The 67169-nt window shown below is 47.7% G+C and overlaps 7 protein-coding genes across 14 annotated transcripts in view; 4 read left to right on the forward strand and 3 right to left on the reverse strand.

The window, feature by feature from the left end:
- Nucleotides 1–557, reverse strand: part of FOXO4 (forkhead box O4) — a 22002-nt gene extending 21445 nt beyond the window's left edge. Inside the window, 1 exon segment of the mRNA XM_041396778.1 lies at nucleotides 1–557. This exon segment is cut by the window's left edge and continues 172 nt beyond it. The gene's annotated coding sequence lies outside the window, so the exon portion shown is untranslated.
- Nucleotides 558–898: 341 nt separating this feature from the next.
- On the forward strand, nucleotides 899–5942 carry SNX12 (sorting nexin 12). The gene is made up of 4 exons (XM_041396783.1): nucleotides 899–1179; nucleotides 2601–2696; nucleotides 3580–3704; nucleotides 4154–5942. The coding sequence occupies exons 1-4, from the start codon at nucleotides 1015–1017 to the stop codon at nucleotides 4254–4256; spliced, it is 489 nt and encodes a 162-aa protein (XP_041252717.1). The 5' UTR covers nucleotides 899–1014; the 3' UTR covers nucleotides 4257–5942.
- Nucleotides 5943–6030: 88 nt separating this feature from the next.
- LOC121331935 (formin-like protein 20) lies at nucleotides 6031–10455 on the forward strand. Its single transcript, XM_041396781.1, has 8 exons — nucleotides 6031–6754; nucleotides 6831–6995; nucleotides 7329–7460; nucleotides 7786–7884; nucleotides 8398–8498; nucleotides 9148–9220; nucleotides 9433–9504; nucleotides 9675–10455. The coding sequence occupies exons 1-8, from the start codon at nucleotides 6187–6189 to the stop codon at nucleotides 9728–9730; spliced, it is 1266 nt and encodes a 421-aa protein (XP_041252715.1). The 5' UTR covers nucleotides 6031–6186; the 3' UTR covers nucleotides 9731–10455.
- Nucleotides 10456–10458: 3 nt separating this feature from the next.
- Nucleotides 10459–22110, forward strand: SLC7A3 (solute carrier family 7 member 3). Of its 2 annotated transcripts, none has more exons than XM_041396776.1 (12): nucleotides 10459–12930; nucleotides 13491–14424; nucleotides 14601–14759; nucleotides 14848–15025; nucleotides 15127–15239; nucleotides 16116–16338; nucleotides 16517–16656; nucleotides 16735–16837; nucleotides 17121–17332; nucleotides 17987–18153; nucleotides 18424–18532; nucleotides 18639–22110. In XM_041396776.1, the coding sequence occupies exons 2-12, from the start codon at nucleotides 14055–14057 to the stop codon at nucleotides 18770–18772; spliced, it is 1908 nt and encodes a 635-aa protein (XP_041252710.1). In that variant the 5' UTR covers nucleotides 10459–12930; nucleotides 13491–14054; the 3' UTR covers nucleotides 18773–22110. The 2 variants fall into 2 exon arrangements, with proteins under 2 accessions (XP_041252710.1, XP_041252711.1); XM_041396777.1 differs by having other exon boundaries at nucleotides 14016–14424.
- A 5913-nt stretch (nucleotides 22111–28023) lies between these two features.
- LOC121331937 (nuclear cap-binding protein subunit 2) lies at nucleotides 28024–31348 on the reverse strand. Of its 2 annotated transcripts, XR_005952077.1 has the most exons (5): nucleotides 31156–31348; nucleotides 30818–30999; nucleotides 29814–29952; nucleotides 28950–29153; nucleotides 28024–28112 (listed from the first exon to the last, which is right to left on the reverse strand). XR_005952077.1 is itself a non-coding variant. In XM_041396782.1 (4 exons), exons 1-4 carry the CDS (start codon nucleotides 31240–31242, stop codon nucleotides 29055–29057), a joined length of 507 nt encoding a protein of 168 aa, XP_041252716.1. In that variant the 5' UTR covers nucleotides 31243–31348; the 3' UTR covers nucleotides 28388–29054. The 2 variants fall into 2 exon arrangements, 1 of the variants encoding a protein (XP_041252716.1); XM_041396782.1 differs by lacking the exon at nucleotides 28024–28112 and having other exon boundaries at nucleotides 28388–29153.
- Nucleotides 31349–31458: 110 nt separating this feature from the next.
- TEX11 (testis expressed 11) lies at nucleotides 31459–58339 on the forward strand. Its single transcript, XM_041396550.1, has 29 exons — nucleotides 31459–31553; nucleotides 31651–31835; nucleotides 33021–33105; nucleotides 34284–34363; nucleotides 34913–34993; nucleotides 35076–35195; nucleotides 36117–36197; nucleotides 38391–38476; nucleotides 39912–39969; nucleotides 40735–40830; nucleotides 42281–42362; nucleotides 44065–44143; nucleotides 44825–44976; nucleotides 45699–45784; nucleotides 46688–46825; nucleotides 47092–47194; nucleotides 48241–48365; nucleotides 49113–49198; nucleotides 49328–49381; nucleotides 49829–49869; nucleotides 50462–50548; nucleotides 51640–51710; nucleotides 52268–52384; nucleotides 53734–53806; nucleotides 54161–54310; nucleotides 55282–55390; nucleotides 56286–56406; nucleotides 56767–56931; nucleotides 57964–58339. Exons 1-29 carry the CDS (start codon nucleotides 31523–31525, stop codon nucleotides 58033–58035), a joined length of 2814 nt encoding a protein of 937 aa, XP_041252484.1. The 5' UTR covers nucleotides 31459–31522; the 3' UTR covers nucleotides 58036–58339.
- Nucleotides 58340–62532: 4193 nt separating this feature from the next.
- Nucleotides 62533–67169, reverse strand: part of DLG3 (discs large MAGUK scaffold protein 3) — a 76738-nt gene continuing 72101 nt past the window's right edge. For all 6 annotated transcript variants that reach the window (XM_041396549.1, XM_041396547.1, XM_041396546.1 and 3 more), the window contains 2 exons: nucleotides 66782–66873; nucleotides 62533–65115 (listed from right to left, as the gene is read on the reverse strand). In XM_041396549.1, the coding sequence (XP_041252483.1) occupies nucleotides 65009–65115; nucleotides 66782–66873 (199 nt within the window). In that variant the 3' untranslated portion in view covers nucleotides 62533–65008. The remainder of the gene's footprint in view (nucleotides 65116–66781; nucleotides 66874–67169) is intronic.

The following is a 67169-nucleotide window of genomic DNA, read 5'->3' on the forward strand; positions in this document are numbered from 1 at the left end:
CGCTCTGTTTACCAGGGAGCAGCGCTGCTCCCCGCGCCTGCGCGCGCAGGGCACGCCGGGAGCGGTAGTCCCGCCGGGGCGCTAGCAGGCAGCCAGACACAGCCCGCGGACTACAGTACCCAGCGCCCCCTGCCGCGGAGGGCGGGGCGTGCCCCTACTACGGGTGAGCGTGGCAGGCGGTGCGCTGATGTGACTACAGCTCCCAGCGGGCATCGCGGCGGGTGACGCTTACATAACCTGCAAGGCCTAGTGCGGGCCTAGTCCCCCCACGACGGCAGAGAGGTGATAGCGGCGTGGTGGCGGCAGCCTCGAGGCAGTTGCAGCTCCTCCGCCCGCCTCAGAGTGCGCCGCGGCACTCCGGGTCGGGCCGAGAGCGCTGCTGCCTCCGCCATCCCGTCACGGATGGGAGCCTATTTCCGGGACACTCCCTGGCGTAAGGCGTGATGGATCTGCGTCCCGATCTGCCCGTCAGAGTCGCGGAAACCATATTCCGGGGCCTCGCGCTCGCCGCGCTGTACAGCGTCCGGGGCTGGCAACACTGTATGGCGCAGTCCCTGTGTAGGTTTCTTGGCCCCACGCCCCGGTTTCCAGCCGGGCGCTAAGCGCGGCCGCCTCAGCCTCGGGCTGTGCCCTGTCCCGCGGGGGCCCGGCCGCCACAGCTCAGGCGACGCGGAGCAACGGCGGGAGCAAGCCCGCCATGCAGGTTCCGGGGCCGGCCGGACGAGCCCCGCGGGATAAAAAAACCACTGCGCTTATGCAGCGGGCAGCCGCACGGCGGCGCTGTCACGGCCGTGGCTGAGCGGCCCCGAACCCTGGATAACGATCGCTTTATGCAGGCGCTATCCGGGCGCCGTGCTGCGATGTGCGGGTGGGGTGGCGGCTGCGGGGCCCCGAACCCTGGATAGCTGCCGGTTTATGTAGGCGGCAGGCGGGCCCCGCGCGGCTATGCGCGGGTGGGGCGGGCTGCGGTAGCGGGCGGGGCGGGCCGGGCGGGGCGGCGGCACCACCACCACCATGTCGGAGGCGGCGGTGGCGGACACCCGGCGCCTCAACGCGAAGCCGCAGGACCTCACGGACGCGTACGGGCCGCCCAGCAACTTCCTCGAGATCGACATCTTCAACCCGCAGACCGTGGGCATGGGCCGCGCCAGATACACGAGCTACGAGCTCCGCATGCGGGTGCGGCCCCCGTCGGGCCTGCGGGGCTGGGCTGCCCGGTGTGCGGGAGCGCGGCCCGGGGAGGGGCGGTGGCCGAGGGACGGCAGGGCCGGGGCGGTGCCGCTGTTGAGCGGCGGGGGGCGGAGGAGGCGAAGCCCCGGGCTGGGGCGAGCGGCGCGCCTGCGGGGCTCAAGGTCAGAGGCGATGGGCTCGCTCGGCTTCCAGCGGGGCTGGTGCGCGCACGGACGGGGAGGTGCTGCCTCAGCAGCTCCTGCGCCCGTTCCCTCTGGAGAGCCCCGCTGGGGGCTTGCTGAGCAGGGCACGGCTGCACGTAGCTGCTTATCTCGGGCAGGGGACGAGAGCTGGGTGGCAGTAACGTGGGACTGCTCACACTGCATGCTGGCTGCTCTGCCAAGAGCCCCTGGCCTAGGAGTGTGCATAGCAGGCTGAGCAGGGTTCTCTTCATTGGGCCTTAAACGAGCTGAACTGGGAACCCCTTCACAGCTCTGATAGATGGAAAAGTAAAACTGAGCTTCCCCTAAAACAAGGTCCCTTCAGCATGTGTTGTGGTGCTGGTTTGACTTTTGCTTATAGTGTGATTTAACTGCTCAGTTGCCTCTGCCTTTCAGAAGAATTGGTGTTTGCTTTTTTCTGCTCTGGTGCTTGGCTCCCATCAGCCTGCAGGTGGCAACGGGAACCTCTTAGTCCCACTGAAACCAGCAGAGATGCTCTGAAAGCAGCTGGGTTTATTTCACAGACCTCATAAGAACAGTTAATTGTGTTGTAGTAATATTTGAGTGCTGTCCATCAGAAGGTTTTGTTACCTCAGTTCCTGGAATGATTCTGTGTTGATGGGGTAAAGTTAATGCAGCTGTCACTTGTTTGACTCCAGTGGCAGGGGAGAAGGGTGAAGAATTGCTGCACCGTTCTCTAGTGACACAAGATGGGCATGAAAAGCCTGTTAGGGTAGGTGCTCTGTTTTGGGAGAAGACTGTAGATGAGGTCTGCCTTGAGCAGTTGCTGGGGCAAGATTTCCTCAGTTCTTCCATGGAGATGCCAGTGTCATGTCAGATGTTCTTTTGCTCTGCAGGCTGCTGCAAAATTCTCTTGTAGATCTCTTCAAAATGTAGTAAACTTGGGGATGGGGGAAAAAATCATTCTCCTGACAGACATATTGTCAGCACTGGTTGCACTGTGTGCCCCTGGGAAGGGGGTGTGTTCCAGAAATAGTCACTCAAGGGAGAGGGAATGGCTGGACTGAGTAGACAGGCTTGCTTGGATCTGAAGGATTTTGATGTTTGTGCTGTCCTGAATAAGGAAGTTGAGTGTTCCAATCATGAGTCCTTCTCAGGAGGTTTGATTTTCTCACTGCAGCTTCAGGTTTCAGTTACACACATGGCTTCCAGAGCAACCTGCAAATAAACTGCTTTGCTTCATTCCAGACAAACCTCCCCATCTTCAAATTGAAGGAGTCGTGTGTGAGGAGACGATACAGCGACTTTGAGTGGCTGAAGAATGAGCTGGAGCGAGACAGTAAGGTAAGGCCTGGTCAGACCTCCCTGTTCCTTAAGCCAGGATGTGGGAACAGTTGCAGCAGTAATGTTGAGATTCCCAGAAGTGGGGCTGTGGTGGTGGATGTTGCAGCCCAGATACTTAAATCTAGGGGTTAAACTGAGATTCCTTTACTCTAGTTTGGTGCAAGGAGAAATCCCAACCAGGTATTCTCAAGAGGTCACAAATGCACAAAAGTTCTCTGGCAAAAATAATAAATTTTGGCAAAGGAGTAAATACACTTATAAAACACTTATTATAACATTAGTTAGCATTAATTTACTATTAATTTAGGATAAACTTATCCTGCTTGACTTAGAAACCTTTAAAACCTTAAGTTGATATGTTACCCAAAGAAGTTCCACAGAAAGAGGATTAGAAGAGAGAGAAAGACAAAAAAGGTACAGAAAAACACACATAGCGCACAACTCCTAGGGTTCCAGCATGGGTGAGATGGAAACTCTGGGAGAATGCAGCAGCCAGACAAGTCCCTCATGGGAGCTTTTAAGCCCAGGGTCTTTGTGATCCCCTCCCAAGGTGGAGCTTCTGGTCACTCGGGGGCTGGGTTAGCACCACCCACAGTGTGTGATTGATGAACAGCTCTGCCCGGCCTGGGCTGTTGGCTCTGGGCTGGGGGGTGGAACCTTTCACTGTCTCCCTTCACAAGCCCTGATCTGCCCCTCCCACCAAACATACGCACAGGCATTTGGCAACCATCCCAAAGTGTTTAGAGACATGAAACGTAGCCTGTCTCTGACAGTGGGCACCTTCTTCTCTATGCATGTGATGGCACTGGAGATGAGCATCAAAAGCAAAGGATGTCTGCTTGCAGGTGGCTGTTCTGCTCAGGGGGTGATTCTTTGCTTTCAGATTGTAGTGCCACCGCTGCCTGGAAAAGCTTTGAAACGACAGCTGCCCTTCCGAGGAGATGAAGGCATCTTTGAGGAGTCTTTCATCGAGGAGCGGAGACAGGGCCTAGAACAGTTTATTAACAAGTAAGTTTGATGTCCTGGCTTTGCTGTGTGCTGCCTTTTTAGCTGCTGCTGGGCCGTGGGTTGACTGTGAGAGTCTTGACCTGCTTCTGGCAGGTGCCAGTGCTGGAGGGTGGTGCCTGCAGCCACGTAATGAAACTGGAACTGGAGCAAGTCCTGCCCTGAGTGGGGGTTGTGCTTTGTGCTCTCTCCTGAGAGTGTAGTGAGTATTAGCAGAACAGCTGTGCTACAGGGACCCACCAGCATGGTACTGTTGGTTCAGGGCACGGCCTGGAAGGGAACAGCCTGTGCTCAAACACCTCTTCCTGGTCCCGTTGCAGAGCGATGCGCGACCTTGGGCTGAGCGCGGTGCAGGTGTGCTGAGCTGGCTGCCTGACTCCCTCCTGCGCACAGCAGAGGCCTGGGGGTCTTGGAGGCAGCTGTGCTAACCTCCACATCTGATTTTCTTCCAGAATTGCTGGACACCCACTGGCACAGAACGAGCGCTGCTTACATATGTTCCTGCAAGAGGAGACTATTGATAGGAATTACGTCCCAGGGAAAGTGCGCCAGTAGGAGCACCTGGCACTGTCTTCCTCCATTCCACCCTCCCTCCTGCAAAAATGACATTTATTTTTACACTAAATCTGTCTTCTCTGAACCAGCTTTTCCTCTCTTGAACCTCCCAGTTTGTTCAGTATTTTCCTCTTTTGTAACTGGCAGCAGTTTGTTCTACTGGGCTGTGGTTGTGGCCTAAAGATGTGAAGATTTATGCAAGTGAGTGTGTTGTCCCATGTCTAGGGGCAGATGTGGATAGGTGTGGAGCAGGAACTTGCTAATGGCGTTCTGGTGTAGGAGCTGCCTCTCTCCCTGTACAGGAAGATAAGAGATGACCTTCACTCCCTTGTCTGTGCAGCCCCAAGCATCTCTGCAGGAGACTTTGAAGAATAGCAGTTGTCATGTTGGTCAGTGATTATATCAGGTATTAGAGTTTTAGTAAGGTTTATCCAAACCAGTGAGTAGGTGCCTGGGTGTGTCAGTCTGTCATCCACCCCATTCACCCTGCATGAAACCCCCATTCTTCACTGTCTGGAAGTGCTGAGACCCAACACCTACTCAAACCCTGCTATCAGCCTCCTGAATTACAGACCTATTTGGTGTATTTGTGCCCCCTCCTTTCTAAGGTGCTGCTGGCAGCTCGAGGGGTTTCCATCCCACGTGCTCTCATGATGCTCTTTGTGGGCCATTTGGCACGTGGAAGATGGGATAGTCTGGGCTGTAGCCACATGTGCTGTGATGCATTGGCCCAGACTTTAAGAAACAGCACAGCCTGCTGCACCATGGGCTGCTGGGCTGGTGTTGCCTGCAGCATCCTGCTCGGCTGAGCCTAGTGACCTTATCCTGGGCCCCAGCTGCTGGGAGGAGCAGACTGTCTGGCTGAGGAGGAGCAAGAGAAGGCTGGTGGGAGCCGTTGTAGGATGCAGCTGTGATGGCTGCCACTGGAGGAGCCCAGCAGTGGGACCCGGAGTGAGGCCACCTCTCCAGAAAAGGACAGCAGAAAATGGGAAGTCAGTCCTAGGTTAGACATTGCTTACAAAGCAGGAGAAGTGGCAATGGCTCTTTGTGTGTTCTCACCTGTTCTGCAGTGAGCTAGGCAGTTGCTTGTGTGGAAGTGAGAACATACGACTGGTCAGGGAAGTGTTCAGAGCTTGAGGGGACAATGAGGCTGACTTGCTGCAGCACAAGTGTCCTTTAGAGGCTCCCCCAGCTGCCACAGCTGTGATGAGTGAGGTTGGCCCTCAGCTCGGGGGCTCCTCAGGTCAAGGCTGGCTGGTTTAAAAGCGCTTGGTCACTTTGTTGTGGCACAGTTGAGCCTTTCTTGGAGCACAGGCCCAGAGTGGATGCCCTCCTGTTCCTGCCAGGCATGTTCCCCGAGGCCTCCCCAACGTCCCCTCTGTTTTCTGGTGAGGAACTGGTACTGCTGGGCGAGAGGTGGCTTTTGGGGAGAAGTCGCTGAAAGCGCGAGGGAGCTGCTCCGGGGGCTGGCTCGGCCCGGAAAGGGCCATGGGGCAGCGCGGAGCCCGGTGCCGGTGGAGGCGGCCGTGGCCTCGGAGGGGCTCGGTCCCCGCCTCCTGCTGCCGCCAGTCGCGCTCGGGGCGGCTCCTTCCCCTGCCCTGCGCGGGGCTGCCATCCATCCAGCTGTCTGCACCCTGTCCAGTGTAACGTCCCGGTGCCGTTCGCATTAAACCACTGTGAAGCCAATTGTCTGCCTGGTCCTGGGGGCTACCGGGACGGGGAACCGCTGGGAGAGAGCGGTCACCGGCGAGGGGGCGGGAGAGCTGCCGGGACAGAGCGGGCACCGGCGGGGCGGGGCGGGGGAACCGCCGGGAGAAGACGGACACGAGCGGGGCGGGAGAACGGCCGGAACAGAGCGGGCACGGGCGGGGCGGGCACAGCGCGGAGGCGGGCGGGGCTCTCTGCTTCTCCCCGGCCGTTCCGAGGCGCGATGTGGCTGCCGGAGCCGCAGGCCGGCTCCAGCTCGCCGGACTGCCCTGACCTGCTGCAGCACGTCCAGGCGCTGCGCTCGCCGTCCACCCCCCTTTACCTCAGCTTCTTCGAGGAAGAGTGCCGCGCCATCGCCGACCGCCTGCGCCTCGGGGCGGCCGCGGAGCCCTCGCCGGGCCTGCGAGAGCTCAGCGGGCTGCAGCCCACGCCCCCCGGACCCGCCACCTCCACGCCGCTGCCCTTACCGAGCCACGGGCAGGTCCCAGACTCGAGCGCTGGCGAGTGCGAGGCCGCTGCTGCCCCTGGCCCTGGGCCGGCCCCAGGGGAGCCCGAGTGCCTCCCGCAGCCCTCGGCCGGCGGTGGTCCCGGCGCCCGGCCCGCTCTGTCCCGGCGGGCGCGGCGCGGTCCCGGAGAGCCCTCCGGCCGCGGCCCCGGCACCCCTGCCCGCTCCCCGGGCCGCGCCCGCACCAGGCTCGCTCTCCCCGGCGCACGGGCCTCGCTGGGACTGCAGCTCCCCGCGGCCGGCACGGGGCGAGGCGCCTGGGAAACGCGGCTCCTCCGGCCCCCAGGTAAGCGGGGTCACGGCGGGGAGCCCCGGCACGGCCACCGCCCGCCCGGCGCTGCAGAACCCTCTCTCTCGCCCAGGGACCAGGCTGAAACTGACGTCGCCTGCCAGGTCCAGGCTTCAGCGTGCCAGCGGGGTTTCACAGCGGGCACAGCCTTCCAGCCTTCCCAAACTCGTCCCCCGGAGCGGAGGGATGAAAAGTAATGCTGCACCTGCCAGTTGCGTCGCGCGAAGCAGGGAAGCACGTAGGTTAGGGTGCTGCGTCTAGAAGGGAGAAGGGGAAGGGCTTGGGCTGCAGCCTGGCTGGGGACAGGGCATAAGGAGTGGGGAGCGGCACAGGTAGGAGCCTAGGAAATGGTCTCATACCCCGAGGGGTGTGTTAACACTGTCTGGCCTCCCTCCAGTGTGGGCTGGCAGTCTGTTGACTTTGAAGCCTTCACCCTATGGTGTTGTGGGGTCACGGGGTACTGGTGCCTGTGCGCCTAGGGCAGGCAGCCTGGCTGAGCCCCGGGCTGCCTGAAGAAGGTGCGATGGAGCTGCTTGGGAATAGCGGCCTCTGTGTTTACTGTTCACTACAGCTGCTGCCAAGGTTGGAAGTCGTAAACAGCCCTCCTCAAGGCTTTCTACAGAAATTCCTACTGTGGCTTCCCGCTCCTCACTGCGGCCTCCGGAAAAAGTGATTTCGTCCAAGCATTTTTGCCTCAATAAAGGTGAGTCTTGGCAGAAGCCTCAGAGGCTGCAGTGTCGTAGGAGAAGGGTAATGCTGCCGTGGGAAGAGCATTCAGGTGTTGGCTCCAGGGTCAAAGCTCATCCTGGGGAAAGGACTGGGGGACTACTGCATGTGCTTGGGCTCAGAGCAGGGGAGGTGAAGTACAGAGCAAGCAAGGCTGGGTGAAGTCCTTTTCCTCTTTTGCTGGAGAGGCACCCAGCAAAGAATCTGAACAGATCTGGTGCTCGAGGCTCGTTCATAGGAGAGGGAGTGGCCATGGTCAGGGGTTGATGCTCTTTATTTTCCTTTCCTGGGTCTCATTTCAGAATCAACTACAGAGGATCTGGTGTTCAATAGGACCCGAGAGGTGAAGGAAAATGAGAACAAAGAAAGGCTGGTTGCAGCAAGCACTGTCTTGGGAGCAGGTGAGCAGTATGGAGGTGTAGATTCTTGCCTTGTGTTGGGGAGAGTGTGCGGAGAAACATGGACAGCTGCCTGTTGGGCAACGCTGCTCCCCAGATGGGCCCTGGCTGAGGATGCTCCAGCCTGTGCTGCAGGCAGGGGGTGCTGCCTTCACAGGAACTGCAGCTGGGCAGCCTGCAGTCCTGAGCCCTGCAGAGGGAAGGGAGGTGAGGAGGCTCTCACCACTCTGCTGCCACAGCCCTGTCCCACCCTGCCCGGCCAGCTGCCTGGCCTCACTGTGAGAGCAGACTCCTAGCAGGAGCCCAGAGCTGCTGGGAGCAAAGCCATGCAGGAGCACTTTCTCCCAGCAGCACCCATACAGACCAAGCCAGCAGCAGCTGTTGGGCTGGAAGTATTGGGAGACTTCTGACTCTCTTGGACAGGTTCTGTCCTTTACTGATCTGGAGCAGCTCTGTGGCCAGGTTGAAGAGTGGCTGAGGATAGCAGGTTTCTAGTGCTGACACTTCTCTTCACAGGTAGAAATGACCAGACATGGGAGTGTGTGGAGTCCTCTTTGTCCAGTGAGTTGGCCCCTGGCCTGACTACAGGGTGTGAAGATGCAGTTCCTGCTGAGCAGGTAAGGGCCAGCTGTGTCCTGTCGCCATGGAGCACTGTTCAGTCTCTGGCTTGGGCCAGCTATGCCAGAGGTAGGAGATTATGAGAGCCGGACCTGCCAATTTCTGGCTGGCACTTGAGCTGTTTCAGCCTTTCTCTGGGGTTTACACAAGACCATGGGCATTTTTTGCATGGCTTTACCACCTCTCCATGCTCAGAGGATTGCAGGCTTCTGTCCAGCTAGATTTTCTAATGGCCTTTTGAAACATGCAAACTTCATGTGGCTTGTACTGTCACTTTTATACGTCCTGACATGTAGGACATGGCCCCAGGATGGGGTGTGCAGAGCCTGCAAGATGAATCTCCAAATTAGGAAATCTCTTACCTTCAGAATAAGTTTGTGCATTTTCCAGCAGTTTTAGGGCTCTTCACTCTGTGGCTGCAGCCAGCCAAAGGCATTCTTGTTTCCCAGGGTGCTGGCAGATGCTCGCTACAGCGGCTCCTTTGCCAGCACTGCTCCTGTGATGGATGTGCCCTAGCAGTGGTCCCCAGGGGGTTGAGCTTGGAGTGTTGGATGGGCTGCAGTGCTCCTCCAGAGGATGGGCTGTGCTGTGGCTGTGTTGTGGGGGGGTGCAACTCCCTGCATCACACTTGCACCCTGCTCTTGCCAGTCTGCAGGTGATCAGCTGTCCCAGGAACTGGAGCGTGTGAAGAAAGAGCTGGAGCAAGTGAAGGGCGAGCTTGGTACGTGGAGCTGGCTATTCTGAGGACTGCAGGACACCTGCAGTCCAGGTGACATCTCTGCTTGTACCTGGAGCCCAGGGCCTGCAGCTCCACGGGAGTGGGGCTGGCTTCATGTTTAGGGGGTAGAGCAGGATCTCAGCTGCTGCCCTAGAGAGTTGGCGTGAGGTATTTAGGATGGGCTGAGCACACACCTTTTTGCCTTCTGTCTGCAGCTGACAAGACTGCCCAGTGTGAAGCCTATCAGCAGACAATCTCCTCCTTGCAGGCTCAGCTCAGAGCAGCAGGTATGTTCCCTCACTGTGGTGAGCCCTCGCTTCTGGGCAGGCTGCAGGGATGCTCCAGTGATCCCTTGAGGGCTGTGAAGTGGGAGGGATACAGCTCATACAGGCCTTCTCAGGGCTCAGGTGCTGAGTGCCAGAAGCATTACTGCTTTGATGTTGCTGTTGCTTCCCAGGAATCTGTCTGAAAGATGCAGCAGTGTTCGACAGTGGTGACCTGGGGAGAGACTGACAGCTGGTACACGGGGACAGACAGCCATTGTCTAGCTGTGTGAGCCCCCAGGCCAGTGATACATATGGAGCTCTTGAATTAATTAATTTTTCAACTCCTTGCATGTAAAATAAAGGTGTCTTTTGCAGTGGTGCATGCTGTCTACTTGGGTAGAGGCAGTGCCCAGTGCTGCCCACGGATCCCCACTGGGCAAACAGGGTAGGTCTGTGCTTGGCTACGGCTGGTTTTGCTCAGCCAGAGATTTGAGATCTGTTACAGGAAGGAGCTGACTGCTGGTGGATGGAGGTACAGTGTGGCTCTGGGGAAGCATTTCTGGACAAAATTGATGCTTCCAGTGGAATGCTTGTATGTGTGGTGGTGGTAGGCAGCTGTATGGGCAGGTTTCTTCCTTAGGCCACCTTCACATTGGATGTGGGAAAAGGCAATGCTGGCTTATGGCACATTAGACTTTTGTAGCCTTTGGCTATTTATTACTGCTTTATTATCAGTGACTGCAGGCACATGGTGGCACATGCACTTGGGACTCAGCCCAGTCCCTCACTGTTCTGCATGCTGGTGCTGAGAGCCCTGCTCTGCTGCCTTCTCTCAGTGGTCATTGATGCAGGCGCCTTCTTGCACTGCCTTGTGTCTGGGTGAGGCACTGGAGAGTCTGATGCTGGCAGTGCCCTGAGGTAGAGCTGGGAAGGCTGGCCTGTTCCTCCTCCTGTTATTTCTGGCTGCCTTGGAACATGTCTGGTGCTGGCAGTGCCCTGAGGTGGCTGGGAAGGCTGGCCTGTTCCTCCTCCTGTTATTTCTGGCTGCCTTGGAACATGCATTCACAGGTAGCCCACACCCCTTCCTGGGGCACTGCCCTGGACTGTGCGCAGGGGTGGCTGCACAGGGCTGCACAGCTGTCTTGGCTGTCTCCCACCCCTGCGTGGCACTTGGTTGCTGGGGAGCTCCAATGCTGGCACAATCTGCAGCAGAGAGCCCTAACATGCTGTGTGTTCCCTGGACATGCATGAAGATAACTTCTTGGTGCAGGTACTAAGAGAGTTGACTCCAAAAAGTGCCCTGCTATTTGTAAATAAAGAGGAACTCGTGGGTGAAGCTGGACTCAGTGGTCCTTATGGTCCCTTCCAATCTGAAATACTCTATAATGTTTCAGTTGTGGAAGGTGGTGGAGGCATCCAAGGATGGATGTGGATCTGTTTCTGCAGGTCTTCTGGTCCCTTTTATGGGCTGGAGCCATTTCCTACCCTCTTTTGATGCTGGCTATGTGTACCTTGCCGCTCTTTGCCTTCCTGCTGCTCCTGTTGAGACGTGCACTTGGCTTGTTCCATGCCTCTGCCTGCTCCCGGCCCTTGGCTTGTGCTGCTGGATCTGGGCCCTGGATGGTGGGAGTGGGGAGCAGTAAGACTGGGAGGTGAGGATGGGACACTGGGAAGACACATGTGGAGCTGCAGACATGTTCTGGTGTCCTGATGCTGCTCCTTTCTGGAAATTGCCTCCCAACGCCTGATGTTGCAAGAAGGTTTCTGGTAATAGGGAAATAATGTAATCTGCCACCTTGCTATTCTGGGTACCCCGTGTCTGCTTGTGTGGGACAGGGTGACCTTGCTTGGAGTCCTGCTGTGCCCGTGGTGCTGCCTATCCTGTCTGAGAACATTCTCAGCGATGGTGCTGCCCAGGTGGGTCCTTGCCTACAGCTGGCAGCGCTGGCAGGAGTGGGAGGTGTGTGAGTAGTAACAGCCATGCTGCTGTCTGTGCCTTGACCTTACTTCGTCATGGGGTCAGGAAGGAAAGGGAGGTTGCTGAACTGCAGTTCCTCGATTCTGAGAAGCGGGGGCAGAAGAGCTTGAGTCACTTCGTTAGAAGCATGAGCTAGTGTTTCCATCACCGCATACTCCCGGAGTTTTCCCCACCCAGAGGATGCGGGGGAGGCAGCTGCCTAGCGCTCCTGCCTGCCCTGCTGTGCTCCCCTCCGCTCTGCAAGAGGCTGAAAAGCTTTTTGCCTCGATAGCGGCAATGCCGGAGCAGGGCATTGCCCATGATGCCGGCGAGGGGCTGGCTTACCTCTCTGAGCTGCTGCTTTGAATGGGCGCTCAGACAGGCAAGCACTGGATTGCATCAGGCGCGGCCTGCTGACAGGCAGCTCCCAGGCTGAGCGCTGGAGAGGGTGGTGCTGGCCCCTGCCTCTCTCCTGGCTGCCGAACAGTTCTCCCAGGACTGGCGTTTCCCATCGCTTAGGGCTGCCTGTTGCTCCCAGAACGGAGGGGCCTGTAGCGGAGCATACGGAGGTCGGGGGAGAGTCACCCCACAAGCCGCGGGCTGAGCTCCGCTGGCAGCGCCTGCATCGGGGCTGGCCTCGCCTCTTCGCCTCGCTCCCAGCCGCGGCGGGGCACGGCCGGGACAGGCTCTGTTCTCATGGCACATCTGGACCCGGGGGACCCTCAGCTGCTCCCTCCGTGGCGTTTCCCGAAGGAGCAGAGTGCCTTGCCCTGGTCTCGGAGCTGCCGGCCGCAGCAGCCGCACTCCCGCCGGCCGAGCCGTGCCTCGCCCCGGTGCCACTTGTCGCTGGAATTTATATTTTCAAAAACGAGCGCGGGAACCGGGGGGCGGGTGGGGCTAGGAGGAACTCGGCTCTGCCTGCTCCCGCCTCCTCCCCTGGGGCTTTGGGTGAAAGCTGATGAGCGCCCGTTCCCGCCTCCATTTGTACCAATCTATCACGGGCGGAACTCGCCCCCCTCTAATGCTCTCGGCCGCGGCGCGGAACGGAACCGAGTTCACCTAAAGGGGATCGCACGGGGGCGAGCCGAGCCGAACCGAACCGCGCCGCAGGTGAGTGGTGGCGGGCGCTGCCGCCGGACCGGGAGGGGCTTGGCGCAACCGGTGCCGGTCTTGCATCAGCTGCCGCCAGCCCGCACGTGGCCGGTCCTGCCGCGGGGCCGCGCTCGCATTCTGCCGTCCCCGCCGCATCGCCGGGCTCCGCGGTGGCACTCCTGGGGACCGGAGATGCCCCCGCGGGGGCTGAGGCGCTGTTCCCGAGCTAGCAGCTTCCCACACCTACGCCGAGTCGCGGCGGGATGCGATGGCTGCCGGGCTGCGGTAGGCACCGGGATGCAGCGGGAGCCTCCTGCTGCCGCCTGACCCGTGCGGATCTCGAGTCGGGTACTTGGAACAATTGAGCAGCGCTGGGGAAGGCAGCTAGAGTTGTCCAGGTAGTGGCTGAGGAGGGTGCTAGTGCTGGGGCACTTGTTGCACTTGGGGTCAAGGCTGAATGTGAGACGTGCCAGCTCGGGAGGAGGTTTATTAAGAAGCGGGATGGTTTGCTGGTTATCGCGAGTTGGTGGCTGCTACTGTGATCCTGATAATCCTCTATGGAAATGGTCACAAAGTTATCCTTGTGTGCTTAGGTGATACATGTAGTGTGGCATGGGGTCCTGGGCACGTGGATGGGGTGTTGTCATTTTCCGATGAAGGGAGAATACACTGGTGACTGGGTGGTTCAGTGCGGGCAGAGGTGCCAGCTGTGGCCATGGGCATGAGGAACCACTTTCCTTGCAGCTCCTCTATGCTGGATGCCTGCTTCACAGGTTGCTCATCTTCAGAGCCTTTTGGGGATAGGTGGCTGCTGTGAGCAAGAGGAGTGGGGATGTCACATATTCGGGGTGATTACAGCCTGTAGAGCTTGCAGACTGCTTAGCAAGCACTGTTAGCAGGCAAGGGGTTTGCACCAGGAACCCATGCTGTTTATCTGTCTGCTTATGCATCCCTGTAGAGAATGTGGTGCAGATGCCAAAAGCAACAAAGGAATGGCTGCATCCAGTGAGTTAGCCCAGCCTGTCAAATCCTGTGCTGGAGGGATTCTTTGTCTCCACATCATTGCTGCTGTGCACACCCATGTGCCAGGCTGGAGAAATGTACCAGCAGGCAAGTTTGGTTTGAAGGATCTCCAGGCTGCCAAGCCTGGGAAACAATGGGCAAGCTTTGGGATGCACCTATGAGCTCTATGGTTAATACCACACAGGGCTTGAGCAATGAGCATTTCCCAGCATGGACTGACTGGGTTCATCCCTGACTCACTGTCATGGTGCAAGGGCTGTGCAGGCAGGGTGTGTGCAGCCCCACAGTGCCTTGGAGGGTGCCACTACCATGGTCTCTGGCCAACCAGTGTGGCAGGGGCATGGTGCCAATGAGTGAGCTGGGAGCAGGCTCCTGTGGGCATCATTTCCTACCCTGCCCCTTGAAGTGCCAGTCCCGCTGCTTAAAGGACACTGAGATTCACATTTCCCTTTTCTTGCAGGGCTTTTGACCAGCTGAGCTTCACTGAGGAGAAGACAAGATGTTGGGGGAAAAAATGACCGGTTTTGGGAGGAAGCTGATCCGCCGGCGCGTGGTGGACCTGAGCTCCGACGACACACATTTTGCTCGCTGCCTCTCCACACTGGATCTCATATCCCTGGGTGTGGGCAGCACACTAGGGGCTGGTGTGTATGTGATGGCCGGGGAGGTAGCCAAGGAGATGGCTGGTCCCTCCATCGTCCTCTGCTTCCTGGTGGCTGCTTTCTCATCTGTACTGGCTGGACTCTGCTATGCAGAGTTTGGGGCCCGTGTCCCCAAGGCCGGCTCTGCGTACCTCTACAGCTACGTCACCGTTGGTGAGATCTGGGCTTTCATAGCCGGGTGGAACCTCATTCTCTCCTATGTGATAGGTATGAGGCCAGGCAGCATGTGTGGGCTCCTTCCAGCACCCTGCTGGCAGCATGGGGGGTTTCTGGGGGAAGCATGTGGTGCTGTGGGTGCAGGGTGTGGGGTGGGATCAGCAGGCAGGTGGCTGGAGCCCATCTGTCCTGGGCTCAGACTAATGCACACATTTGCCATCAACCAGGTACGGCCAGTGTGGCTCGAGCGTGGAGTGCAACATTTGACAACATCATCGGCAACCCCATCTCCACCTTCTTCGCCAACAAGATCCCAATGCACCTGCCAGGAGTGCTGGCCGAGCATCCAGACTTCTTTGCTTTGATCCTGATTTTGCTGCTCACTGGTGGGTGTGCAGGAAAGTGGCTCCATGGTACCATGGGTGATGGCGTGGCAGCCTGATGGGTCCTCACTCACCTCTTCTGTCCCCACAGTACTGCTGGCTTTTGGTGTCAGCGAATCTGCCCTCGTGAACAAAATCTTCACGGCGGTGAACCTGTTGGTGCTGAGCTTTGTCATCATTGCTGGATTCATCAAGGGAGATATCAAGAACTGGCAGCTTTCAGAGAAGGACTGTATCAACTGCTCGCTGCCAGACTCACCGGATGACATGTAAGTTGAGCAACTGTGCCAGGCCGGGATCTGGCATAGGGCAGGCACAGGCCCTGCTGTCCCTGCACCTCATGGCAGCTGCTCTCCTGCATTTCTTCCAGGAAAGAAGCTTTTGGCTCTGGTGGGTTCTTCCCCTTTGGACTGGGAGGGATGCTGACTGGCGCTGCCACCTGTTTCTATGCCTTTGTGGGCTTTGACTGCATTGCCACCACAGGTACTGCCTTGGGTGAGGGTGGCATAGGCATTTCCCCTGCACAGCCAGCAGCTGGTTGGGAGCTGATGGGGAGGATGCTACATGGTGTGGGAAAACAGCTGGTCTCACCGCTCCTGGGAGGTTTCCCTGTGGAGTCTGTGTCTTCAGCTGGGCCAGACAAAAGGGCTCAGAGCCTGCCTTGCCGCAGGAAAAGTGGCTCATTGCACCACATGGTGGGAGCAGGGCTGCACCCTGCTTGCACAGCCAGCTCCCAGAGCAGCGGGGAGCCTTTTGACTGCTGAGTTGAGCCTGCAACAGTGCTGGGAATTGCTTGTGCCTCCTAGTTATTTCCCAGCCTCAAGCAGCCTTTTTCCAAATGACTGGGTTCATGCAAAACTGCTGCTTCCTGGAGCACAGGCAGCTCTCTTAATTTCCTCTCATTACCCCAGAAATCTACTTAGTGGGTGGCTGGTACAGGCTGTTCTGCCTGACCTTGCCAGTGCCACCCTGCCTCCAGGGGCTGCCCAGCAGTCTCCTCCTTTCCTGCTGCCGAGCCCCTTGCTGGGAGCGTGGTGCAGCACACCTTTGCCAAGCCGAGGCACACATTCAAGGAGGACCTCCATTCAACAGGCTCTGTAGGGAGAGGGAGCTGAGGGTGGTGGAGAAGGGCTGGCATGGCCAAGGGGTGGCTGCAAGCCCAGGCTGCCATGCAGCTCCATTCCTTCTGCCAGTGCAGCAGCAGCATGGCCAGGGACCCCTCCTCTCCCGCAGCCCCTGCTTGCTGCTCCCCAGCCCTGTGCTTCCATGGAAAGTCCCTACTCTGGCTCATCCCCTGGGGGTACTTGTCCCATGCTGTGCAGTAGAGTGGGGCACATGTGGCCTCTTGTGTCTGGACAGGAGAGGAAGCCAGGAACCCGCAGCGCTCGATTCCCATTGGCATCATTGTGTCCCTCCTCATCTGCTTTGTGGCTTATTTTGGGGTCTCTGCATCCCTGACTCTCATGGTGCCCTACTTCCTCCTGAACAAGAACAGCCCTCTGCCTGAGGCTTTCAAGGCAGTTGGTTGGGAGCCTGCTCGCTACGCCGTTGCCGTTGGCTCGCTCTGTGCCCTCTCCACCAGGTAGGACTGGCTCTATTCCTGGCACTGCTTGGGACACAGCACTGGGACTGACAGCATTATCCTGGCTGGGCTGGGGATTTGCTCTGTCCAGCTGCTGTTCTGCTCCTAGCACAGAGCTGGTCCCTTCCCCTTCTGGGTGGTAGATGTGCGCAGCTTGCCTAATCTCTCTCCACAACAGCTTGCTGGGCTCCATGTTTCCCATGCCCCGAGTGATCCATGCCATGGCAGAGGACGGGCTGCTCTTCAAGTTCCTCTCCCGGATCCACAGTGGCAGAAAGACCCCTCTGATCGCCACCTTTGTCTCGGGGTTCTTTGCAGGTAAGGCTCCTGGCCACCCCCTCGCACCCAGCCCTGCGGTGGTCTGGAGCTGTGCTCATGCTGCCTGTCCTCCTTCAGCGGTGTTTGCCCTCCTGCTTGACCTGAAGGACCTGGTGGACCTCATGTCGATCGGCACGCTGCTGGCCTACTCCCTGGTGGCCGTGTGCGTGCTCATCCTCCGGTGCGTGACTCCTCGTGTTTGGCGGTGCCCAGGGTGGATGTTCCTTACATCGTCCTGGGGGCTTGTAGCCACAGCTTTTTTCCAGGGGCATGCATCCTGGGGAAGTGTCAAGCCCCCAAGATGGAGGCTGCTGACCAGAGCCTGTGTGTGTCTCTGGGCATATCCTTGGAGTGGCTGTCGCGGGGCCACTGCTGGAGCAGCAGGGATGTGAAGGTGCTGCCCACTGTTCCCTTGGGCTAGGAAGTTGCTTGGGCTCTGCTGCAAGCTTGTCTTACCTGCTCAGGTACCAGCCCAGACAGCCGAACTCCCCGAAGGCCACGGAAATGCTGGAGCTGAATGGGAACGAGGAGGAGACAGTGATCATGAACCCGACCATCACTGCTGCCAGTGCCCAGCACAAAGAGACCTTGTCCCTGGTGATGCTCTTCAACCCGCCTGGGGACACCCCCACTGTGCTCTCGGGGCGCATTGTCTATGTCTGTGTCACGGTCATTGGTGAGTGAGTGGGAACTGGCGGCTGGTGTCCCCCCCTGCCAGGGGCTGCAGTGTTTTGGCGTCTCTGTAGAGCTGGGAAGGGATGGAGAGCATGCCAGGCAGAGGAGAGGGGCCAGGTTGCCAGTCGCTGTTGGCAGTGCCAGCAGGTGCTCAACCCTAAGCAGGGTGCCAAGTGCAGGGTACAGCTGTGGGTTGGGGTGCATAGGCATTGCTGGAGGACAGGGGTGCTAAGCCAGGGATGTGCAGGTGCTCATGGGAGATCCCTGTGATGAGGCTGACCCACGCTGGCCACCAGCAAGGGCAGCACCCAGCCCCTTGAGAGTGCTTGGGCTCAGCCAGCGGGGTTTGATCCGTCTATCAATGGCTCCATTGTACAGCCAGAATGGGGAGGCTCAGCCAGGTCTGGGTAAGTGTCAGAGCTGGGTCCAAGCCCAGCCAAGCTCAGGCTCCCTGCAGCTTGCTGGTCTGGGAAGTGCCTTCAGCAAAGCACTTTCCTAAGGCTTTGGGGCACAAAGAGAGGTTTTGGGCTGTTAGAGACAGCTGGTGCTGGACCTGACCAAGGGCAGTGGGCGCCTCAGCCCAGCTGTGGGTGAGGCTCAGGGTCCCAGGGAGGCCATGTGCCATTCAGTCCCCTGACTACCCCTTATCTTGCAGCTGCACTGATCACAGTCATCTGCGTGGTCCTGACCCTCAATATGGCTGCGCTGAAGGATGCCAATGTGGGCTGTGTCGTGGCTCTGGTGCTGCTCCTCATGGCTCTGCTCATTTTCACCATCATCATTTGGAGGCAGCCGCAGAGCAATGCACGATTAAACTTCAAGGTGAGTGTAGCCCCCTGCATTTTGGCGTCTGCACCCCCTGGACTCCATCAGGACCTGGGCATTGCAGGGTCTGCCAGGCCTTGCTGCCAGGCAGTCACCAGGAAAGCCCAGGGCCCTGAAACGTCTCTCTGAGGTGCGGTCCTCAGTGTGGAAGTGCCTGGGAGCTCTGGGCTGTGGCAGGGAGGGGGTCCTTCCATTGGCCAGTAGCATCCTCAAGCCCAGCCTGGTCCCTCAAGACACAGCTGACACAGCACTTCTTGTCCCTTGCAGGTACCTTTCCTCCCACTCGTGCCAATCTTCAGCACCTTCATTAACATCCTGCTGATGGTACAGCTGAGTGCCGCCACCTGGGCGCGGTTTGCCGTCTGCATGGTTCTGGGTAGGTGTCCTGTGGTGGGGAGCGCAGTGCCCACAGCTCTCTCCTGGGGGTCTGTTAGTGCTGACAACCCACCATTGCACATTTCATTATGGAAACTGTCCTGCAGGTTTCATTATTTACTTCACCTACGGGATTTGGAACAGCGTGGAAGGGAAAAATGCGGAAAAAGCCTGTGCCACAGTAGAAAAACCTCTGCACCATCCTGGACTGGACCTCAGCCCTGGGGCTGCTGCGGTGTGAGGGCCTGGGGACCAGCACTCCATGGACCTCTTTGCCACTTTGGGGCAAGATCATGATCCATCTATCCCCTCTCCTGCAGAGACTGAGTCCCAGGGTGAAGTACTAAGATCTGAACAACAGGCCCTGAGCCAAAGCTGACCTAGGATGAACACTCCAACCAAATGTTGTATGTTTCCACTTTAACAAAGTATTGTTATATGTACTCACTTATTGGCAAAACATGTTCACCTCTCTGTATCTAGAAACAGGACAGGGCCACATCTGGCTTTATTAGGTGGTATAGGATCAGAGACAACTCCCTTGAATCCTCCTTGAGCCCTGGCCAGGCTCTGGGAGAAAGCTGACAGGAAGATGAAATCAGAAATGATGTCAGCTGGTTTGTTTAGCAGTGTAAAACCTGGACCACTGTCCCAGCAAAGTGGGGGAGCCTGGTGGCCTGCAAAGGAGGAGGCACTGCAGGAGCTCCCAGCTCCTGGCCTGGTTCTCCAGTCCTTGGCTGTGGCAGCTTCCCCCAGAGCTGATGTCTCTTGGGCTTGGATGATGTGTGATGGATCTTCCTTCATCACTGTAGGCATTCTTTCCTAGCAATGATTAGCATTGCTCAGCCTGTCCCTTTGCAATTCTTTGCTCATGGTTAGGTGCCTTGCTTAGCTTATCTTTTTGTGATTCTTTGCAGTTTTACATCATGGTAATGCCACTGTTCCTTAAGTTGGTGTCTGTGTCTCTGACCCTACTCACAAAACAAAAACCAGCGTATCAGCAGGGTCAGAACAAACTGTTGCTTTTAAAATCTAAATGAAAAGAATCAGCCCTGTCTGAAATTCCCAGATGGGAAGACCTTCCATATAGTTCACTGGTCCTTAAGTGGGCTAAGGTTAGAGGACCATGTGAGCAATGGGGAAGTCAGTTAAAATAAGTTGAACTGCTGGATGTATATTGAAATGCATCCAAAAATTGCATACTGAAAAAGGAAAAGAACTTGTGGATTGGAAAGGCAAGGATGAATTTTGTTAACAGTATATCAAACAAAAACACCAACAAAAGGAACAGTTGTTGAAATGCTCTAACATGGACCAACAGATGTGAGTTGCAGAATCAAACTGTAATGCTAAAATGCCCAAATAAGCTACTTGCTGATAAGATGGATTTACCAGACTTGCTGAGAAGGCTGCAGTTAGAGTAGCTCAGTATAAGGAAAGGAGAGGGCAAGTGAATGACAAGAAAATGCATGCAGTTATTGCAGAGGCAGGTGTGCAGTGGGATCCTGATAAATGGAATGGAGATATTTGGGATTCTGTACATTCTGATGAGGCTGGTTCCCGAGATGAATTTGTAGATGTGAGACCAGCATGGAGACGAAAGGTAGAATTAGATTCTAATGGTCAGGAGGGATACTCATAGAGGATTATACTCAGCATGAAGTAAATTAAATATTTGAACAGTTTAGGAAAAAACAGGGGAACCTCTTTTCTCTTGGGTGGTGTGCTTGCATGATCAGGGAGCATCAGGGATAACCCTAGACTCAGGGGACTCTAAGAGTTTTTAGTTTGAGTTTGGATTCTTTTGTGCAGGATGCATTTTGGAATAACATTCACTATGCTTTGGCTGTACCACTAAATACCCTACAGAAAATTATTGGCAAGGATCTGAAAGTCAGTGGTACACTTGGTGAGATTTTGTACAAGATGCATGAGAACCTCTTGTGATTTTGTATTTGTAGATAACGTTACTGAAGATACAAGTAGTCACTCCAATATTTGTACTTGTAACTATTGCAATGACAGGATTTTAGTTATTTATTTTTTGTTTCTATTTTTTAAATGAAGATTTTTAGTTTTTTACCTCCTGTTGTATCCTGTCAATTTTTGGAATCTAACTATACCCTGATTCAAGACTTGCAGCCTACTCCCATTGGTATGAACTGGTAAAGGTACTGTTCCAACACAGACCTGAGGCTTGCTGAAACAAACCCAGGAGAATGGATAAAAGGCTTTAATTGCTGTCCATCATGGCATGGCAGAAATCCATCATGTGATGTAGGCACACAGTTTGTGATGATTGGGACGGGCTGGCCCAGCCTCATCCCCAGTGGCACAGCTGTGAGCAGCACTGACAGCAGCGAGCCATGGAGTGCCCAGGGGTGCTGAGCACCCACCAAAGGGAGCAGGGGGCACACAGGGGCAGTGGATCAACATCAGGGGTGTAAAAGGCTGGGCTGAAGAACAAGATGGGCAGATGCTTGCAGCTTTGTGAGGTGATATGATGTTACTCTGTGTGGGCAGACACCTGAAGCCTTCTGAAGGGGTCTGGTGTCACTCTGTTTGGGTTGAAGCTTTCTGGTATTGAATGGTTGGTGACACTCTGTGTATTGTGCCCATCTCAACCTGTGCTGTGACAATGTGATGGAGCAGGTGAAGAAAGATGGAGAACACTTAGGGCATTCTTTTTGGATGGGTGCCTACAGCTACCAGAATTCTCAACTGAGTGCTTCACCCTGGTGTTGTTTTATTGATGCTAATCCTTTTGCTTTTTGTTCTGGTAATTGCATATTATGTTAAGGTTTGGATGATCATGAAACAATTAGCTTACCAACTACCTCCACTGATAGTAGACAATCCATGTGGTACCAAAGCATGAAATGTTCTCAAGCTCTGTTTGGATATTGTGAAGCTTGAGTGACTATAGTCACAGAGAGTGTATTGTGTAGGAAAATGACTGGGAACTCTGTGGACAGGTAACTGGGGGTACACTTAGAGGAAACTGAGGATTTAGAACAGTATGGAAATTAGAGGGTATATATATTCCTTAGTTTGGTGTGTGTGTGTCTCTGACCCTACCTACTAGCAAAACAGAGTCAGGACTGCAGAGCTGGGTCGTGTGCTGCCTCTCCCCCTCACAGGGAAGTCCCCTGGCTGGGTGGGAGTGCTGGTGCCCCAGGGCTGCTCTCTGCCCTCCTCCAGTCCCACAGAGGGACAGTGACACCAGCACAGCCCTCTGGCCATGAAAGCTGCTTTCTCTGTGCACAGGAGGCTCCACGTAATGGTGCAGCTGTACTCATTCCATCTGTCATGTGGCTGTGTTCACCACCTCCTCCCTGCTTCCCAAGTGCCAGACTTGTACGTGGCAGCCGTGGCTGGAGCTCTGCAGAAGGCTTACTGCAAATTGTTCTGGTACTCATGGTACTCTGGTACTCACTGCTAGCAAACTGGTACTGCCCTGACCATGCTTTTTGATGTAAATATCTTGTTGAAGTGTCAGTGAGATGTCTTCAGTGTAGTTGTACTTGTGTCCAACCTCATCTGCCTTTCTATAATTTTAAAGCTAATTTTTTTACTCTATTAAATTAAATGTTTTTAAGTGCTTTTTCCTGTTGGTTTTGCTGTTAATGGCCTGTGGTCATGGGCCCCTCAGCAGGACCCTACATACCACTGGGCTGGGTGCCAGGCTGGTGCCAGTGCAGAACAGTGCTTGGTCCCAGCAGCTGTGCTGGTGACATCCCTGCCCAAAAACTGCCAGTTGGAGCCACAGTGCTCTCTGTGAGCCAGCAGCTGTGAAGCAGTGCTTCAAACCAGCTCCAGCCAGTGCTGCTGGTACCTGGGGGGCAGGACAGCAGCCTGCCATGGTCCTGCCTTTCAGGCCCTGTGCAGGGAGGGATTGTGCCACCAAATTCCAGAGCAGTGGATACAGTAAAGGCCTTGGAAATGGTACTTCCTGGAGGTGCCAGCAATGGCCTGCAGAGGAAGCCTGACCAGAAGCTGGGCTGCATCCATTAGAGAAGATTATTTTCCAGATTTTGGTCTGGTCTAAATCAGATCTGACATAAGTATAAAAAAACCCCTAATTTAAGGCAGATGGACTGTGCTTGGTTTTGGCATCTTGCTGCTCATTGGCAGTCGTGCAGGGTCACTGCACCATCAGCTCTGCTTGGCCCCTGTGCTGGAGCTGTGAGCCCTCCCCCAGGGCTGTCCCTGCAGCAAAAGGGGCTGTGGCTCTGCTCTGGCCCCAGCACAGGCACTCACTGCCCCAGTGTCCCAGGCTGTGGTGCCCTGCCAGAGCCTCAGGCTCCAGCCTCCAGGCACAGGTGACTCTTTGGGTGCTGCCAGCCCTCCTAGTCAGGCTGGTCCCTCAGTGTGCCATGCTGGCTTCACCACCCCACCTCAGGGGCAGCAGAGGGTCCCTGCTGAGCCCTGAGCCTGCCCTGTCTTCATTCACCCATTTTGGGTGCTGTTACCCAAGGCTAGAGGGCAATGGGCCTGTGGTACAGCTGCAGCTGTCACCCCCTGGCTTGGCACTGCTACAGCCCCTGTGCCTTTGTTTGTGTCTGTGTCCCCCATACACGTGCACATCCATGCCCACGTCCATTTGAGGGTCTGTGTGTGCCCATGGGCACATCCCTGCCTTCCAGGCCATCCCACTGAGCTCTGCCCTCCCAGCCTGGGCATCCACTGGGACTGGCAGAGTTCTGCGGATGGAGAGGGTTCTGGAAGCTCTGGACAGCTCCCACCACGGCAGCTCAGCAGGGAAAGCAGCTGTCTGGCAGCTCTGGGGAGTCAGTGTCCCTCAGCCATGGCTACAGCAGCCCCATTCACCCCCAGGCTCTGGGCCAGCATCCTGTCCTTGGCTACCAGCCTGTGGAGGCTGCCCCCAGCTCTGCCCACTCTGGGGGTCCCTGCCTCCCCCTCTGTGCAGGGTAGCAGGGCTGCCAGGGATGGCACCACATCCTCTGCTGGGCAGCACCTCTGCCTTTCCCAAGCCGTGCTGGGGTTACTGCATATCTCAGCACACCAGCTGGTGGTGAACATCACCCAGAACAACACTCAGAGCCTCAGTGTGTGCTGTCTGCACAAACCATCTGTTCCCACTGCTGCACCCACTGCCCCAGCAGCCTGCTCCGATAGCAGCCCAGCTCCATCCTGCAGAGCCTGGGGGAAAAGCATGTTCCTGCTGAAGCCTGTCAGGGGCTGGGGGCTGGAGGGTGGCTTTCCCCTCCTGTACCAGTCTGGGAGGGGCCATTTTGTGGTTTCAAATCAGGAAAAAACCGAGCCTGGCTTTGCTGTTGAGAGGCCTGTGATAACCCACCCTTCTAGGGAAGGAAGCAACCAGCCCCAACACAGCTGCCTGTGGCTTGCCCTGACACTTGGGTCATTTCCTGCCCAGGCTTGATTTGTGATTTCCTTGTTGCCATTCCCCCCTGGATTGACAGGGGAGCTGGAGGGCTGTTGAGTCCCACTGTGTCTGGCCCAAGCCATGCTGAGCAGGCAGGTGGCTGGTGACAATGTGCTCTGGGTCGTGCCAGGGATGCAGTGCTGCTGGGTTGGGGTGTTGGGGATGCAGAGAGTGGGTGACTGTCAGCCTCCCTCCCACCTGACTCCACCACATCCCATGGCATTCATAACTTCATATCCAGCTGGTTTTGGGGGACATGGGGCTTTTCTGGTGGACCCTTCAGAGCAGTTCTCTGGACACCAGATGCTTGCCACCTCCAGGGGTGCTGCTAAGAGGCCATGAGTGTGGCCATGCAGGCTGGGGCAGGATGGAGATGGGGGGCTGTGCTGCTGAGCCTCTGGAGGGAGAGCAGCAGCTGCAGAGCTGCCCCTGCACTGCTCCCTGGCCAGAACAGGCCCTGGCAGGCAGAGATGTAGCAGCAGATTAAATTTTGATCCGCTTGGGAATTACATCAGGCTGGCAAGTCTGCTCTGCTCTGTGACACCAAATGCTTCAATCTGAGGAGTTAATATGCCATCTTCCTTGTAAATCTGAGCACTGTCAGATCCCCTTCCCTGCTAGTGGAGTGGAGCTGCAGTGGCTGCTGAGTGGGATGAATCCATCAGCAGGGCCCGAGTCCTGGAATCCAGGGAATTGACTCCAGGCAGGGGGGCTCTGGTGTAACAGAGCAAACTGCTATCAGCTCCTGACATTTCTGCAGCAGCGCTGGGTTGTGCTCCCTCACAGACCAGAAGGGCTCCAGGAACTCAAAAGTGGTGAAGGGTGAGATTCTTATCACTCCTTACTCACCTGGCTCCAGGCAGGCCCCAACCCTTCTGCTCTCTGTGGTGAGCTTAAGCACACATGACCCAGTAGCTGTCAGGAGCCTGCATGCATCCAATAATCCTCTTGCCCTGAGCTGTGCCAGGTGGCCAGCTCTCTACACACACAGGCTTAATGCTCGCCTCTCTTTGCCTTTGCAGGTCTGGCAGGATGACTTGCTGCCACGTGGCTGGTCTCCCTTACTCTCCTTTCTTCCCAGTGCTGCAGCTGGTGCCCTGGTTCCTGCTCTTGTCCCCCAGTCCACCCTGCAATAGGCAAAGGGTGGCTCCTCTCACAGCCTGTCCTGGAGCTGCCAACATGCTGTGATGATGCTTGCACCCAGCAGAATGTCACCCTGGAGCTTCAGGGGAGTCTCTCCCTCATGAGACAGTTGTACCCCCATGGCACCCACACCTCACTGTGGTGGAAGTGAGCCTGTGAGTGAGTGGTGCAGAGATGAGATGGCAGAGGCAGCATGGGCAGTGCAAGTGGCACATTTATGATGCAAATGGGAAGTTTTCCATCAGTGTGGTCACTTCCTAATGACCTACCCCTTCTCTGCCACCATCAGGATCACCAAAGGCTACACAGGTGTACTGGTTTCCTGACCTCACACACAAGAGATTTCTTTGCTAATCATAGAGTTTTAAGACTGTTACATCCCCCTGTCCTTAAGCTTTCCCATTTTCCTGCTGTGTTTACCCAAGCAAGTATTCTAATTCATATTCTCTACACAGGACCTCACACTGATGGTGCTTTGCAAGGCTGGACAGATGACTGCTCATATTTTTCCATTTTTAAGTCAATGTCCTGTTCCATTTCACTGCATCTCAGGGGCAGCCTGCATCACAGGCAGGTCAATGCTGACATATTTTAAACCTGCTGAAGAATAAACATGCAGTTCCTTCAAGACCTGTGGCAGCTGCACAGGCACAGCAACCTGACTTGCAAAATAAACAGGTAGGAGACATTTTGACAAACTAAATGTAACACTCCTCCCAGCTCAGTTATCAAGACTTTGGGGTAATGTGAGTGTTAAACTAATTTAACTGCCTGGTCTGCATATAGGTGTGCAACAGTTTCTATCACCCTGGACAAGATAATGCATGAAAAATCATGACACATTACTGGGCAGGGAGCAGCTGCTATTGTTTACATAATACAAACCAAATTTACAGACAGAATTTAACTTGTTCAATGGAATTACTTGCCCTAGCTGAGAGGTTCTTGGGGACAGATCAAAAAGGGTTTTGATGGTTGACATTTCTTCTTGTCTCTTGTTTGGCCATAACAGGCTAGAGTGCTGGCCATGCTCCTCTTAAAATAGGAAGAAACACTCTCTGAAGTGATCACTGAGCATTTGTTATGTTTTACAGGCTACTCCAATTGTGGGACAGGTGACAGGACAGGGAGAATTCTGGATTTTCTAGAGGTGCTAATACGAAACATAAGGACTGATCTGATTCAGAGACCAGTCCTTATGTTGATTCAGATTGGTTTTGACATCAGCCCTGAGCTACTGCACAGCAGGAGAGGAAAAGCCAGCAAGGCAGAAGTACAGAGAACCGTGGTGAGACTCGTGCACCCTCCTAGCGTCCATCTCTGCGTTTGCAAGTGACAGCAGCTTTAATACACCAACAGATGTGTCCTGCCCCCCCCAGTCTGTGTCACTGAGAAAGTGGTTCTGACACACAAACTGCAATTGCTGCAGGACTCGATGCTGGAGTGGCTGGACACCAGGTGCCCACCAAGCAACTTGTGTCACTTTTCTCCTCAGGGGCATCCCCACCCATGGCAAGGTGCTTGGAACTAGCTGTCTTTAAGGTCCCTTCCAACCCAACCCACTCTGGGATTCTGTGATTTGTCCAGGTTATTCCATGGAGAGGAGTAGGCTAACATTAACCTGGAACATGCACTTTCCCCAAAGCCTAGGAAAGCTAGTGTCTCCTCCTTGCTAGCTGATGGAGACATAGGTGGTATCTTGATTACATCCATAGGCACATGGTGACATCCCTTATTTTGTTCCCAAGAGCTGAACAGCTCTGTGGCTTCCCTATCTTCCTGCTGACTTTGGGCCCTATTATGCCAGCATCAGCACCCAGTAATGATTCCACACGTGGCTGTAATCTTTCCACACCTCAAAGTTCTGATGAGGTTAGACTGGGTGGTTTCTGCTTCTTGTCTGAATTCCCTCACTCCTTCCTGCATTTCTTTTCTCAAGGATCAGCTTCTTGATGGAACCCTTCTTCTCCCTCCTTCCTTAATACCTGGTGATAAAGACCTACTGACTTCCACGTCCACTGGGTTTTTTCCCACAACTGGTGTAACTGTAGTTGTTCTTGTTTGGGCCCCTATCTCTACTGTCACCTCAGATGGAGTTTGTCCCTGGTCTCAATCAAGTTACTCTCAGAGGTGGCTGGGGTCCCTGAGCTAACCACAGCCCTCTGACAGGCCTCAACTGTGGCTTTGCAGGAACATGCCAAGCCCCAGTACAGTGCCAGAAGCTGCTGGGTTTCACTGGGGTAGGCACCTTCTGTCAGTTGGCATGTCAGTTTGCCAGGGTTACTTGCCTGTTCAGGTGTAGTCCCAGGCTATGCGAGGTGATAACTAGCCCAGGCACTTGCCCAAATCCTTCCACACACACTGCCACCCACGGACCAGCCACCTCAGGGCACATTTCAGTGTTGACTCACGCAAAAATTGTCTTCTCTTACACCAGATTACACAGACCCCATGATATGCCAACCGTGTTAATTAGTAGCATTAAACATCTCATGTAAGGCTGAGCAGGAACAATAAAGCCACCCACACCAGGTGGGGGTGGGAAATGGGATCCTCTCCACAAGGCAGCTCCCCCAGCAGAACAAGGCCATCAGTGCCAGGGCAAAGCACAGAGCCATGGTTTGTACTAACATGTTCCCAAAGCCCAGCAAAGTAAAGAGATAAGAAATGCAGCCAACAAACTCTGTGACCCAACAGGAGCTGCCTGCTTAGTAACTACTATGGCTAAAGCACACTTAGCACAGAACAGCCATTGCTCAGGCCCCACACTGGGCACCAAACAGTGGTGGGCTGACCCTGCCTGGACACCAGGCACCCACCAAGCTGCTCTCTCACTCCCCTCCTCAGTGGCAGGAGGCAGGGAGAAGGAATATGGGAATGGAATTTGTGGGCCAAGATAAAGGCAGTTTAATAAAGCAAAAGCAAGGCTGCATGTGGGAGCAAAGGAAAACTAAATATTTATTCTCTGCTTTCGACCAGCAGGAGATGTCCGGCCACTTCTTGGGAAGCACAGCTTCAGTACACAGAGCAGCTGCTCCAGAAGACAGATGTTTTAATAAGGAATGCCCCCATCTCCCTTCTCTTAACTATTACTGCTGAGCAGATGCCATATGGTCTGGAATATCCCAAGATCTTGCCCCCACCCCAGCCTGCTGGTGAGGTGGGAATGTTAGAGACAGCCTTGACGCTGTGGGAACATTGTTCAACAACAGCCAAAACACTGGTGTTTTATCAACACCTTCCTAGCTACCAATACAAAACACAGCTCTACAAGGGCTGCTAGGTGTAAAATTACCTTCATCTCAGTCAGACCCAATGTAACTGTTTATTAAAAAAATTAACAGAAACTTTTAACAAAATCACACCGGACAGCGAGGATGTGAAAAGCCAGGCAGCACTGGGGGCTCACAAAGAGAAATGCTCTGCAGGCCCTGACCAACCCAAGGGCTAGATGTGCAGACAAGCACCTCCAAGTGGATGATAAGACTTGTCCACTTCTCTCATTCAAACAGTGATACTGTTTATTAAGCAGGTAAGGTTGTAAATTAGAAACCTGAATCTCTTTGTGCATCCTCACTAGGTGCCCAGGCACTTGGAGGGCTCCAATGGTGGTAAGCTTTTAAAACAAGTTCCATTTGAAAGCAACCACAGCTGCAATTGCAGCTTGGAGGAAGCCACCTGCTTAAGTGCAACATGAAGAGTATGTCAGCATAAGGTGTGTGTGACATGCTGCATTTCTTCTCGCCCAAAATCCTACAGAGCTGTCCTTTTTTTCCCCTTGTTGCCCTGCATCAGCACAGAACATCCTCTCTAGCTCAGACAGAAGGGAGAATGAACACATGTATATCCACAGTCTAAGGAGAGTTACCTTTTGCTGGAACTTGGATCTCACTCCATACCCCGATCCCAAATGAGAGAACAGGGCTAGCTCTGGAAGGACAGAGCCCTCTACGAGCTAGGAGCCACGAGGCAATTAATAGATTGCAGGCTGGTGATTTGCCTTCTGCATCTGAATGATCTTGCCAAAGCCACCTCTTCCCACATCGTAGTCTGTCCGGTATTCATCTCGCACCTGGGGCACAGCAACAACACATATTAACAGCCAGCACTGCCTGTCCCCTACTAGGCTTCAGAATCATCATCCCCTCCTTGTTCACTTGGTGGGAAACTGAAATTCAGATTAGAAGCACTTCAACTCGTCTGAGATCTCTTCAACTAATCCACCAAAAAGGTGGTAATGGTAGTGAAAATGAACAAAAAGGATGTATCTGATTGTTGAGATTTTTTCAGGTAAGAAGCAAAGAAGACCCCAAAATATTTTTGTTCAGCTTCTCAGTACACCCTTCAGAACTGCCAGGTTTGGCCTTCAGAACACTTTATCTCATCTAAACCTCGTCTTTGCCCTTGGGGAAACTGCTGTATTATGAGATTGGCCTGGCAGCCACACTGCTTTCCCTCTACTCAAATTCTGGATCATTTCAAGGGTACTAGCTTGGATTAGGGAACATTCTGCTTGCGTTGCAGGAAGTTTGCAGTCCTGGACAGAAGTGGCCTTAAGCTCTATTTCCAGCCTTTAACACCAGGTGTCAATTACTGAAACAACCTGGGAGTGAGTAAACTTCGTTATCAGGTCTTTACAGTCTGCACATTGTCCTCCCTGAGACAAAACCAGCAAGTAAGTACACAGAGTCTTACAGGACCAAATTCAGGGATGAACTGGCATTGCCTTTACCTGTCCTCCAGTCTTTCCTCTCCCATACTGTCGGCCCTCCTTAAACCCTGCATCCCAGTCCGTGCGGATGATGCGGTCGTCCAGCCGTGTGCCGTTGATGAACCTCATGGCGTGCTCAGCATCGGCCCTCGTGTAGTACCTGAGGCACTCTGTAAGGACAACTAAGTGTGCTTTTTGTGGGGTACATGGAAAAAAAACCCAGGGAAGTATTGTATATGAGAAGCTGAACTCTCCCCACTGCCTTCCAGCCTCTTCTACTCTTCCTGCTCTTCTCTACGGGATCAAAAACTGCACTCATGTAAATCCAAGGTAAGAGCAGCTAATGCTCAGAAAGGATGCTATACTTTAATGTTAGCTGCACTCATGTAAAAACTGCACTCATGTAAATCCAAGGTAAGAGCAGGTAATGCTCAGAAAGGATTCTGCACTTTAATGTTAGTACCTGCACAGACAAGACAATGGAACAAAGACATTAAAGCCTTGCTAAGGGCAAGAAATCAGTAATATGCCTTTGTGTACTATGTAAAACTTGACTGAAATAGAACAAAAGGAGCAGGTTTCACAGGAGAGCTTTGCACAGACAGCTTCTGGCACAACCTGTATAAGCGTGTACTCTGCTTGAAAATGCCCCCATGGCTTATCCTACTACTTCCTCCAGGTGTGCAGTTGAGATGAGAAAGTAAACTTGTGCTCTGGACATAGAAGACGTCAGATTGATGACTAACAGTTCTCATTTTGGCCCTAAAACCACTGAAGAAATTAATGAATTAAAGGGGCTCTCTGCCACCTCCAGAAATTACAGCTCTGGTGGCACTTGTCGCATACAGCACCGCTATACAATCAGTCTCAGGGTGCGGAGGGAAGGTGCAAGGACGGCCGGGATGTGCCCGGTAGGAAGCACTCGGCTGTCACCTTCCCAGCAGCAGCGCAGACACACTTCCTGTGCAGAGGAACTACAGGTGCCAGCCACACCCGTGCTGACAGCAGGGAACCAGAAAGGATACTCTACAAAGCAGAAGCCACAGGGGGTTTTCTTGATCTTGTCCAGACCCATGACAATCCTCTTGACATCCCCGCACTTGGAGAACAGCTCCTGGATCTGCTCCTCGGTGGTGTAGAAGGAGAGGTTGCCGACATACAGCGTGGAGGAAATCTTCAGCGATTTCTCCTGCAGCTGCCTGCTACCCTGCGGGCACAGAGGCGCACGCCGCGGGCTCAGCGCGCTCGCCGTCCCGCTGCCGCCGCCCCGTGCCCTCCCGCTGCCCGCTTCCTGCACGGCCTTGCCCCGGCCTCAGCCCTCCCCGCCCCGGCCTGGCCCTGCCACCCGTCACGCCGGGCGCACCCGGAAGTGCTGGTCCCGGTACTGGCTGATCTCGCAGTACGAGTCGCTGTTGAGCCCGCTGAGCGTGGTGTGCAGCAGCCCCGACATGGCGCCCGCCCGGGCCCCGCCGCCGGGCCCCGCTGCCGGGATCCTTCCAGAACCGCCGCGCACCGGACGCGGCGAGCGGCGCGCGAGAGACGCCAATCCGCCGCCCCGCGCGATTGGCCGCGCCGGATGTCACTCGAGATGGAGGGCGGGGCAAAACAGCCAGACAGCCAATCGGCGGCGCGGGGGCCCGCCGGCATCGCTGTGTCGGGGCGCGCACGCGCAGTGCGGGAGCGCTGCTCCCGTGGTTCCGCGCCCCTCACGGAGCTGCCGCTGAGGGGCCATGGCGGGGACGGGAGCGGCGGCCGTGGAAGGTGCCGCGGGTCGCGGGCTTTCCCTTCCCGATAAGCGCCGCCACTGGCTGCTCACGTTGGGCTGTGTGTCACGCCCCGCTGTCCTCCTGTCTTACAGCGCTGGTGCGGGAGCTGCTGGGGGAAGAGGCGCCGTCCCGCATTGCCGCCCTCACGGAGGAGCTGTTCCGGGCGGCGGAGAGCATCTCTGAAGAGGACGGGAAAGTGGCGGAGGGAGAGCCCCCCGCTGCCAGCCCGTCTGAAGAAACGGGTGCAGGTGCTTCACACCCCACAGCCCTCGCCCAGGTTGGTGCTGCAGCTCCGTAGACACCAGCTGCTGCTGCTGCTGCTTCCCACCCAGGCGGGGAAGCTAAACGTGTAGCACTACTGAAACGTAAAGAAAAGGGTTCACTTCTTCGTCGTTTGCCCCAATAGCGTGAAAGTCCCAAATAAAGTGGGAAGTGTTATTTTTAAAAGTCAATGCGAAATTATGATCCTGAATGTAGAAGTGTGTCGTTGACTCTGCTCTCATGAGACCCCACCTGGATGTCTCATGAAGGATGTGGACCTGGAGGGAGCCATGAGGGTGATTGAAGGGCTGGAGCACCTCTCCTGGGAAAAACAGGCAGAGTTCAGCCAGAAAAGAAGGCTCTGGGAGACCTTACAGCACCTTCAGTGCCTAAAGGAATTCCAAGAGAGCTGGAGAAGGACTTTGGGCAAGGGCTTGAAGTGTCAGGAAAAGGGGAAAGTTAGCAGGAGTTGTAACAGAAAGTGTCAATAGTACAGTGTGTAAAGAACTACAAGAGCATAAAAGTGAATCTTCCTGAAGCAGTTGGGCTACATTATTTTTGAAGAAAGGAGAAAGCATTAATTTGTAATCTGGCCACATCAATAAGAGGGGCTATGAACTCTCTCCTAGATAGGCAAGAGTGTGTTCATAGGCAGGATCTGTCACGAAAAGTAGAATAAAGTGATGGAAAATGCAGCCCCTCAGGGTGGGTTGCTAAAGCAGCTTATTGCCTTTATGTAGTGCTGTACCTTTTTAACGAGAGTGTATAGTCAGTAACCTTTGTTCTTTGTTTGCTAGTATCCAAAGTTTCTCAGTGTAGGTATTTAAAGTAATTAAGCTACTTAGTGTTCTTTTTGATGTGCAAAAGAGGTGAAGCCTTACTACAGATGGTTCTCAAATGTGACAAGATTCTTAGAGTTCTTTTCCAGCCCCTTCAGATTTCAGGTGAAGAAATGCTGCATCCATTCAGCATGCCTGTTTTCAGGTCACTGTCCAACGTGCCCCTGTGGGATCCTGTGACAGATTTATGGAAAACTCACACCTTTGGTGTAAAGGAGTTACATGATGTAAAGGGAGTTGTGTAAACATGTGGAGAGGCCATTCCTGTGAAACACATGAAAGATGCTTCTTTTTCCAGTAGTAAATTTCAATGGGATCCACAGCCAGGACAAAATTAAATTGAGTGCAATTCTCCTCTTCAGGTTGAAGAGTGTGCAGTCAGCCTGTGGAACTGGGCTGTGACCAAACACACGGGTGCTGTTATCAGTGATGAGCAAAGAGCCAAACGTGCGTATGTTCTGTACCTCCCTAAAGGTGTGCTGTGTGCTGTGGTGTGGAAACGAAACACTCTGCTGGCAGGCACATAAGTAGTGCTGGAGATTTGTTTGAGTCTTTGCAGACATGGGCTAGAAAGAGAAAAATGTACCGGTGGGCTTGTATAAACAGTTCAAGAGGAAGCATCCTGGTGTAATAGTTACCTGCTTGTGCCACAGAATCAGTGTAGGCATTCTTACCACTGCCCTTTCCATGCCAGAGCACAGTAAAGGGGTGATGTGACCAAAGGAAGCTTTGATTGCATTTCTCATAGTGTGGTCCAAATCTAAAAATGTATGGAAATAACACAGATGTAAATTTTGGACTGTTGGTCACTTAATTTATATCAAGTGAGATTGTTTTTTAAATGTAACTATCTCGTCCATGTTTACATATAGACACATTCTAAGTCCTCTTTTCACTGGCCTGCTACAGCCAGGTGCACAGCTGGTGGGCTCTCTTGGGCCAGGAGCAGGGCTGGGGGAAAGCAGAAATGAGCTTTTGGTCTTTTCCCTCAGCATGTTCTTTCTGTGGTTCTGTGGGATTGCAGTGTCAGGCCTACATTCTTGTCTTGAGGGATTATAGTCAAAAATATGTATAATCTGCATCATATAAATTATGCCAGGTAAAGGGAAAAGGGTAAGTTGACACAAAATAGAGCATGATGTTCTCAGATCACAGCTGAAGGGCCAGGGAGAGGCTGTTTTAAAAATATTTAGTGTCTTTTCCATCCCTGATGTGTAAGGAAGTCTTGAAAATATTTTTGCTTTTTACTTTGAAACTGTAAAGATTATTAAACTTCATTGCCTTATTTTGCTGAAGGCTATTTTGAGGCTTTCAAGAAATGTTACTGTAAGCACCTGCAATGTAATTAAATCTCTGAATACCATGTATTTAACTTAAACTCTCTCTAAATTGTTTAATAGGTATTTTAATGAGAATATATATTTTTTTTCTTACTGCCCGAAAAGCAGTTTTAAACATCTTGGCTAAAATTCAGATTGCTTTGACTCCTGAAGCGTTCAGATTTTTCTGTGTTGTGATTTAAAATGCCAGATAGTCTTTCAGCTATGGCAGGGCTTGACTTTCTATAAAAAAATTGAGCAGTAGAGAAAAGGAAACTTTTGAATGCCTGCTCTGTTTTCTTGCAGTGCGGTTTGTTGCCTGCAGACTGATTTGCCTTTGTGAAGGCAGCGATCCTCCGGAGGGAACTATTCGGAGACAGATTTTGGTAAGGCTAATTGTGGGTGAGTGATGAAATACAGTTGATCCCCCAGGGAATCAAATCTTATTACATTTGCTTTGGAAAGAGACTATATGTCTAGTTCTGGAAGGATGTTTTGGTGTTTTGGCAGGAGTATTGCTGACTCTATCTTCTCATCGGTTAAGGAAAGATAAGATTGATGTTCCCATTTTTTCCCTTTTAAGAAAACAAAGTACATGCTGAAGTGGGACCTGTATCTTACAGGGATACCTGGGTGAGCCATTGGAGCTAGGAGTGTCTGGACTGTGTGGTTAGCATCACATCTTCTCACAGGGTGAAATGTGTTATGAGCTGAACATGCATTAATTTCAGTATCTTGTAATATTGTCTAGTAGGCCACCACAAGTCTTATGCTGCATCTGAGTGATCATTCAGAAGGGAGAGTTGGTCAGAAACTGCAGAGCTGAAATACCCTTGTCCTGTGGTAGACATATGCAACAATGAGATGAGAGCTGACATTGCCTTTTTTGACAGTGACTGCATTTTCACAAAAGACTTAACCATTTCCTCCTTCAGATGTCTATGAAAACTGGGAAAGGATGGATAGATATTGGAAAAGCTGGTCTTGCAGATGGATTTCTAGAGAATGCCATGAGTGTAAGTTCTTTCCCAGTTCTGATTTCTTACATACACCCCCATTTGTAAGTTCCATGGGTGATGCCTGCACTTTGTTTTCCAGAGTATAGAAAAGCTGTATGCAAAGTTACGGAAGGGGAGCGAGGGTGAAGCAGATATTCAAGTGCACAGAGCTGATGTGGAGAAAAGCCTTTTCAAAGTACTCTCTTACCAAGCTGAATCAGTATGTGTTCTCAATTTCCATTACAAGTCACTAGAAGTATAGAGGGAAGCTCTGACCCAGTTATTAGATACCTGAATGCTTGGCATTGAGAACTTGCTGAGGGATAGGTTTCCTTCACTTAGATACAAGATAGCAGATCTCATGTTTACATTCAGTGTTGCAATCATTTAATGATTTTTAATTTCCCTCATTTATCGCAGTCATTCTTGCAGTGGTGTTTATATCTTCTAGTTCAGATTTGTTGCTTTATGATTTGGCTATCGTGGCTGTTGATAAAATAAACAGCTGCCTGTATGAATCATAAATGGGTCAGTTCCAACAGTGTCCTATGCTTGACTGGAGAGCAAGGTAAATAACTGTAATTTAAAGTATGCAATTTAGGAATTCTAAGTTTTGAGAGGAATTGTTTTTCCTTCTGAAGTGTCTGAAAACGCTCTCAGTCCTACAGAGTATTACTGACACAGGAGTGCAAATCCAAAAAATGTAATTTCCTGCATTTGTTGGTCACACAACTGACCTCAGTATCTAAAAGGGAAGTGCTGTCTCCACAATTCTCAGGAACTACCCTAAACAGGACAAAGCAATGGCCCATATTTTTAATTGGATCATGGAAACAAAAGAAGTGGTATAAATTTGGCTCAGTTCTTGTATCATCTTAACATGTGAGTGATCTTGTCCCATGTCTCTGGCCTTTGCACACTACCTAAGGACTGCAGTGATTTTCTGGAGCTCTTTATCATCTGGCAAGATGGAAAAATAGACAGGATTATTATAGCACTGTAAGGACAGATACCTAATCCCAAACCTAGCTTTACTGCATGTGAAAAACCCAAGTCCTATTTTAAAGAATGGGGTTTTTAGTGAATTTTAAAGACCAGTTGCATACTAACAGTTTGTTGGCATGCTCTGCTGCTTTCTCAGGCACTTGCTCAAGGAGATTTTCAGAAAGCGGTGATGTGCGTGCAGCGCTGCAAAGATATGTTGGTGAAATTGCCAAAAGAAGTAAGTGAAATCTTCCCTTCTTTATCATTCCAAACTTTGAGAACCCACTTTCCTCTCTATATGTTAAAGCATGACATATGCCACATAAAATTTTGAAAAGTACTCTGAACTGAAGATCTCTTCTGTGGTTGGTTGCCTCTTAGAGATTTTGTTACTAAAAAATTTGTGTGGAAACAGCAGAGTTTTTTTTCAGAGTGCATTTTTTTATTTCTTCTCTTAGATTAGAATTTGAAATAGAATAATAAACTCTTTCCTAAACAATGAGAAGACAAATCAGCAAGCAAGGCAAAAAGATTTCTAAATTGAATATACCACCTACTCTCTACAGAACCAGCTGCATTTTACATCTTGATCTTGTATATTGCATCTTGTACCCATGTGAACATTTGTCTGGGGACAGATGGGACAAGAGAAGAGCTGAGTTACAAAGTTATTGATATGCAAGTCTGTCACTCCCATCAGTACTAATCTTCATCTTTGTGAAACTGTAGATCTATGAATGGTTTTTGTAGTGGCTTTTGTAGTTCCTGTCTCACAGAGAAAACAAACTATCATATGCAGATTAGTATTTTGTTTACAAAGATAAAAGTCTATTATAGTTCTATCAGAATAAACTTCCTGACATTTATTTTCATTTGTTTACATGTTTTCCCAATATTTAAGAAACATTTTATTCCTGTCTCTCTGGTACAGATAATAAAATTCAAAGGGGCAGATGCAAATTCTTAAAGAAAAATATGGGAAATATGGTTAGAGTTTATTTGTGTTTTTAACCAATTAAACTCCAACTGATTTTACATTGCTTTTTGTCATCTGCAGGCCATGTTCAAGTGCATCTGAGTGACTAAGTTGTAGAGGTCTAGCTTTGATTTGAATCATAAGAGTAGAACTTCTTACTGTTGAAAATGTTCACTGGGATCTTTGTACTCCTGTTCCTCGTTTAATTCTAAATTAATTTCATTCTTTCCACTTGAACTCCTTCATGAAATAATATTAAACTTGTGATGAAAGCTCTTCACAAACCAGGAGCACTGGTGCAGACAAGGTAAAGGTTTCTGATCATGAGAGAGTGATGCAATTTACTTCTGATTTAAAAAGTGATATTTAAAAAATGAGGAAAATGGAAAGAGCTAGTGATTGCTGAGTGAATCTAAATCTTTTGGACTGGTGGGTAGCTCTCAATCCTAAACTCTTCCAGGCTCCCATTGTACCAGAGATTGCCTGGAGAGTATCACAGGGAGATTATTGTGTTGTGTGGTACCAGAGATCAGTGGAGAGGATTGTGATAGTCTGTGAACTAATGCTCAGTACAGGATATTTTCTCTCCTGGAAAGAAAACATTCACAAATGAACCTGTGAAAAATAAGGTTTCACATCTGAGAGTGATCTCTTCTGTCTTTATGCATCTACCTACCCTGTGCTTTTGGCTCTGGATTGCAAAAAAAAAAAAAAAATTGAAGCAAGATGTTGTCCTACCCCTCTCATTTTTGTCTGAGAATTTGCAATCTGCAGTCCCTTGCAAAAAGTGTCATTTATATTTGGGAAAAAAAGATACTGCAAAGGCAAAATGGATGTAAATATTGGCAGCCTGCTAGCATATAAAATGACTTTTTGTCTCTTCTTTGGGTGACATATGACAGCTGCAAATCATTTCAAAGAAAAGGCAAGTTGTTATGAACAGATGTTGTCAGGGCTGACTGATAAAGCTCTGAATAACCAAGCATTCAAAAGCAGTTTTCTTTTAAATCTTGTAATCCTTTTTTAACCCCAAAGAGAAATGCTGTGAAGCCTACCATGAAACAGGTGGAGTCCTCTTCACTTATGTAAAACTTCTTTGTTATTAAAAAAAAGAGGTTATAGCATAACAGTTTTTCCTCTCAAATTTCAATTTTTATTGTTTAATTTACACAGTTCTAGTGCTTTCAGTGTGATTTATTGAGGAACTCTGTGTTCCTCACGTGTTTCAAAAATCCTGCTGTTTTGTGTGTCCTGGACTGGTTAATGATGCTTCGCTTTCCCACCCAATTAATGATTCCATTTAGTCATCTTCAGCACCCCCTTGAGAAGGCCAGAAGTGGTAACAGTGGATATCTCTTGAAAATAAAATGTATTTTAAAGCACCTGAGACTGGAGTGCCATAGATCTAATGATGTTGTACAAGAACATTATTGAAGCAGGAGTCTTTTATTCCAGACCTGTTACCTGTCAATCCTCTGTTACAATTTTGGAGTGGAAACCTATGAACGGAAGAGATATGAACAGAGCTCCTTCTGGCTCAGGTAATGTGACAAATCAAATAAACAACCCCCTACTTCTGAGATGTAAAAATGTGTGGGAAGGAGAGGGGGAGCAAGGGAAAGTAGAGGCCTTATTAGAAATATGAGAATAGAAGATTTTAGCTGAACCAAATTATCTGAGCAGGTACTTTGTCATGGTTGTACATTATTGCCTAAAATCTATGTCTGTTTCCCCACATGGAATTTCATGCCATTAGAATAAAAGTCATCATCAATGGTTCTTGCCAATTCTCTCCCTAGCACTTCCTCCAATCCTACATGGAATTTCATGCCATTAGAATGAAAGTCATCAATGGTTCTTGCCAATTCTCTCCCTAGCACTTCCTCCAAAGGGATTAGTTTTCTGAAGAGTCCTTGACTGATGAAAGGTACAAAGATCAAGGTGAAAAAGGAATGGGTAGAGATGGTTTGGGTAGGATCCAGATAACTATTGTAGGATCCAAATAACTATTGTGATATTACTAAGGGTGAGGAAATGTAGGCTATCAGGAAGAGTATCCTCATGCCATGGTAGCAGCCTCACTGCAGAAAATTTGTGTTAATGTCTTCTTGTTCTTTTAAATAGCTAGAAGAAAATGGAGGGCAACAGATCAAATTCAAAATGATTATGGTTGTATCTGTTGTCAAAGAGGGTTTGTAGAGATGCTCAGAATTAGTTACAGCTGCTGCTTTAGAGATATATATATACACACATATATACTTTTTTTTTTTTTTTTTGTGGAAAATTAAATACCGAGTCCTGTTGACAAAATCTGAGGAGGAAATAAAGCTTTGCACAGTGCAAATAATAATCTGGAGAAAGAGTGTGGCTCCATCTAGTGGGTTAAAATTTCCCTGGTCTGAGAATATGTTAGAAAACAAGAGCCCAGTTACTGTTTTTCTTTCTAACAGTTCTTCATTCACAGCATTTGTAATCAAATCTGGTTTTGTGGAATTATCACTGTTTTCTCCTGGGTGGTTCTTTGTTCTGCCATTTAACTTTTAGAAGGAGAATGGGGAATCACGAGTTACAGGTTCTCTTTGTGCTCTTGATGTGCTGTGGTCTGGAGATCAGTCATGGATAGATTTTGTGTATTGCCATATTGTATGTCAGGGGAGAATGGAAGCACTTGCTTCTTCAAAATGTCTGTGGTTAAAATTGATAAAACCTACTGAAATGTTTGAAGAGAAGATGTTACAGAATGTGCTGCAACAGGTTGAAGAAAGTGATTGAGTACAATTTTTAATGTAAAGGGAGAAAGAACCCAAAATTTTGTGTTCTCTAGTAAAAGTGACTACTGAGATTAGTTTGTGTGATTTATGTGGTTTTTAACTGCTTAGGAAGTGGGAAAGGATAGGAATTTTGCACATATCAGAAGACTGACTGAATTTATCTCTGTCATGCTGTTTAATTTTAACTATCATTTATCATTGATAGCCAGAGTTATGACATTGGGAAGATGGACATAAAATATTCTGTTGGCAAAGAAATGCAGGTAAGAAATAGAGAAATTTCTATTTACTATTTACAAATAGGAGCATTTTTTTAAACTGACTCAAATGTATTATCTGCCTTTTCTGTGCAGACCTGCCCAGTGATGTCTTGGTCTCCTTTTTGTACTCTGCTATGAATTTTGGCAGAGTTTCAGGTTTAGCTGTTATAAGCATCAGTCACTGATGAACGCTCTTAAATCACATTTGATTCTATTGTTTCACAGAAATTGAAGTCTGGAAAGTAAGGCTGAAGTAGATCCTGAAAGGCCATCTTTCCATTCCTCTTTCAATACATCATCAGTTGAGCTGTGTCATTTGTGATAGATGTTTCTCTGTCTCATTCAGAAGTCAGTTTATTCTTTTACTTCTGACTGCGGATATGAAGATTTTAATTTCTTCCTCTTTATGTAAATAATTTATGTATTTGAAGTCCATCATCATGTAGGTCTTTGTCCTGCTTTTTTTGCTTGTTTTCCTCTGTGAAGTGTGGACCTCCTGTTATTTCAATTTCTTTTGTGCTTTTTTTTCCCAGTTATCTGATTTTCCTTGCAACCCTTCTGTTTTTCTCTGAATTCTAGTGGATTCATGTCCTGTGTGTACTGCATTGCTTCAAGACTGGATATGTTTCAGATGTGAGAAATCACTTTATATATCTGATACCAGGCAGGATGTTTTTTTGCCTCAAAGAACTTTCATTTTTCACGACCTTAGAATTTAAGTCTTTTGTGTTCATAAGGATGTTTGTGTGGCTATTTTGTTGTTTCCAGGCTAAAGTGCTGCGACTGTTAGCCACGACCTATTTTGAGTGGGATTGCAGTCTGTACCTGGACAAGGCTTTGAAAGCCATAAGCTTGGCAAATCAGGTACTAATTTTTGCTGTGTTTAAAGATTGCAATAGATGAAACTCAGGCATTTATTGACATGATAATATGGACCACATTAATCACTGGTGTGTTATCCTTGACTTGATTGAGGTGTGTTTGCTTAATGTTTCCATGCTCTTATAGATATTTTGGTATTCCCAGATTTTTTTTTTTTTTTTTTTTTTTTTAGAGAAATACTTTTTTGCACGTAGAAGTAGAGCTGTCCTCTCCTGCCTCCTATGTGTTAGTAGTAAGGTCCTTTGATGATGGTGTGACTAAAATTTCTCAGATGTGTGAGTTGATACAGGCAGGCAGCTGGGACAGCCACAAACCCACAGCTAAAGCACAGAGAGTAAAATTATTTCCCTTACCTCATTGTCTGGGGGATCCCCAAAGCAACACCCAGGCAGAGGCATGCAAGCAGACCTGAAAAATGAGGTGTATAAACATACCAGCTACCCTAAAGGAAGTTCATACATCTCTAAGCAGCCATTACAGTGAGGTCTCTTAATCCTTTACAAATTCTGTTTCCATTAGAGACTTGAATTAATTTTGTGCTTGTATCTGTTCAGGTCAGTGTGGAGCAAATGAAATCTGAAAAAATCCTATTTGTCTTTGGTTGATCATTAAAAAAAAATCATTTTCTGTTTTGTACAAAACAAGTTTTAAGTATGAAATTTTGCTTTAAATGGAAGCTGAAATTCAGTTTCTGCATGCTGCCTGAACTTACAGACAGATCATAATGCATATGCTCATGAGATCAGGATAAGAGGCAGTGTATTTTAGTCATGCAAGTGATGTGCTACTACAGTATCTAAATCTTTTGTCCTCTTCTATTGTTTGCTTTTGCAAAGCTTTTTGAGGCAGAAAATGTTTTAGTCATGATTTTTGATGATGTACGTTTTGATAATGTGTGAAGGTATGGAAAACCAGAAGACAGTGTTGATTTTAGAACCTGAAATATGCATTGCTTTAGGGAGACCTTTAATATAGAGTCCTCATATTTCCAATTGCTCCCACTGTTGTTGACCCCTGAATGTCTTCTTTTTATAAACTACTTTGAATCTACTCATAGTAATTCTAGATTAAACCAACCAATTCACACATAGAAAAGCTGGAAATGTTTCTATCATTCAGTAATGTTCAGCTTCTATTTAAAAGTATCAAAAATGGGCCACAGCAAACTGAGAATTTTAAAGCTTTTGCTTTCGTTATCCTTGTGGTCTTTTGGTGGTGTAAGAATAAATAATAAAGATGCACATTGCATTTAGGAAGAAATTATGGTATAAGCTGCCTATCACTTGCTTTAGTCATTAAAATGGAGCTGAAGATTTCAGGGGAGAGTATGTGATTCCTTAATATTTGTCTGTATGATGAATGTGCTAAACTCTCACAGGATCTGTGTCCTACAAAGAGCTGTCCAGGTAATGTGTTGTTTTTCATTGTACAGGAGAATTTGCACCCAGCAGGGTTTTTTTTGAAAGTTAAAATTCTTCTTAAAAGTGGAGCATCAGATGAAGATATCAACTCAGGTATCACAGCTCTCCCTAGGTTTCATATTACTCCATATCTGAGGAGACTGCCTGTGTCATACATAGAAAAACAATTTTGTGTTTTTGGCAGAATCTGTATTAGCTAAATGTCCTTTTGGATTTGAAGTATGAGACATAGTACTCACTGTTCACAGAGGAGGTATCCAGATGCTAATTTAAATAGCCTTGCTGCAAATAGGGGAGAGGGAACATTCTGAAGGCTGTTGGAATGAAGAGAGTGAAGACACAGCAATGTAAAGCTACAGTTTATTTAGACATAAGGTTATGCAGGAGGGTGAAGGTGCATTGACTTACACAGTCAGCACAGAAGAAAGGCTGGTGAAACATTGCTGTTCTCTGGCTGGGATTTTGCAGATTTTGGCCAAGAGATATCATGTGCTCATCAGTGTGTTATTATAAACCTGTGTTACAAGAGTTTATTTAAGTCAAATAAACTCTTTTCTCCTTATTCCTCACATTTATCACTTGAACAGAACTGATTCTGCTATGAAATGAGAGGATAAGAAAGTTTTTGGGGAGACTTTAATATAGAAAGGATAATAAATGTGTCAGAGAAATTTATTTTCATAAATAATGAAATCTTAAGGAAGAGAGTAGGGTTGGAAAGTATCAGATGTGTAATGAATAATCTGAGAAGTGTAGGATGTGATGAGGAATTTTTTGCAGAGAGCTCAGGGGTTTGAATGCTGTCAGACTAGCAGAAATGGTAACTCCATATTCCTCCTTGAGGCTTTCAGCCAGATTTCAAGTAGCCAGTCATTTAAACCTTTTTAAACATAAAAGAGTTTCAAATAAACATACAGCAGCTGACTTGTGTTCTTCAGTTTGAATTGTGAAACCATAGAGTTGCCTATCAAAACACACTTGGCTATTGTTTAGTGACACTAAGCCTCCAGTCAGTTTTTCAAGCACATTTATTAATGAGTGGATGTCTCTTTTCTTGTATGCCTGGCAGAAAAGTGTGTGCTCTCTGTCTTTTGAGTGGAGATTCCTGCTAAATTTTAGGCATTTCACTAAAATCTTGTGTTGCACACTTGCATCAGCTGCCTTCATATGCTTCTTTTAACAGCTGTTCCAGTCATGTCCTTGTGTATTCCTTCTCTGATCTCATCCAAGCTACAAATGTATCTGCTTTGTTCTTAACCATTCAGCACAGAGTAACAGTTTTAAAACTTTATCTGAGTGGTGTAAAACTGATACCTGCTTATCAGCACGAGTCAGTCCAACAGCTGATGCTAAGGGCATTATGCTGAAGTAGTTCCCATTGCAATATGATACCACACCAGCCTGAGCACTAACCTCAGTGTTAGGTTGTTCCTGCTGGATAAGGATGAGACATTTTGATAAAAGGCAGCTTGAGGCAAAAAAAAAAAAAAATTAATTATTCTACCAAAGTTTTTGCTAACCCTGTTTAAAGAGACAGAGGGCTGGAATTCCAGGGCTATCAGCCTGTCACCTTTCTGTAGTACTGCATTAACTGTACAGTGAAAGGAAAGTCAAAACACAATAGGAATTATTCTTCCATTTGTTGTACATCTGTTATAGGGTTGCTGGTTTTTTTTGGTTTTTTTTTCCAGTTTTATTTCTGTCTTTCAAAGAAGGTGTAAGAGATAAGTGGTAAATTGAGCAATTAAGTGTCTAAGTGGATTACATAATCTCAGGTGCTTTGTGTTCTGTCTAGCTCTTGCAGAATTCGCACACCTTGAGATGCCTATAGACTTCTGTTTGAATACTGCCAAACTGCTGCTGGAGCATGGAAGGTATGAAAGCATCTCTAAGTGGGGTAAACACAATGTTTGGAGGTTTTGGGGGTTTCTTTATAAGCAAAGAACATCTATTATGCAATGATGCTTTATTTCAAATAAAAGTTCATGGAGGTAAGGTGAAAGGTTTTGAGAGGGAGCCTGTCTTCTATAACAAGGAGATACTGATTATGGCAGCAACAGAACAGAGTGTGAAATAAGTGTAGTGGCAATTTGCAGTGCTGTAGACTTACTTTGGAATGATTAAGATTCATTATTTAGCTTTATTATATGTCTGGAATCATCAGACTGACATTTTTTTTTTTAACCAACTATCAGAATGACTTTGGAGCCCTAGAACCATTCTTGGGAAAAACACTAGAAGGATAACTAGTTACTGCAAAATCAATTGAGGCACGAATTTTTACCCTGTTAAGTGCTCCATCATGATTATGTATGTATATGCTTGTATCTTGATGCAAATGTGAAGAATAAACTCTTATGAATACAGTGGAAGAAGCATGTGGTAAGAGGAAGCTGCCATTGAATAGATGAAGTGTAACAAATTCATACCTTGATTCATTCTGTCGGTGTGATTGAATGACAAACATGCTGTATGGTGAGAATATGTTAATCTCTAGAATGGAAAATTAACAGCTCTTCTGGTGCAGCCTCTTAAAAATGCATCTCTGTGAATAGGGAATCAGTTGGTTTTGATTTTCTGAAATCTGTTCCTGAGCGATTTGAATCTTCACCTGACCTTGGAAAAATTACCCTGCTCCACATCGAGTTCCTGCTGCAGAATAAGAGGGAGCTGCTCGCTAAGCAAAAGATTGAAGAAGTTATTATAGGTCTGTATCCATCTTTTACTGCTGTTTGCTGAAAGCTGGCTGTAGTTGGCTAAAGTCTTGCATTCTAATTTTCACTTTTTTTTGCTTATTCTCGTTTTTCTTTCTCTGTGTCTGTTTTTCATTATGTTTCTTTTACTTGGCAACTCTCAACTTCCATACTGAATGATAGTCACAATCAAGTTTAGGGTTAAATTTATTTGCTGGAGCAATTCCTCCTTAGTGTAGACTGTGTGTGACTGATACATGTGGGATTAGAAAACATTAACCAGGAGTTCTGTGTAATGTTAATACTTTGTCCATCCAGCCCAATTTATTTTTGTTTGTCAGTGTAACACAGGTTGCATATCCTTGTTAGAGCAGCTGGATAACAGTTTATTTTTCAGGTCTATTGCACCTGTAGCACTATAGTACTTTTTGACTACAGATATGCTGTAAAACAAATCCTATTTCATGTTGCATGTAGCTACGAGCAAGAGCTACATTTACATTGTTCAAGCATGAAAATATTTTTCTCTTACCTCTGGGTTTTTTTGGGTTTTGCTTTGTTGATTCCTTGGTTTGGGCTTTTTTTTATGAACAGGATTTGAAACACTGGCTCCTAGCTGAAACTATTGCTGTGTCCCTGTTTTTTGTTGCAGGCTGTAGAATAGTTCTTAGATGCTTCTCACTGTGCTTGTTCTTGTAAAGTTCTTGTAAAATGATGATTTGCAGTATCTTTTCAGGTCATTATACTGGGAAACAGCTGTTGCCTGAAGCCTTGAATCAGCTGCACATAATCTTGTGGGACAGAGCTGCCAAACATTATGAGGTTTGGGACCAAATAGTAGTGTTCTTATTTATAAAAGTGAAAATGAAATTCTTTTTCTGACCTCTTTGATATGTCTATTTTTGGTTAGAGTGCAAACTGTTACTAAGAGCCTTGTTCCAGCTGGCACTAGTTTTACTTTCATCCATCTGGGTGCATTTTCAATTACAAAATCAAGTTTCAGGTAGCCTCATGTTAAGGTTTGTGCATGGGAACAGTTAATGCAAGAATTCCTGCTCCAACTGGTTCCTATATGGCTCTGGGGTCTGAAGGGATTTGTCCAAGAGTAGTCAAATAACTGGCTGGTGTAATTGTGAGGCTTCTCAATGGTTTTTGAATGGTCTTGGGAATCTGGAGGGGTCCCAGTTGGCTGCAAGCTGGCAAAAGTTATCCCAATTTTCAAGAAGGGCAAGAAGGACAACTCTGGAAACTACAGGCCTGTCAGTCTCCCTTCAGTGCCTGGTAAAATTATGGAGATTATTCTGGGAGTTACTGAAAAACACCTGAAGGACAGTGCAGCCATTGGTCACAGCCAGCACTAGTCCGTGAGGGGGAAGTCCTGCTTGTCAAACTTGATTTCCTTTTAGGACAAGGTCATCTACCTTGTTATCAGCTGAAGCCAGTTGATGTCATCTCTTTGGATTTCAGTAAAGCTTTGCATACTGTCTCTCACAGTGTCTAGACATATTAGAGGGCTGGGCACTCACCAACTGTATGAAATGTAACAAGGGAAAGTGCTGGATTCTGCACCTGGAACAACCTGGAGGTTGCACTAGAATATACTTGACTATCTAAATCTTTCATTTGCTGTGACCTTTTTAAAAAATATTGGGAAGACATAGGCTGTTTCATCATCCAAATATGGCCATGTTTGTTTAGGTTCTATTTTCATTTTATATTTTCTAGGAGAAAAGCTATTCTGAAGCCCTTCACTGGTACAATTATTCTGTCAGCTTCTATACACCTGGGCAGATAGATCAGAACTTGGCTAAGCTGCAGAGGAACATGGCTTCTTGCTATCTTCACCTGAAACAAGTTGACAAGGTATATTTAATACATATGTATACATACTTATGTCTTTATTTGCATTGCTTTTATTTTTGAGGAATTGGCTCTTTCATTTCTGGTCAGCCTTTGGTGCTGTCTTCTGGACTCATCACTTTTGATTCAAGTGCAGATGTTGCCCTGTTAAACATCTTGAGTTATTCTAGTAATGTTTTGTGTATCTTCTTATTTCTTTTCTATTGCAAATTATATACTAATTTCAAGGTGATGTTGTACTGATTTCCTTTAATCTTTTCTGTGAATAGGCTAAAGAGGCAGTTAAACAAGCAGAAAGGTGTGATCCAAACAGCATCTTTACTAAATTCAGTGTCTATAAGATTGCAGTGTTGGAGAATGATACTGATAAAGGTACAACCTGAAAGTTAAAGGATCCACTACACAGAGAAATGCCAAATATGTTAAAAAATACTAAACAGCTTTGGACTGTTCATCTTGAGAAAGACACAATAGAGGGTAGCTAGAAGGGTCCCTAAAGTAATTGAAAATGTCAGGCTGTAGATTTAAGTCGTAAAAGTGGGATTTGAGGGTTTTTTTAGCACACAATATATAAGAGGCAGAGTCCATTGCTATATTTGATTTTGTTTGGATGGAGCCTCTGTCTAGGGAAGCTAATCCTCCCATGGGCAGAAGCTGTAGTAGCATCCCAGGGTGAGAATCATTCTGTAGTTTTTAGTATGCATATACAATATGAAACTTAAGGGAACCATTATTGCTGCTCTTAACTTCTCTGGACAGATGGAGCCTGAAGTTACCAAGAAATACATGAATATTGAGATGACTTACAGAATGTTGTATCTCTGTAGCCTCTTTCTCCTTTATAATGAGTTCTGCTGTTTCATATTTTAATGAGGATCTTAGCTCAAGTAATGAAAATGGAGAAATACAGTCTATAGTTACTTAGAATACAGAGTAATGTGCAGAGCTTATTTTCCAATGAGTTCTCTGCCATTTAATTATTCTCTATACAACTTCTATTGACAGCATAATTTGCTCACATAATATAGAGTGGGAAACACAGCACAGTGTGAGCATAAAAGCAGTGGCACCCTTAGCATAAGCCAAATGTGCGAGCTTGGAATGATGCCCAGACAATGTATTAGAGAAAGTCTTCTGTCTTTGGTAACAAACAGTTACTTAGCAGAACAAAATTAAGGATGTGAGATGAGTATCATTTGTGTGGCATCTTTGTTTCCTTAGATTAGTAACTTGAAAGCTTTTTGGCACCTCCCTAGGAGGAAATATGTATTTGTGGGGAAGCGCTGGTATGCTCAGGCTTTCTTGCCTTGGCTTAGCATTAAAAAAAAAATTATAGCCTTTCATAAATCATTAAAACAGTAGAACTTTCCACCTTCCAATGGCTTCTGTAAAAATGTTGGTTTTTCCCTCTCTTTCAGCTATGGAAGCAGTTATTGAAATGGGGAAACTAGCAGAAAAGCTATCAGAACATGAAGACAAGCTGAGAGTGGATAAAAATACAGGCAGCAACCTCTTGAGTTTAGCTGCCCAAATTGCTTTAGAGGTAGAGCAGATAATGTTGCCTTTGCTTTATTGGTATAAGTAGGACAGCTGTAACCTCTTTAACCTGGCCTAGATTTAATATATCTCTGTATTTCATGGATTTCTTAGTATTTCATGCTTCCACAACGAAGGTCTCACTCAAATATGTTGTGTAATGCAAAGTAGAAATTATTTTCATGTAGAAGGAAGTGGTGTCTTTTAAAAGTTTAACAGAAAAATAAAGAATTCTGAGTTACAGTTGTTGGCATCTGGATATTACATTGTGTATTTCTGTAAAATTCTCCTTAGCAAAATGTTTCATATTCTTCTGCCTCTGGGATTTGATCTTTGATGTGAGCGGGGGAAGCTGTGTAAAAATACACAAATCCATGATGAAAGTCCTTTGTCCCTCCTGTTTGCCTCTTGGTTGGTGGCCTGAGCACTGTCTGAACTGGCTGATTGCATTTCAGGCTATCAGGGCTTTGTTCCCAGCTCTGTGAGGCATGAAAGCCTTACCAACCTGTAATAGTCCTGCTCTTGCCACAGGCTCTTTGTGCAGGGAATCATATGATCTCTCCTTAGAGCTTTCTCTGCACTCTCAGGCAATTCTGTGCATAGTCCTTTGTTCATTTTCCTGCTGCTGGGCTGCACAGACTTGGAAAATGTGGTTGCTTTGGGGTTTGTTTTTGTTTTGGTGGTTGTTGTTGGGTATTTTTTGTGGTAACTAAGGTAGTGCAGGGTATACAAAACATGTTTTAATTCTTTTCAGAATGACCAACAGATTGTGGCTATCAAAGCTTTGGAGTATTTGTCTGAACATTTACAAGACTGCCGACAATTATTTGTATCCTTAAAGTAAGAATTCAATGTACATACAAGGAGAAGCATAAGGAAGAAAAGTGGGATCCTTTCAGGAAAATTAGGGCAAAGTATACCCTTGAAAAAAAATCTTATTTCTTCATTGCTTGTTTTTCTCATATTTAGATGTTTGGTCCGTCTGATGTTATCAAAAGTCATGGCAGAAAATGCAGACAAAAGGTGGGTCTCTTTGAAAAACCATTTTCTTATGGTAGATGTGTTGTTCAAATTGTGTAATGTTTTCTTTCTGGGCATTTTTTCTTGCAGAGTAATCAAGAGATTATTTTTTATGCTAGTAAAAGTCCACCCAGGTGACTTCCTAGCTTGACCTAATGACATCACATAGGAACATATTTTACAAACTTGTCTAAACTTTTCTTTAAATATTTGCTCTTTGTCTTCTTTTATTAATGCATATCCCTGTCAGGTATTTTTAATGGAGGTTATGAGCTAAGCAATCTCTGTAACTTTGACACTAGTGGGATATCTTTCCAAAGTTCGGAGTGAGAAGAGTGGATCTATCCATAACTGGGAAAATATATTCCAACATAAATAATGTGTTCTGGTTTTTTTTCTGTTGAAAAAAATTAATCAGTTTTCTAAAACTGAATTTTTTCTCTGTTCTAGAGATGGAGATATCAACTCAATACTGACTTACTTGAACTTGGGTATGTTGCTTTATTTGCATTTTCTGGAGTTCTTCCATATGTCAGCATTTTATAATATGGTTAGATCCATACCAATGAAATATTTAAACTCCTTATTTCAGTCCAGGCTCTCAACTTCCCAGTAAAATCAATGAAATCTAGAGCTGGAGATTCAATAGTATTGTGAAGTTGGATCTCAGAGCCACAGGTTTTGCTATCAAAAGCTTGCAATACTGCTGCAAGTAGAAGAGATTTAAGAGCAGAATTAAATCAATAAAATGTTCCTAGAAGAAAGGCCTCAAACTTGTAATTAAATTTAAACCCCCTTCTTGTAAGATTAAGTAAAACTCCTCTGCATTAGACTTCAGTGTCAGTAAACTTAGAAGAGCAGTACTTGTTGGCATCTTCTCTAAAATGCTGTTTGAGGCACCTTCTGCTGTTTTTACTAGGGCTTTCTGAAGAATATTAGATTTAAGTTGTGAGAATAAATCTTCATCAGGAATTACCAAGCATTTTGGAAACCTCTGTTTTGTAGTGCAAGGATGAGACTTGGAAATGTTTTTATTCTGCTCCACAAGTGGTACTTTTGTATTGAATTGTATGTTTTCTGCAGCTCACAAGAAACTTGCTGAGTCTTTCACAGAGGAGAAATTTACAGGGGACATGAGGATCCTTGAAGCTCACTGGTTTAGGAAAGTTGGTAGGTTGCTCTCTCAGAATCTAAACTGAATCTCCTGTCTTTATTGATCATTTAAATCTGCAGCCTTGGAGTTTGCCTTAAACTACAGACTGTGAAATCCAAACAGCAAATATCATCACAGATCAAGTGGTTTCTAGTGGGAAAGGCAGCTCCCATGGGGCTGGCCTAGCTTTATGCATAGTGCTGTTTCTGGATCCCCATGTTGTAGTCTTTGTTACACTGTTTTGGTAAAGGGTTAGTGCATTTGCTGTCTATAAATAAAAATGTAAGCATAGAGTAACAAGTTGAACCAATTTTTCAGATTCTTGCTTCTGTCAGAGCATACAGGAGAGAAAACAGTTGCAATCAGTATCAGAAGACACCTGCTTTTGCACACATCCTCACAGTGTAACTGAGCTGCAATAAAGAGTAGCAAGGGAGGGGAGAAGCAGCAGAGGTCAAATACAGTGACATAATTATGAATGGAATCATGACCTTTCAAAGGCAGCATTCTCACTCACAGGATAAACAATTCAGAGACTACAGAAACGTGTCCTATAGAATCAATTAATATGGAAGTTGCTGTAGAATCTAAACATTTAATTGGGTCAAGCTCTCATACATAAATAATTTGATTGCCTTTAGATGCTCATCCATTTATTACTCAGAACTGTGTGCTTAATTGCCACATACTTCACCTTGCTGGGGCAAACTGAGGAATGGTTCAAGACATTGTGGGATTTTTTCCTTTTTACTTTTTATTTGCCTTGGGAATACTGTTGAACACTTCCACTCACATGCTGGTTTTGTTAACTAATATAAGAAAATGCTTTTTCCCAATTCATGCTTTTGTTGGCAGGGTACACTCTTAGGGTGTACTAGAATGGGTTCTTGGTTGTGGTGAAATTATCAAGGCAAAATTTAAAAGCATGAATTAGCTATTTTAACAAATCACCAGTAACAGTATTTCTTGGTGTTTTTAAATGAGCTGTTGGTGACATATTGGCTCAGAAATAGAATTGTAGGACCTGAACTGCTTATTGCTAGAGATTAGATGGGCACACATCTAATGCAGATTTTTATTCTAGTCTCTATTTTTGTGTCTTTGTTAGCTTGGAACTTAGCTGTACAGTTCAAGGACAGCCCTGAAAAGATGAGGGATTTTTTTGTGCTGTCTTTCAAGGTATTTACTCTTGCTAATAGTGTTTCTAATTGGGAATATTTTCATCTGTCTAGTTCTTCTAGAAGTCACATCCATGGTTTGGGTATCTCCATGGAGACATGCTTGTATGCTCTGAAGATGGAGCATTTTTGTCACAAGGAGATTGACTTGTAATATAAAATGTGTGCATTATTGTCATACTCTACATTCTGTTTCTTAAGAATGTAATAAATTTAATATTTCAATGAGAAGTTTCTAAAATAAATGGATTCTGATGTTTGTAAACTATATCATTAATACACACATGTTAAGTACTTGAGTGCTAATCTTTATGCAGGACTTCTACCAACACTGTCATCTTTGTTTGTGCTTGTAGAGAGGGATTCCAACTCTGCTTTACACTTTATATTTAAATAGTCCTTTTGTATAATTGTACCAGTAAAATTACAATATGAATATATACTACTCATCACTGATTCCTGCAAGTGTCATAGAGGAGGGTCAGCAGTCATCTGTTCACAAGAAAATTGCTTTTTATGGGTAAAATTGTCATTACCTTTTCCTATTTTTGGTGTCAGTTGTCCCAGTTTTGTCCCTCTGACAAAGCTGTTCTAATTGCTCAGAAGACATGCCTGTTAATGGCAGCTGCAGTTGATCTGGAAATGGGGAGACAACAAGTAACACCTTCAGAACAGGTAGGGCAAAGCCTGTAAACTATTTCTGAGTGTACCAGCGTAGCATTTTTTCCTTCTGGTTTTGAAGTTCACTCAGAACAGGATATTGAGAATGTAAGCAAGGGAATATTTCATAATTACTTAGAAGTGATGCACCTTTCCAGACAATTGTAAGTGTTGAATTTCTGTAAATTAGTTCAGTGTCTTTGAATGGGTTTGTATCAATAAAGGGTCATGGCAGTTACTTCTGAGAGAAATTTCAGTCTACAAGATATATATTGTAAGGTATATATTGTATATATATACAAGATATATATTGCTGCTAAATGTGGGTTAGTCAGAAAGACAATTACTGCTGTTGCTAAAAGTAGTTACCACTGTGGTTGTGATAAAACTTCCTTTTTTTTTTTTAATGTATACATCTTTTTGTGGGTGGGAGGAAGAGGACATTGTGCTTACTATGATAAGAAGATTAAGGAAGATGCAGAGGTTGTGAAGGAAGTACAGAAGTCTGGTGTAGAGTGATTGTAGAAAATTCTGTGGAGGGCAATGCACAGCAATTCTGTTGTGACATTTAGTGTTTTGTCAGTCTCAATATCACTATTTTATGCTTGGGAGCTAAAACAGTTATGTCCCACAGGAGCATGGATGGTTCTTTTTGGGCCAATTAAACATTCAGTGTGAAGTGGATTTGTTGTAAATTAGTCTTTGAATGGGTTTGTATCAATAAAGGGTCATGGCAGTTACTTCTGAGAGAAATTTCAGTCTACAAGATATATATTGTAAGGTATATATTGTATATATATACAAGATATATATTGCTGCTAAATGTGGGTTAGTCAGAAAGACAATTACTGCTGTTGCTAAAAGTAGTTACCACTGTGGTTGTGATAAAACTTCCTTTTTTTTTTTTAATGTATACATCTTTTTGTGGGTGGGAGGAAGAGGACATTGTGCTTACTATGATAAGAAGATTAAGGAAGATGCAGAGGTTGTGAAGGAAGTACAGAAGTCTGGTGTAGAGTGATTGTAGAAAATTCTGTGGAGGGCAATGCACAGCAATTCTGTTGTGACATTTAGTGTTTTGTCAGTCTCAATATCACTATTTTATGCTTGGGAGCTAAAACAGTTATGTCCCACAGGAGCATGGATGGTTCTTTTTGGGCCAATTAAACATTCAGTGTGAAGTGGATTTGTCTGAGATGTGGAGGTCTTTGAAAAAGAGAAAAAAAATCCCAAATCCCCTGTAACTGGTATAGGAGATTTACTAATTAGGCTGATTCTTAATTTGTTTTATAGTTAGTTCTGATGTAATTATTCCTTTTGCTTTTAAAACTGACAAGAATAACTTATTTAATTTTGTAAAATAGACAGAGCTTTTTAGTCAGGCCCTTCAACATCTTCAGACATGCAAGGAGATATGGAAGGTGCTGAAATTAACAGGTAAGCTACAAAGTGTGTGTTCAGCATGTGTAACTCTTAGGCACAATACTAATGGGGAATACAGAGCGTGTGGAATTGCTGTCTTAGATGGAGTAGACAGATGACAGTATGATAAAAGCTGAGGTGTTAAGTGACTGGTAGCCTAGCAGATACATGGTTCACTTTTTTTGGTAGGATATTGGTAGAAAAATTTCATTAGGTAGTCCTTGAATGGCAAATTCCACTTGCTCTGATGTTAAGTCTGAGTTCCTTGGTTGTTTTCCTGCCTGTTGGAAGCAAAAATTACTTTATAGTACACCCTGTGGCTTTGAGAAAGTTCAGCATTACATACAGGGAATCCTGTCTCTTTTGTAGGAGATTTTGCTAAAGACCCAACAGACACATTGTTGCTGCTTTATGAATTTGAAGCAAGATCCAAACTGAATGATCCAACACTTCACAATTTTATGGAGTCAGTTTGGGAGCAACCACAAATAGAGATCAAGACACTTGAAATCATTGCATGTAAGGATGAAGAAGCTTTCATTTCTCTTTCCTGCTCTTTTGAAGTGACCAGGATTATCATGTGTTGTACAACATACAGAAAATGGGTCTAACCATATGTATTTTGTCCTGAAGCAAGGATGCTTAGGATCTCAGCAACGTTAGGAGAGCTGTGTTTTGAAATGTCACATGACATGGATGATGAACCACAAAGTTGTGATATCTTTCCATTTCTAGACCCTGAGACACTCATATAGCTTGTGAGCCTGGAAAGGGTTTTTCAGATAAACTTTTACATGCTCCAAACTGGCAAAGGCCAGAGAATAACCCTCACTGATTCATGCCCCAGTGCAGAAGTTTTGGGCTGTGGAGTCTGGATAGATACTTTAAGTATATTTAAGCCACTAAGATAGCGTTGTTTCAACTTAAAGTTTTTATAGTCAGTTTGTAAATAGAACTTTCATCACAAAGTCCTAGTCACAAAAATGTGCTTGAGAATCTAGAGCAGGATCCAAGAAAGATGAGGAGCATTTAGAACTACCATGGCAAGTCTTTGGAGGGTGTCCTGTAGGATTGCATAAACACCTTCTGTTCTGCTTGCCCTGAGGGAGAACACTCCAGTGCCTGGAGACACCATTCTCAAATCCCACATAAGGTTTCCATCTGGATTTTTATGTTCAAGGAGACAAACAAAACTCTTTAGACAGTGCCCCCCCACCAGATTTTTTTTTTTTGTACCACTGCAATGGAAGTAAACAGCAGAGAATTATGAGACTTTCTGTGCTTCTGCCTTGCTGTCCTCATTGATGATGTGCTGAGTAAGAAAGAGAGAGAAGCACCAGCTTGTGACCAGCCCATTAAGCAGATCTCTTTTCACTTGTTTTTCACAAGGGATCTGGCAACATGCTGTAGTTTATTTTAGTGAACTAAGAGATTGAAGTCCACTTCAGTAATTTGTCTTGTATTCTTCTCTATTTTCTTTTACTTTGAAGCATTAGCAATGGAATCTCCAGCTCGGTATCCTGTACTGTGTAAGAAAGCTCTCAAGAGTGCACTAAACCTTCACAGAAAGCAGGCTGTCATTGATGCTGTGAAATTTAGGTTAGTGTTATCACATAGCTTTGCCATGAGCCTGTGACTGAAAATGCTGACAGGGAATAAAGCCTGCAATTTGAAAAAAAGTGGATTTTACTCTGTATGCAAGGTTCCACTTCTTGCTGGCCCACCAATGTAGCTCTGAAGGATGACTGCCTAGCAGATGTCTTACCTGCAGTTTGTTTACTTATTTTCTGGCACAATCCTCTTTCCAAGAAATTAATCTATTGAGGAAGGAAAATGAAAATTGGATCCTGAAGAGGTCTCTGGTTGTTTCTTGTGAGGAAGGTGTTCATTTCAAATGTTACTCTGCTGGGTATTTCAAAGACAAAAAAGAGAAATTAAGGGTTGAGAAGAAAGCTATGAGTTGTAAGGTAGTGATGCCACATAGTACATATGTGATTTATTTAGCATATTTTTGTGTTACTTATCCTTTCCAAGATCCTTGAAGTAAGTACTTGGCAAAGGCAACTGTTGATACTGTCTTTCTCACTTCTCACTGAGAAAGACAGAGCTGTTTTCAGAACCCTGTATTTGTTACTGAGTTTCTGAGGATCTGCCTACGCAGCTCTTGTTGGGGAAGTTAGAAAAGGTACTTTTTTCTTGCTGTCATGTGTAGCACCCTAGGAAATACTGTGATTTTCTTTCTGTGTTACTGTAGAGACCAGCAATGAAAATAATTAAGTACTAATTGCTCTTGACTCTGTTTCTTCATAGTTTGTATGAATAAGATCTGATAGTACAAAAATGCATGTTTCTGCTACAAGAATATGAGTGTGTTAAGCACCAAGGTAGACATGTCTGACAATCATAGAAACACAACTCAGTGTGCTCCTCATACTAAAAACTGTTTGTGCACATGATATTAAAGTTTTCTCTTTTGCTCTTTTTCAATCCTCAGCAAATGCTTACACAGTTTGATAAACATTTCTTTGCCAACTGGATTGACAGACTTGGATACCTGTGTGCTGCAGGAGGTGTGGGACTACTTTGAAGATGCTCTGAGTGTAGTCAGCAGCACGGTAAGTTGAACAGGAAACCAAGAGATTGGGAGATGATCCTGAGCATGTTTGAAAAAAATTCTCATTAGACTGAGAATAACTGGTAAAATGAACATTACATAGTGTTACATGTGGAGCTGCTAGCACTTCTTCAGTAAAAGATATGCTGATATTACCTCAAAAGAAAGGTCTCTTGGATATTTAGGACTGCATTACAAGTTTCCTTGGATTTTGTAAGGGCTTTTTCTCCCTTTGCTTAGGAGGAGAGAACCCAACTGTTTTCTTATTCTAAAATTAAACTCTAACACCCTCTTGGCTTGTCAGTTTTGAAGTGAAGATTCTATTTTCTGATGAGGTGCTGCTGCTTGTTTGCTACCTCAGGATGCTTACCCAGAGATGGAGATCCTTTGGTTGATGACAAGAGCCTGGAATACAGGAATATTTCAATATACTGTTGGTAAATACAAGGAAGCTGAGCAGTGGTGTGGACTGGGAATGCGTTTCCTCAATCACTTAGGCTCTCTGAAGAAGAGCTATGAAGGCCATGTAAGTGTGCACAGGGGGATTTGAGGATATGGGATTGGCTGTCTGGCCTGATTTGAGATGTGGATCTGGGTGAAGAAACCACTGCTGATGGTCTTTAGAGTTTCAGGAGAATCATGGTATCTAAATATTTTGGGGGAGCCTAGTGCTAAAAGATGTTTTTAAAGTGAGGCCAGAAAAGTTTTGATAGACAATAGAGAGAATAATGTAGCATTCTTTTACTGGAAGGATGATGTAAATGGGTGATTGGAAATAAACTTCTGACTGTTTGTGGCCATGGGAGAACCTTGCACCCTTGCCTGACTTAACTGAAGTCAAGGTGCTGTACCAGTTTAGTTAAATCAGCTGTTACATACTTTAAAGCTTGGTTTCTAGTACAATCTCATGTCTTATAAATAGGGTTTAAGATGGTGTGAAGAATCACTAAAGCTCATCTCCTCAGGTACAGCTAAGCCACTTCCTGTGAGGGAGAAATTTCTAGGCTAGCACTTTTGTAGGTGACACTTTTGCAATGACACTTTTCTTACTCTGTCACAAGTAAGCTTTCTACAGCTTTTGGCTGCTGCTCCTGTCTAGATTGCAGCCCAGTGCAGCCTGGCTGGTGTCACCATTCATTCTCTTGTGTACAAGCTGAGCAATCAGGGGGTTGGCTGTAACTCTTACACCATTTTAAATACATCAGTTAAAGCAATGAGAGCTGACAATAAGAAGTCTTCCCCACCCTCAACATCAGCTCCCAGCATCTGTGATTTGGTGAATAGGTTTATGTGCTGATACAAGATTCACATATAAACTACGCTTTATGGCTGTAAATAAAACCACTTTTGTTAGGTTGCACTGATCTTTTTTTTTCCTAAACCATTGTATTTAAACCTGTGCCAGAAATCTTTGCATCAATTTGAAATTTTAGGTTTAGGAGCTGGTGGCAGTCTCCCACGTATTCCCTTAGTTCTGTTCTGTGTTAAATGATGCACTTAGTTAAATGGCACATTTTTATCCATCCTTGTTGACAACTGTGGTGCTCATATTCTCCAGATGGTTGGCCTTTATAGTGAGGTTCTGGACAAGCTGGACAGAGCAAAAGGATTTATTCCAAATGAAGAATAATGACAGCCACAACTACAAAAGAAGGAAAGCAGTCTCTCTTGGAAACATTCTGCTGAATGAGAGGCTGTTAGCTTTGTGAAGGCACAGGGCCATGGGAGCAGTGGGAAAGAAACCAGGATCTCCTTGTTGGCAAAGAAGTTATGGACTTTTTAGGAAGTGTTTATTGAATAAATGTAATTGTTTTCCTCTAGGGAATAATTTTTGTTCTCTGGAGCTATTTAATAGTTAGGAAGAAATATTTAACTTTTACATGAGATGCCTCTGCTGTTGTGTAACAGGTTGGTTTAAATATCTGGTTTTAGTAGCAAATGGCGACGAGCACGATAAAAGTCTTTAAAAAGTATTTCATCTCCTCTGGTTGTCATAGCTGCCTTGCTGCATAAATATTTATCAGATTGTTTAGTTTACAGTCCATTTCAGTGGAGACAAGAACTCAGAGCTGTTTGCTGGTTTCACAGTCCCTTGGAATAGAAAAAGCAGCACTGCTGAGCTCAGGGAAGAAGCTGCAGCTGTCACTGGCAGTGCTGGGAGGGCTGCACTCCTCCCTTCCAGCTCCCTGCACCCTGGGCCAGGCAGGTGCTCAGCAAGTCTGAGCACATCTGGGACTTGGCTGTGGGAAACCTGGGGCTGAGCCAGTGAGGAATCCTGTCTGTGAGTGTGGGGTGTGCAGGGAGCCAAACAAGGACCCACAGGGTCCCTGGAGCTGCCACTGCAAAGGGCCTTTGGTCCCAGCAGGGACAGTCTGGGGTGGTGCCCCTGGGACCCCGGGAGGGGCATTTGAAGGGCCACACAGGGGAGTTCCTTAACAGGAGCATGGATCTGTTTCATGTAAATTCTCCATTTCATGGTGAGCTTAAATCAGTTCACTAGAACTCCTTTGGGTCTCTGAGACACTGCTTTCAGATCTCTAATGCACTGCCTGTTAAACTAAGAAATACCTTTACATCTATAAAAACCCAGGTCTCAAATGCCACAGAAAATTCTTCTGGAGCCACAGTTTTGGAAATCCATGCTGCATCACAGCACTGGGGGACTCTGAACGATGCCACAAACTCAAAGGTTTCCATCCTGCCTGCAGTATCTCCTTGGAGCCTGCTGGGCTGGCTTTAATTACTGCTCAGTTCTGACTTGCACACACACAAACAGGTAAAGGTGTCACATGTACCTGGTGAGAAAGGTCATGTTTGCCCAGCAAGTGCAAGAGGTAATTATATACAGCCAGAGAAGGCAGCAAGCACTAAATGGGGGTTTGCCTGTAGCCAGAATGGTTTGAATTTTTTCCTTGCAGATACTCTGATTTCTTTTATTCTACAGAGAGCACTGAAGAGCCCGGATCAGATAAGTTTCAGACTCTGCTGATGGTACTCATCTCTTCCTGGACATTTTTACACAGTACATTGTATTCCAGGCTTAGTATTTACCAAAGTGTTTAAGTAGGGCAAGAATTCCTCTCCTGTTTGAATCAGACTGTAATTAGCTGCATTTCCAGGGGCTGTTCCCAGTAGGCAGTTTGTGTGCAATCACACCTTTGCAGGTGTTTGCTGGTCCAGGTGCAGGCTGGTCCAGGTTATTTTACCAGGCTAAATGCTGCTTTGCAGTTCAGTAGCCCATCCAGGGTGATTGTGGTTTATAAATGTTTTCTAAACCAGCAACAGCTGACCTGTAAAAAAACCAGCAGAGCTGTTCATTCCTCCCCCATTCTTACCTTTTCATTGATCCCTGTTTTCTTTCAGCTCAGAGATGTGTGCTCATCCCTGGATGTGCACAGATGGCTCCAGAGGGTGGCATTGCAGCTGTACTTTGCTATTTACACATCGTTGTGGAAGCCCCGGGGTGTGCTGGACACTGGTTCTGTGCTGCAGAGCCCTCCCTGCTTCTGAAAACACAAATGGATCCTCCAGGGCAGGGGCTCACAGACTTCCCTCCCTTTTCCCCAGCCAGTATTTTATGTCCCTTTCCCCCCTAATTTGACTTCTGAACCGTTTGGGGAGGAGCAGCAACAGACACAAGGGAATTGCACTGTGACTTGGGAATGGGCCCAGGGAGAGGGCAAGTCCCAACTGACACCTGGGATGGATGGGGCAGGGAGCCTGCCCCGGGAAAACCTCCTTGCTGAGAAGACCTGGGAATGGGGCAGGCCAGGGAAGATACCAGCTCAGCTGCTGAGCCCTGGAGCCCCTCACCCAGGCACCTGCAGCAGGAGCAGGGCTTCTCCAGCAGCTCTCCACTGAGGGAGCACCTCCCTCCCTCCCTCCCACACCACACTGGGGAAGAGCTTTGCTCCCACTGCTGTGGCTGCATTGAGCATCTGGGAGAGGCAGGGTAGGAAGAGGGGCTGGCCTGGCCACTAACACTTAAAAGTGGTCACAGTAATCAGAAATCAAGGTAATTGGAAGAGGGCTGAAGCTCATTAGAGGATTGGACAGAAGGTTTTGTCAAGTAGTGCACTGTAACTAGGGGAGGAAATTCCACAGTGACCCCTGCTGAGTCAAGTGTGGCCCCAAGCAGGTATTTCAAGTCCCATAGGTGCTCCCACGTGCTGGTTCCATTCAGAGATGCTGCACCGATTGACTCTAACAATGTGTAATGTTTTTCCTTAGGGTTAAAAACCCTAAGGGTAAACAAATGACCCTCATTTTGGAGGCAAGGGATATAAATAAACACTGAAGGTCAAGGTGTACCCAAGGATTCTGGAAGGAACGAGACACCTTTGACAAGATGATAACTTTACCTGCTTCACAGCAGATGTTTCAGTGCCATGAATCCTGCTGTGACAGCCTGAGGAAAGCAGAGAACAGCAGTTCTTGAAGATTGTGCTGCCAAGCATCATTAGCAACAACGGGCGTATCTAAGACAGCTCCATCAAGGGGAAAATAATTTGGAGAAAATTATAATTGCATTCCTTTAAAGCCCCTCTTCCAGTAGCCTCACAGCACAACCTGTGCTCTCCTGCTTAGCCAGGACAGCTAATTACCCAGAGCTGCAGACAGAAGCACAGACATGTTTCTCTATAGCACAAGCAGCTTACAGTCTAATTTTCTAGAAGTGTCTTAGGGCAGATTAGTTTCATGCCTGTTGCAGGCAGCTTTAGCAGGACATCTTGAGAGAGAAAAGAACCAGCTCCCACATTTCACAGCTAGACAGGACCATTTTCAGGACAGTGCTCTGCTATTTTCTGGGCCAGGACTTTGCAAACATCGTGGTCAGCAGAGCAACTTAGCCAGGAAAAGGGGTGGTTACAGCTCTAACGGAGCAAGTTCCTTCTCCACGCCACCCTCTTTCTCTTCACACGATGTTTCTCTTCCAGAGGTTTTCTGCCTTACAGCAGTGACAGGGTTTGTTTGAGAAGATAACCCCGTGTTCCTCTCGCCCTGGAACCTGAATGTTTCCCTGTCACAGCAGATCAAGGTGACACAGGAGCTCAGGAGGGGCCGTGGGTTGCCAGGGCAGGGGTGTCTGCAGCCCCAAGGGGCTGGGCAGAGCAGCCTGGCAGCGCTGGGCAGCAGGAAAGGACAATGTTTCTGTGCTGCTTCATCCCTGACTCCAAAGAGTCAGCATGCAAGCAAAGTTTGGTTCTTGAGTGGTAATTCTAGCATCAGATCTGCTTAGCAACTGCTTAATCTTCTGGTGTTCTGTGGACAACCACCACCACCAGGCTGTTGATCTGATCAGTTAAAGGAGTGTCTAAATGGCTTTGAATTTGTCCAGTGAGCTTCACAAACTGAACTGTCAGCAAACTCAGTTGGTACAATATCCTTGTTCTCCTGAAATCACAATTTGCTTTTCTTTTGTGCAGTTTGAAAGTAAAAAAAAAAAAATCTATTATTTAAAAACCAAACCCTTTCACCCTTCCTTCAGCTCAGCTGAATGACAAAGCAGATTCAGGCACAAAGTACTGTGACACTCCTTTAACCACATTTGTCTCAGTGAGCATTCCTCTTCTTTGCATTGAAGGTACTAAAAATTATACCAGTTATCTTTACAACTTTTCTTCTCTCTGATGTTTAAACAGCATGTTAAAACTGTAAAAAGAAGCTCTATATTAGCTGGACTATGTATTTACTTTGGTGTCTTTATGTCCAGTACAAGAACAATTACGTAGCAGCCCACAGACCCTATTATTTGTAAAGCAACCTCCCCAGAGCTCAAGCCATGATCCAAAATACACTATGGTGTTGTGCCATCAGGCCAGACTGAACCTGGGTTAAAGCAACCCAACCAAAAGCACTTTTCAGTGGCTGCGTTGCAGCTCTAAATAAGCCCACTTCCTTTCTTTTATTTTCTATTTTTATTTTTTAAGATTTCCTTTTTCCACTAGGCAAGTTCTCAAGCATCACCTTTTATACTAGAAAAGGCTATTTTTTCCCCCTTAAACCAGTGTCAACACTTCAGTTTGCCATAAAGAGACGATATCAAGAGTTGGGAACACCAGCACCGAAAAAAAAAAAGATCTGGTACACAATGAAGGACTCTACAAGAAGGTCTCAAAGACAAGAGTTCTTTGCAACTCTCTGTTTATTAAAAATATATGTCTCCTTGGAAGAAACACTGTTAACCAACTACTGTTGTCATGATCGATTCGATACTGTCAGCTATGCCATGGAGTACATCATCTTTTTCTCCACGTGACTCGAGAGAGGGAGACAGGCTATTAGGAAAAAACAGAAAAAAGAAAAAAAAAGACAAAAAAAGATAGGAATGTGTGACTAGCACCTTAAGGACTTTTGTTTCACTTACTCCACTTCTTCAGGGACCGACATTTATAGCAGCTGGAGCAGGACCAGCGGGGCAGGGGCTGGATGCCCGACAGGAATCCATTGCCAAAGTTCTGTGTGCTCCTTTAGGGTCGGTCCCACCGACAGCAGAATCCTGCTGCCCTGTGCCCACAGCTGTGGCTGTCCTGCAGTGCCCTGTCCTGGCCCCAGAGCTGCTCGGTCCCTGCAGGGCTCCTGGGATGCAGGATGGGCAAAGGAGGCTTCTCCCCAGGCAGCACAGGGACAGTGTCACTGCAGCTCCGGCTCACGCTGGCAGCCTGTGTGCCACGCTGACACACTGAGAGCCATCACCCTGGCGAGAGGGACCACAGCTTGTCCCTGCCAAACAGAGGCAGGAGCAGACTTACCTGGGCGTGCTTGGACAGCGACCTCCCGTGCTGTGGGGTTGGCACTGCGAGAGGAACAGCATTCACCAGCTCTTGGTCAGGTGGGAGCACTCGGACCTGAACTCTGAGTACCCAGCACACACTCCTCAAAGGCCACACGAGTGTCCCCAGCTCCACACAAGGCTCTGGGGCCCCACTCAAGCACAGAGGCCAAAGTGTCCCCAAAGACAGACACGTCTCAGCTTAGGGCCAAGTGTCTCGGTGCCTCTCCTGAAAAACGCCAGTGCCCAGCGGATGGGCAGCTGCAGGCCCTGCCCTGGGGCACCACTGCAGGGCCGTGGGGGGGCTTGGGGGACGCAGCAGAACCCAGCTCCAGCCACAGATTCACACAGAGATGCCAGAGACAGAGCCGGGCAAGGTGGCCATGCAGTCACCTCTGCTGGAAGGAGGGCCCCTCCCGGGGAGCCAGCCCTGGCACCTGCACACAGCAGGGCAGGGAACTGCACGGGGCAGGGAACAGAGAAGTGTTTCAATTCTGTTACTGATCTGGAAAATGTGAGTGTCCATCCAAGGCACAGCTGGGGGCTTTTCCTGCCAGTGGCTAATGCAGAAGGGAATGCCAGTGTGCTGCCACAAGCCAGAATGGGTCATTCCACCTGCACCCACAGGTACAGGGCCAGTCCAACATCCCAGGTTTTTCACAGCAACACAGGACAGTGAGTACATTTGTTCCATGTGGCCAGTAAAGTATTTCTTAACTAAACACCACAGATCTAGATTCTATTTACAATAGAGCCAGCTTAAAAAATAAGTTAAAAAACTGGATTTTATACCCATTCAGTTCATCATTGACAAGAGAAAAATGGAATAATAATAATAATAATAATAATAATAATTAAAAAAGCCAACACAACAACACAATATGGTTTTGGTTTAAAATCAGCTTAAAAAAATAGAACCAAAAGGAAACCTCTCATGCAAACACATAAGGTGGTGTGTAAAACAATGTGCAATTTAATATGTAGCATCATCCATTCTCTTGCTCCGCAGCCTCCTGCTCAGTCTCTGTCTCCCAGCCTCTTCCAGGCCAGCTGCTGCTCCTTGCTCAGGTCCCTCCTGCACAGGCAGTACCAGTCTTGGCCTGTCCCAGACCCAGGGTGGCTGCAGGGAACTGGCCTGGACGGGAGAAGTTTCCAAAGCACCTGGTACCGTTTTGAGCTCGTCCTGCCCAAGTGGACTCCCTACGCTGAGTGGTTGGGACAGAGGAACTGAAAGAACCTTGCAATAATACAACACCTTCTCAGAGAGGTCCCTCAGACTTCCTAGTCCACATACATATATATATATAATATATATATAATATCTCTCCTCTATATTATATATAAATTACATATACAGATAAATAAAATGCTTTCTGCTGCCCATCTGTCGCACTGTTCAGAGCTGCTAGACGGTCACACTTGGAAAAATGCCCCTGGAGCTCTGATACCAGCTCGTGTTCAGAGTCCATTGTTTCACTTGTTTTCTTACATTAGTCCTTAGCCGCCTCCTCCCATCTTGATTCTTCGTTTAGTTAATAATAATAATAATATAATAATAATAATAATAATAAAAAAACGACCTTGAATGGGTTCTCGTCTGTCTCTACTGGAGCAGTGGGAAGGTCCATGCAGGAATGGTGGGAACAGTCACGTGATGAATGATATGAGTTCATCCCAACAAAAGAAACAGGACTAGAAAACTCAATTTTGCGACGATCTAAAAAAGGGAGCAGGAATAGTTTTCATATCCCTCCCCCTCGGGGCAGAGGGCTCGGATGGGTGGGACTTCAGAGATCTTCTGCTCTCACAGGGAAGCAGGTGGGAGACATCTTCAGAGTTTCTCTGGGGACGGGACCCAGATGTAGTGCCCAGACTGGTCCTCAATGATCTGTTTGATTTTGCTGTAAATTTCTTCAAGAGAGTCTCCTTGTACGATGGCTGGAAGAGGAGAGAGAAAACAAGACCCTGAGCAGCAGGCAGCACTGCCATGAGTTATGGGAGAGCCCTCCTGCTGCCCACAGGGCTGGAGGGCACAGCCAGCAGGGACCAAACCTGGCGGTGTCAGAGGAGCTGCCCCGGGCCCAGTGACACAGAGGGTTAAAGCAGCACCTCGGTGGGGATTAGCCAGCGCTGATCCCAGCTGGCAGAGCTCCTGGCTGCGTGCAGGGCTGGCTGGGCTCTCCACACCAGGCTGCTAATCAGCTTTGCACGCTGTGTCAGGCACCGGGGCTGGCACCGCCACGGCTGCGCTCACCACAGCCAGGAAGGGAGGGCTGAGGCAGCTCATGGGGGGCACCAAGCGCCCACCCCGAGGTGCCAGCTTTGTCCCTTCCCTCTGGTTTTCCTTCTGGCTGGCTGCTGCGGGCTCCTCCTGTTTGCCTCCTGTGCTGCAGGGTGGGAGCACAGAGCTCTCAGGCTGGGAAAGGCTCCAGCAGCACCCCCTGCCCCGTCCTGCACTCCACTGTGCTGCCTACAGCACAGCGAGATGCTTGAGAAGGGCCAAAGCTTTCTGGTAATCAGCCTGCCTCTGTAAGCCAGCCAGCACCATCCTCCAGCAGCTCTGCTCCCTCATTCTAAGCTGCTGGCGCAGAACTTGTGGCAGTGACCATCTCTCTGCCCATTACCCAGTTCTTTCAACACCTTTCAGCCAACAGCATTCCTTTTCCACAGGTCAACATCAAACTTGCCCTCCAAGTACACAGTGGCATGTTGAGGGCCTGCAAAACTGTGGCATATCTTCCTGGAAAAACAGCCAGCAGCTCTGGAGCCCAGGACAGGAGGTCTGGGGAAAGCTCATCGTGTTTGTACCAAAGTATTTGCCCAGCTGAAATAAATTTTTGGAAAACATCCTGCTTGGGGTTTTTCCCAGTAGCTGTTAGGTAGGTAATGCACAGTTTGGCAACATTATCATTCCTCAACTTCAGAAGAAACAGCTATTGCACTGGAAAAAGGATGGAAGACCAGTTCCTCTGCCTCTTCACCTGCCTGTGGTTTTCCAGAATTAATCATGTTACAAACATTAGTTCCGCAATGCACAAGGATGCCTGTGTCATGAGCAGTTCATCTCAGCAGGCACAAAGTGTCAGCAACCCCTGACTGGCTCTTGAGCAAAGACTACTTAGGAAGCAAGCCAAACTTCCAGTCTTTTTGGGTAGATGTTTTGTAATAACTCAGGACCGTCTCCACCATTTAGGTCACTAATTTTTTATCATTCCTCTTTAGAAACTTCTCTTTTCTCTTTCTGAAAAAGCTCCCCTTTTCTCCCATGCAGGGAGTTTACTTCCTGTAGACTTGAAACCCTGTGCCTCCCTTGCTCGGGGATTTTTAGATTTTTATTATTGTTGAAGTTGGTGATAAGCTTTCACAAACTCAGAAAATCCTGCCTGACAACTTGTCTCCTCCTCTATGACTCGTTTACTGCTATCCACTGATCTTGGAGCAGTCCCCTCGCAGAGCCCTCCTGGCAAAGTGCCATTTCTTTCTTGCTTTGATGAAGCTGGATGTTTTCCCATGACCCTGTAGTAGGACAGTGCTGGTAGAGAGGTCACAGCTGCTGGATGGAAAAATGAAGTAACTCAGATACAACCCTGCTCAGGACACTCACCTGTAAAATATTCTCCAAACTCTTGCTCAAGTTTCATGGCTTTGTCAAAGACCTTGTTGGCCTGTTCATATGTCTGTCTCCGGTTCATCTCCCTGTCACACACAAAAACCAGAAACTTTTTAGCTCTTTTTCTTAGCAATGAACAGAAGCAAAAATAGCCCACAGAGCCAGGGTGCCTGGGAATCCTCTGCTCACAGGAATGGAAGCTGTGCAGGACCCAGCTCCCAAGGCAGGGCCCTTCCCCACAGACTCCAGGCTGCCTTGGCACTTCATCTCAACTTCCACCAGTTCTTCCCACTGCCACCTCCCCCACCCCTCTGCACCACAGCATGGAAGGGAATTCAAACTCAGACAATCCCTTAAACTTGTGAGACCGCTGCAGAAGTCT

The sequence above is a fragment of the Onychostruthus taczanowskii genome, unplaced genomic scaffold (assembly GCF_017590055.1).
Source record: "Onychostruthus taczanowskii isolate IOZ18803 unplaced genomic scaffold, ASM1759005v1 scaffold13, whole genome shotgun sequence".
Classification (NCBI taxonomy): Eukaryota; Metazoa; Chordata; class Aves; order Passeriformes; family Passeridae; genus Onychostruthus; species Onychostruthus taczanowskii.

Bases quoted from the DNA above. Each gene is read 5' to 3' on its own strand.
- SNX12 (XM_041396783.1), top strand. From the start codon at position 1,015: ATGTCGGAGGCGGCGGTGGCGGACACCCGGCGCCTCAACGCGAAGCCG. The intron at 1,180-2,600 runs GTGCGGCCCCCG...GCTTCATTCCAG, and splicing joins GCTACGAGCTCCGCATGCGG to ACAAACCTCCCCATCTTCAA. The intron at 3,705-4,153 runs GTAAGTTTGATG...ATTTTCTTCCAG, and splicing joins CTAGAACAGTTTATTAACAA to AATTGCTGGACACCCACTGG.
- LOC121331935 (XM_041396781.1), top strand. From the start codon at position 6,187: ATGTGGCTGCCGGAGCCGCAGGCCGGCTCCAGCTCGCCGGACTGCCCT. The intron at 8,499-9,147 runs GTAAGGGCCAGC...TGCTCTTGCCAG, and splicing joins ATGCAGTTCCTGCTGAGCAG to TCTGCAGGTGATCAGCTGTC. The intron at 9,505-9,674 runs GTATGTTCCCTC...GTTGCTTCCCAG, and splicing joins GGCTCAGCTCAGAGCAGCAG to GAATCTGTCTGAAAGATGCA.
- SLC7A3 (XM_041396776.1), top strand. From the start codon at position 14,055: ATGTTGGGGGAAAAAATGACCGGTTTTGGGAGGAAGCTGATCCGCCGG. The intron at 17,333-17,986 runs GTGAGTGAGTGG...CTTATCTTGCAG, and splicing joins TGTCTGTGTCACGGTCATTG to CTGCACTGATCACAGTCATC. The intron at 18,533-18,638 runs GTAGGTGTCCTG...ACTGTCCTGCAG, and splicing joins TGCCGTCTGCATGGTTCTGG to GTTTCATTATTTACTTCACC.
- LOC121331937 (XM_041396782.1), bottom strand. From the start codon at position 31,242: ATGTCGGGGCTGCTGCACACCACGCTCAGCGGGCTCAACAGCGACTCG. The intron at 31,000-31,155 runs GTGCGCCCGGCG...CTGTGCCCGCAG, and splicing joins ACCGGGACCAGCACTTCCGG to GGTAGCAGGCAGCTGCAGGA. The intron at 29,154-29,813 runs GTAAAGGCAATG...GCTGTGCCCCAG, and splicing joins GAGGAAAGACTGGAGGACAG to GTGCGAGATGAATACCGGAC.
- TEX11 (XM_041396550.1), top strand. From the start codon at position 31,523: ATGGCGGGGACGGGAGCGGCGGCCGTGGAAG. The intron at 35,196-36,116 runs GTATGTGTTCTC...CTGCTTTCTCAG, and splicing joins TCTCTTACCAAGCTGAATCA to GCACTTGCTCAAGGAGATTT. The intron at 50,549-51,639 runs GTAGGTTGCTCT...TGTCTTTGTTAG, and splicing joins TCACTGGTTTAGGAAAGTTG to CTTGGAACTTAGCTGTACAG.